The sequence below is a fragment of the Phyllostomus discolor genome, chromosome 15 (assembly GCF_004126475.2).
Source record: "Phyllostomus discolor isolate MPI-MPIP mPhyDis1 chromosome 15, mPhyDis1.pri.v3, whole genome shotgun sequence".
NCBI lineage: Eukaryota > Metazoa > Chordata > Mammalia > Chiroptera > Phyllostomidae > Phyllostomus > Phyllostomus discolor.
This window is the reverse complement of record NC_040917.2, coordinates 3,905,860-3,977,948: the sequence shown is the minus strand read 5'-3', so window position 1 is coordinate 3,977,948 and position 72,089 is coordinate 3,905,860. Positions and strand designations below refer to the sequence as shown.

Sequence of the window (72,089 nt, the reverse complement as noted above, 5' to 3'; positions counted from 1 at the left end):
ATGTTTTCAAAATTCATCCCTTATGTGGTATGTACCACTAATTAATTTCTTTTTATTGCTGAGTGACGTTTCTTGGCACAAATATATCACATTTGGCATCAGTTAATGACATCTGGATTGTTCCCACAATCCAGTGGGGGCTGTTATAAGCGATGCTGCTGTGGACACTCACTGGCCCATCTGTGTGTGGATGTGTGCGTCTGTTTCCCGTGGGCCCATTCTTAGTCACAGAGTGTCTGCGTCGCTTGGGAAGTTTATGTTTCATCATTTAAGAAACCGCAACACTGTTTTCAAAAGTCACGGTATCGCTTTGCACTCCTGCCATCGGTACCTGAGGATTCTAGTTCATCCACATCTTGGCCCACATTCAGTATTGTCCTGATTTAGACTGCAGCCATCCTGATAGGTGTGTAGTGGTATTGTGTTGGGGTAAATTGGCATTTCCCTGTTGACTACTAACGTTGAACAACTTTTTGTTTGCTTATTAACCATTTGTATATGTTCTTTGTGAAATAATTATTAGATCTTTTGCTCATTTTAAATTAGGTCGTTTTCTTACTATTTTGTTGTAAGAATTCTTTACATATTTGGGATACATGTCCCTTATTAATCCATACATGATGTGCAAACTTTTCCCCCACTGTTTGGCTTGTATTTCCACCTTCTTAATGATGTCTCTTGAAGTGTGGCAGCCTTTACTTTTGACGAACTCCAGTCTGTCAGCATTTAATACATCATGCTCAGTGCTTCATCTCTGCCTAACCCGGGGTCATAAACATTTTCTTCATGTCTCAGTCCGGAACCTGTGCAGTTTCACTTTACATTATATCTGTAATCCATTTTGAGGGTTTTTTTTTTTTTTTTTTTTGTATAAGTGAAGTTCAAAGTTAAGTAGTTTTGGGTGTTCGATGATCTCAACACTCTTGGTTGAAAAGACAGCTGTCTTCCGCATTGTGGTATCTTGATGGCTTTGCCACATGCAAACGGCATAGAGGGCGTAGAGGGCGTAGAGGGCGTAGAGGGCGTAGAGGGCGTAGAGGGCGTAGAGGGCGTAGAGGACGTAGAGGACAAAGAGGAGGTAGAGGATGTAGAGGACGTAGAGGACCTAGAAGACGTAGAAGACGCAGAGGACGTAGAGGACGCCGAGGACGCCGAGGACGCCGAGGACGCCGAGGACGCCGAGGATACAGAGGATGAAGTAGTAGAGGACGCGGAGGACGCGGAGGACCCAATTCAGTCATCTGTGCCTGTCTTGCACGCAGGGCGCATTCTCCTGGTTGTACTGTAGCTGTATAGCAGCTTTGAGATTGGGGTAAGTTCTCCAATTTTGTTCTATTTTTCAAAATTGTTTTAGCTCTACCAGGCCCGTTACTTGTTCTTTTACTCCTTTTACTTGTTGTTGACTCATTGTAGGTCACCTTACATATTCTGTTTCTTCTTGAGTTAATTTTGGTCATTTGTTTTTTTCTAATAACTTCTCCATTTCTTTTAAATTGCCCATTTGTTTGCATGAAGTTGTTTCTAATATTTCCGTAAACCTGTTCAAGTTCTGGCAGGTTGGCAGTGCGGCTCTTTTTCACATTGGACTTCGGAGACTTGCATCTTTATTTTTTCTTCATTGATTTGACCGAGGTTCATCAATTTCCTTATATTTTTATGGGTTAACTTGTAGTTTCACTTATTTGTCAGTATTTTATTTCTGGTTTCCATTTCACTGATTTCTGCTCTTTGTTATTTCCTATTAGTGCTTTTCTTTTCTTCATTTCTTAAGGTGCAATCTTACGGTATTGATTTGAGGCCTTCTCTATTTTCTGATGTGGACTTTTAAAATTATAAATTTTCATTTGATCACTGCTTTATCTTCATTTATAATTTTATATTGAGCTCTTATTTTAATTTAGTTTACAATACTTTTTAGTTTCTCTGTGATTTCTTTTCTAACCTCTGGCTATTTAAAAGAATGCTGCTTGTATCTCACACATTTGGTGAGTTTCCCGGTTTCGCACTGTTGTTAAGTTCTAACTTAGACCTGCTGTGTTGGGGAACATACTTTACATAATTTTAATTCTTTGAAATTCATGGAGACATGTCTTAGGGTCTGGCACATAGTTCTAAAGAATGCCCCATATGTATTTAAAAATAATTTCCATTCTGCAGTTGCTGGGTTAAGTGTTCTATATCTCGCCGTTATATTATTTATCATCTAAGTCTTAGCTGTTTTTCTGCTAAGTTGTTCTATTTATTTTTGACCCTGACTTCTCAGGGTTGCCCGCGTCTGTGCATCTGGTCGTCAGCCAATGGTTAGACAGAGGCTGAGCTCGAGTGACTCCAGGCGGTAAGGCTTCTGTCCTCCGCCGGTGGGGGTGAGTGTGCGCCAAGGGGCGCGCCTCCTCTGGCCTGCCGCTGGGCTCTCTCTGGCCTACGCCTGGGCTCTGGCCTGTCTCCCCCGTGGGCCTGCACAGCCCTAGGGAAGCCAGCAACGCGTGCGCAATGTGGTCTCCACCGCACAGGCAGCTCAGGCCCAGAGCAGGGCTGCCCCCAGCTGTGGGCAATGCGTTCATCAACCCCTTTTCTCACCCATTGTGAAGACTGTCGCTGCCACTGACAGTGACCCTGGGCGTGGACCTTGCCCCTGCTCTGAGCTCAGTGAGACGCTGCGGCCCCTGCAGCAGCAGAACCCCGGGCGGACCGCTGGGGGAGATGCCGCAGACCCCTAATGGCCCCACGCGGGACCCAGCAGTCTCTCAGGCATGAGCTCTTTCCGGGTCACTGTGCACATTTTGGTCAATTTCCACAGAGTGAAATGGTGATTTTTGCTAATTTTCCTCAGCGTTATAGTTGTTCTTTGAGACCAGAATTTGCTGACTGCCTTCTTAGCCGGCAGTGAGGAGCGTGTTCTTTAATTTGTAAGATAAAACGTGAACAAGAAAAGGGCAGAATTTTCTCTCCCTGCAACTTCTTAGGGCCGTGGCCAGGAGTGGTGGGCTTATAGCAGGAATGGTACTTACTATAAATTAAGTAGATACAGAGGGGGAAATCAAGATGATAAACAGAATCGCTTAACTCCGTGAAGTGCAAGTGCGCACCGAACGTGGAGAGAGCCTGCGGGCGTCTCATTCATGGATCTCTGAGTCTCGCTGCGTAGACAGCTCGGGGAGGAGGAGGAGGGGCACTCACAAAGGACCGTGTTCCCAAAATGTCACTTGCATGACTAGTTCTCGTCATTTGGGAAAAGAAACACCCTAAAGCCTGACTTTAGAGGCTTTGTATTCCAGGCCCAGAAGCTGTGATCTTGGGCTCACTGTCGTTTTTGGCCTGACTCAGCCTGTAGCTTCCAAAGCTGATATTACCGCAGGATGCGGTAATATCAACAGGGGGATGTCGGGCTGAGCAGAGTCAGCGTTGGCAAAGCATCTTGGGGACCCTGGGGAAATAGGTCTCACGATGTGTGCTTCAGAAGATGTGTTATTTCAACTGACATTTTTAGATGTTCTTCAGCTCACAATAGGGTGTCTTTCCTTTAATATCTGAATTAAATGTCTCAAACCCTTACCACTACTTTTCTAAAAGAAATAAAAACCACTGCTCAGTAGAATTAAAATGTAATGCCATATCTATGGTTATTATGCAAATACACATTTTTATTTATTTATCAGCTATAGGTGTGTTTAGAAAGTGAAACAAAATAGAGGGACCAAAATAAATAGATGGGGTCAGGGCATAAGGCTTTAGGTATGTCTCCCCATAGCCCCCCAGGGATCCTGGCCTGGAGTACCCAAGTTACCTCTGACCTACAATGAACCCAATTCAGGTTTTCTCTCTGAGGTTACTGTTTTCTCAGATGAAAAGTGTCCAGATGACCCTCAGACAGCATGAGTTTGAATTATATGCATCATTTTCAAATAAATATGTAGTTGCCCACCCTAACTAGGGTTTCACATCTGAGGATTCAAACAACCTGGCAGATGGAAACAGTATTTTTGATTCTCAGTTGGGAATTCGCAGATGTGGAGGGCCGTCTTAAATTTTACACAGGTTTTTACTGTGCATGAATGGGTTCCACTAACCTGGCTTTGTTCAAGGGCACACAGTTGCCCTGGCCAGTAGCACAGTTGATTGGAGTGGTGTCTCCATACACCAAGGTTGCGGGCTCCATCCCTGGTCAGGGCACTCACAGGAAGCAGCTAATGAATGCATCAGTAAGTGGGACAGCAAAGTTGACATTTCTCTCTGTGTGTGTCTCAAAGCAATTAAAAAACCAAACAGCTAACAGTGATTACTTACAGGCAGTGTGCTCCAGAAAGTGTGGTTTGGGATACAGGCAAGATGAGGGCGGTCGCTTTTGTAGGAGGGAGGGCAGCACTGGACAGTGGCTGTGGTTCTGATCTTCAGGAGGGTACCATGAGCTACGTGGTGAAACACACCCTTGTAATAAAAACTTCACCTACAAGTGAGCTTGACCGACTCAGGACCCAAACCACCCATGCCAGCCTGTCTACTAGACTCAAAGGTCCTTGAAGACGTGGACTATACATCTTATCTTTGACCTTCAACTTGAATCCAGTAGATTCATTTTAGAAAATGGAAGAATATTTTGGTGTGAACTACTAGATTGAGAATATTAGCAGAGGGCAAAAACCAACAAACACAACACCCGCTAAAGGCCAAGGTGATGGAGAGGGGCCAGGAGAGCCTTTGCCTTCCCAGCCTCTTCCAGGCCAGGAGACACTGATAAAACCTCTCCTGGAACCAGCTTCCCTGAAGTAGCAGTGGTAGGACATTGTCACCTCCCCTCCTTTGCAGTAGGAAGCTTGGATAAAATGTTGGGACAGGGAGAAATTCCCCTCCCCTTTTGTGGTTCTTTTGGCTGGTACAGTCATTGAATCAACATGACACAGATTGACAAGAGAAATTCAAATTTAATTTTGTGCTCACAGGAACACCACATACAGAAGAGAGTCAGAGACCCCAATACAAGAGGGGTTCAGAGACAGAAAGGGGAAGTGAAGTCTATATGACACTGAGCTAGGGATGAGGTCCGGCATCCTTGGGCCTGCAGAAGGTCATCGCAGGGAGAACACATGTTCAGTGATTACAGTTCATGCTTCCAGACAGGTCAAGAAAACTGACCTCTGATAACCTCTTATTAGAGGCAAGGCCTCTAATTCAAATTCCTCTAGACCGCTGGGGACAGGGGAGAGGTTTTCTTTTGAGCCTTCAGGATTTGATTGCTTTTAGCTCACAGTAATTTGCATACCACAGAGGCACACCTTGGGGGGACTCATTCTGAACCCTTACGGTGTCCACTCACAATAATCACCCACAGGGACCTGTGCTACTGGAAATTCAAAATGGGACTCAAATGAGGGATGGCCTCTCCACTCACGCTGTGCCTCAGTGGGGTCCTTCCTTGTCCTTGGGAACAAGGCAGCGGCCCTGTTCACCAGCAGCCACCCTGCTGTACTATTCAGCCTGCAGGTGTCTCAGGGCCAGAGTTACGCTGTTCAGAGGAGCTGAATCCACTCTCCTTTAGTTCTGTGGGTATCACCTGCCGTAGGAAGAGTTTGCTCAGAGCTGGAGAGTCACAGTTAGGAGCAGTGTGTTCCCCCGGGGGTCCCAGGGGGCATCGCCCAGGCATTGCTGGAGCACTTGGAGGAGCTGCATCTGAAAGGAAAATTAAATGGCTTTATTCCTCAGTTCAAGTCCTTTATTCAGGACGAGGATGTTTACATGTCCTTGTCTCTGAATAAATTTTCATTTTCCAAAAAAACATGTGCAGGTGTCTGAATCAGACTGAGGAAGCAGGTGTGGAAAAGCAATTACCTGGCACCCATCTACACTTCAGCTCGTCTGAGAAGGACGCCTGCAAGCTGTTCCGTAGAACGTTCTCTGGCCCGAGATGAAAAGGTTACAGGAGGCCGAAGTCGTGGTTTGATGTTTTGTGCTCTTGTCTCTCTTTTCTCCTGCAATAACAGAACTTTAGTCACTGAAGGGTTTTCCAATGTGAAAACACAACTGCTTTGTAAATGCAAAACATTGGCCATAGCAAGTGAGCACAAAAAAGCTCAGCAGGAGCTGCCACTCACCAGATGGGACAGTACTGGGACTGCCTGGGTCAGGGGCTCCCTGGTAGCTAGCTGGACAGGACCGCACCTGAGGCGGCGGCGGACACGAGAGACAATCAATTAAGGCATGTGTTTAAACCTGCATTGTTAAATAAGGTAGGGGGGAGGAAAGGAAAAGGTCCCCCAAAGTCATATGTGGGCTACATTGCTACATGGTCACACAAAAGCAGAGCCAGACAACCTAGGATGCCGACATTCAGGAAAAGTCACGTGGGGAGCAGAACCCTGTGGGCACAGGACTGGTCTGAGGCTGCGCCCACTCTCACCATGCCCGTGTTTACCACCGTTCGCAGGCTCCATCCACCCTCGTGTTAGTAAGTGTGGATCAAAGGATCCCCGGTCATGGAGCTAGTGGTCTCCTCAGACACTGCTTTAAGAAGATTAGCGGCCTCGTGAGGACTGCAGCCTTGCTCTCTGTGGCCTGTTCCTCTCCATACATGAGCGACTCACTTGGTTGTCATTGAGTTGGAGGCATAGTGTACAGTTAACAGGTTTACTGCAGATGAGCTAAGCTTTCAAATTAGATAATGAGGACTTTTTTAAAAAGGGTATATGAAGCAATTCAAATTCCTTAGTATCCAGCCTCCTTCCCAGTGCCCTAACTCACACTGGGTGGGAGCCAGGGTGCCCCAGCCCTCCAGGCAACCTTCCTCGGCTGGCGGCATGCGGCTCTGCCTCCCGGGCTCCGAACACCCAAGCAGTACTCGCGGTTCCGAAGACCAATAGCTTAAGGGTTAGCATTTGCAATAACTCCCTCAAAAAGCAGCCCCTTTGTCTCATGCCGGCTCGTGCCTCTACTCTGCTTGTGGCACCTTGTCCTTATCGTGACAGAGCCTCCAGCAGCTGTGGGACTCAGTTTCCCCAGCTAAAAGTTCTTTTGAAGAGCAGCATCCACGCCTTGCACATCATCTCATTCTGTGGCCTGGCCCCCAACACGCAGTAGGTCTGCAGTAAATATTTGTGAAGACAGGCTGACTGACTGCTTTTAGCTCCTGACACTCCGTCCTATGTGAGGGAGCAAGTGTCCCTGGCTCTCCTCGGTTGAAAGGCCGCAAACCACCGAGGAGCCTGCTTGGGTCTGGGCTCCCTGGAGAGCACCACCCCCCCCGCCACCGCTCAGGACAGAAAAGGTGGACTCGGGCTTTGGGAAACCACGCTGTCAGGGTTCGGGGTTCGGAGGACTCGGTCACGGGAGGTGCTGCCATTAAATGGGGCGTCGAGATGACTCCCTGTTCCTGTGTGTTCGGTCCCCAGAGGGAGAAGCCCCCGGACCCCAGTGTCAGCCCCCCGAGATGGGAGGTTTGGGTCTGTTAGGAGAGTTTGTGAGGGGCCCGTTCCCTCTGGGCTGGGTGCCAGGGCTACAGGGAGAGATCTGCTTCCAGCCCAGGGCAGGACACCTTTGCAAAGCCTGCATGGGGGTCGGCCTGGCCTTCAGGAGTTTCAGGGCTCAGGGGATGACACCCCCGCCCCACCGCACCCCGTCCTTGGCTGGCTGCCTCTCGGCGCTGCGCTAGTGTTGGCGTGAGCAGAATTATCGCGGGTGGGGAGTCGGAGTGTTGCAAGTCTACGCATGTTTATCTTAGATCGTGCTTTTTAATTTCCGTGTTCGCATAACTTGTTAGATACATAACATTATATAGCTATAGAATATGAGTACTTACATATAAGGAGGGATTTAATTAATTTTTACGTTATAGTTGTGCGATAAAAAACGTGGAGCCTGGTATTCTAAAGGACTTAAAAGTCCTAACAACAATAACAAAACTTTGTAGTATTGCAAACTATCTTTATTATAAAAATATAAAAATTATATATTTTATATTTCTAATATATTAATACTTATGTTAACATTTTTATTATAAAATAGTTTATTTTTCTGTCCCAAGACCCTGACCAGTTTTCACTGTGTGGTAACATTCTGTTAAAATATATGCTGATGTATTTTTATTTTATCCAACAACTTTCTTTTCCTCTTGGAAAAAGACCCTTAAGCATTATCCTGTGATTGGTGACAGTAATAACAACCCCTCATGGAAAGCAGCTTTTTTCGTTAGTCTATAAAAAGTAGACTCTTCCAAACGATCCCATCAGGTCGGAGTACTGGTGTGAGAAGTGGCCTGAGTGCTGGGTGTTCAAGTTCGTCCCAAGCTTCACGTGCCAGTTCAACGACCACGGCCTTGAAGAACTTAAAAGGAGAAACTGCACCGGTTCTAGAAGTGCAGTCGTCCATTTCGGGGTCTGAAGTAATTAAAAGACAAACTGAAATCTTGCAAGTGAAATTACTGTGTCTGTTGGAAGAGCACCGTTCTGAGAAATGAAAGGGAAATAGCAAAGCACACAAGACTGTGTTTACTTGATAAAAAGGCAGCAAAACAGTCATTAGAATATGAAAGATTTAGCCAGTCAGCAGTGTTATTTTTTTACTGCAGAAAATACTGACTTTACCTTTTCTCCTTCACTTCATTTTATTTGGGATGGAAGCGGCCAGGTGAGGGCTGTCAGGGAGACACCACCTCGGAGAGCCATCCTTTGTCCTGGCACCGTGTGCTGGCTTCTGGGAGGAACAAGCCCACACAGACTAGATGCCCACACAGGTCACTGTTTTCTGGGGTGAGGCTTTCGAGGGTCATTTGATTATCGATCTAAACCCGTACTTTCTAACCAGCTGATCAGGAACAAGGGTGACGTTTTGGTCTCCGTTTATGCGTCTCCTGTATCTTTTCTCAGTTGGCTCCATATTCAAGACAGCACACACGTGTGATGAGTTCATGCCCTAAAACTCATGTTCAGCTAAATATTGCTGTAGAAAAAGTACATTGAGTGTGTACATGGGTAATGTGTATTCATGTGATGACATTAAAAAGCTATTATAATTATTATAACTTATTATAATTATCAGTTACTGTTACTAAAGTGTATTTTTCTTGGTCCAATTATGTGCTAAAATTAAAAATAATTTGTCATTAGACAGCATGATGATTCTTGTTTTTTGAAAAGTTTTATGTATGTATTTTTAGAGAGAGGGGAAGGGAAGGAGAAAGACAGGGTGAGAAACATCAGTGTGTGGTTGCTGCTCGCACACCCCTTCCTGGGGACCTGCCTGCAATGCAGGCATGTGCCCTGACTAGGAAACGAACTGGCGACTGACCCTTTGGTTCACAGCCAGATGCTCAATCCACTGAACCAGGGCAGTGTGATGATTCTTAATGAGTAATTTTACAAGTATTTGTGAGGGCTGTTGAACTTGCCATGAGGAAAAGAGCTTTTTTCACTTGCAGATAGATCCCGGGCATTCTATGAGAATCAGGCACATTTCAGGGAATGAGAACTATGGTGAGTCACACATTTCTTCATGTTAATTTTTTAGGCCGGTTGATAGTATAGGGAGGGATTTTCAGAGATATAATGTATCATCAATCATTCACTTATTCATTCACCACACATTCATTAAGCACGTGCTGCGGGGCAGGGCTACTGCTATCGTCAGTGTGAGGAACACAGCCGAGCTGTACGGGCTAAGCCATGGCCTTTACAGAACTTGTGTTCTGGACAACAAACAGACAAACCCATAGAGAAGCTCTGTTATCAGGTTGGCATTAATGATATGAAGGAAGAAATGAACAAAAAGGATGCAAGTGAAAGAGAGGGGTCGGTCCTTGGGGCAGGCAGGCAGGACCCGGTGAGGAACGCATGTTCAAGAAGAGACCAGAGTGACAGATATACCACCTACATATGTGGGGGAAATGCTGCACCCCAGACAGAGGGGATCACCAGTGTAAGGAAAGCAATGCGTGTGAAAACAAGAGCAATATGCAGAGAGGTTTTCTTCTTATAACCCAAATTGCTCCTCCCCTGATGCATCTGATTCTTCAGAAGGAAGGAGAAGGAGGAGAGAGGCCAAACAGTGGCATGAGAAACAGGGGGAGGAAGTGGGCGGGGACAGCTGGGTGCTCGTTCAGAAGGGGCACATCCAATCATCACAGGATAAGATGATTAGCAACAGGTGTGCTCACCTGCAAATACTGCTAAAGAAAGGTCATTGCTGGGCGGTATTCATGCAGCAGAATTGTGATTGAGTGGTTGTATCTAATGGAATAAAAACTGTGACGGATTGAAAAATCAACCCTATGCACACATTCTTTTGACATAGCTGAGCTAGCATTAAATACCATCATTCTCTAGACTGATCTATCTGTCTAATTTCTTCAACTCAGATATAGTCTCTGTGTTAGTGAAGGACTTCATTACTAGTAAATAAATAAAATGGTCCATAAAAGCTCCTCCTTGGTTGACCTTACAATGGTAATACTCACCTGAATGCACAAACCTTCTCTTTACCTGGTGTCCTGGCTTGAGTAGGTGTCCCTCCCCCTAAGTTCATGCTGATGTCCAATGTGTAGTCAGAAGCTGTGAATGGGACCTCATTGAAAATGGGGTCTTTGCAGATATAACCAACTTAAGACAAGGTTCTTCAGAGACTTTGGAGGGAGCAAGACCCTGCCGACACCTTGATTTTGAACATGGAACCTCCAGAATTGGGAGAAATCATTTCCTATTGTTCTGAGTCACCAGATGTGTGTAACATGCTATGGCAGCCACAGGACACCTGGACACACGGGGATGCTCACCTTCCTGGTTATGTGAGGGACCAGACTTCTACGGTTTTCAGAGCAGTAGAATATCATAAAATACACTCCAGACTGAAGTTATTTTAAGTAAAACACAACATTTCTTGAAAGAATGAGAAAAAACTGCAGGGCTTTTTAGGATCATCATAAAGATAATATTTATTTTCTGAATTTATGTTAAATTGCACTGTGAATAAGTTGAAAAGTTAGAATAAAATAACAGTGTTCTTTTACAGAGCAATAAAAAATAGTGATTTGGGAGGCTCATTTGTTTAGCAAAAGCTTACTGAGTGACATACTGCTAAGTGCTGAGATAAACAAATAAATACTTTTGAATTCAGCCTTGGCAGACAAATGTGGATATGCTTTGAAGATTTCCTTGGAAAGAATGTCCAGTCATTTAGACAGGACAAAGGAATCCAGGTGTGTAGATTTCATTACCACTGCCTTTCACCAAATCTGTGGATTCTCCCTGAGAATTAAGGAGTGAAGTGGAAAGCTAACAAGCATGCTCCTTCAAGAACGTCAAGACTAATTTTACCCTAATTGTTGTGACCCACACGTCAAAGGATCTTAAGAGTGGTCAGAAAGTACAATTTAAGGCAAAGCCAGAGGGTAATTGCTGCTGTGGCACGTGTCAGGCCACGCCTGGTGAGGGTATTAACATGCTTCAGTTAAGTCAAAGTTTTGACTAATGTTCAGAGTTTTCCTGTTGGCTTTATAGCCCGAATTACACTGTGGACCATTTGTCACTGTCGGTGCCCACGCGCCTCTGATAATGTCAAGTGCTCTGAATAAAATGCCACTTCCCAGCAGTAACTCCAGTGTCTTCACACGCTCGGCTCCTGGTCCCCCAGTCCCTTCTCCCTGCGTGGTTTTCAGAGACGTCAGCTGCAGGGGCCTGATGATGCGCCAGGTGCAGAGGAGGGTTCGCATTTTACCAGGACTCAGGAGCTTTTCTCTGTTCTGTGGTAACGTGTGGGATGCTAGACAGTGAAGGACAGCTCCCGGCATTCAGTGCTGCTCAATGAGCCATTGACGAATGAATGGACGAGAGGCTGCAGACACTGTGTCAGTGAAGGAGGGGAAATGGTGAAGCATCTAAGATTTTTTAACTTCAACAAAGGCAGCGATTTGGTGACGAGCAGATGCCAGACACCTCTGTGCGAAGCGTGACACAGCACCTGGGCGTGAAACACCGTTCAGCTGCTTGGTCACTGTGTGACCTTGCAAAAGTCATTTAAATTTTCCGTCCCTCAGCAACCTCATCTTTGTCTCAGGGACAGGACAGGCACACTGTGGGCTCCCAGGCTGCTGGAGCCAGGTCCTTCTGGGGTGTTGAGTCAATGCAGCTGCTCTCACAGCCATGCTTTCCCCACACAACGAGCTCCTTGGGGCCACGGGCCCTGTGTTCCCAGTCCTTCATGCTCCAGAGCGACACACAAGGGAGAATTCAATTAATCAAATTAAATGGAGTACTGTATGATTTCGTTTAGATGTAAACGAAACATTTTATTGGATGTGTCACTGATTTCTGGGATGACCAATCAGGGAGGAGAGTAGATGCGTTTGAAATAGGAGATTCTGGTGCTCGGGCGCTCAGGTGCAGCGGTTGAACCTCCTCACCACATCAGGCTGCGAATCTGCACGAAGATGCTTTGTGATCAGCGTGGGGCTGTGCGGGGCAGCTGCTAGGAGCGACTACAGGACAGCTGCAGCGCGGCGCTAACGTGCGGCCCAGGTTTGACAGTTGATGCAGCCTGGTGTGGCCCGTCTATTTTGCTTTAAAAAAAATCTGGGAGAGTGATGAAAAACACACCACAGTTAAGTAGAAGAATGAGAACATAGAAATGTTTGATATCCTTAACTTCTTTATATTAGTGTATGTTGATGAAAAACTCAAATCTTCAAAACTGTGGAAGGAGGGCTGAGAGGGCACCCCTTTTCCTATTCCGAGAATTAGGGCCCACTCGTGAATCAGGGCACTGTGTGGGAGGGGCACTTTCTTCTTCCTGCACATTAGTGGGGTTTACACGGTGGAGGATTTGACCTCCTTGACCTTCAACCTTCACCAGCCTGCAGCTATTATCTTAAGGCTTAAGGAGGTTTGTGCTAGCCTCGTGTGTAAAATCCTCAGTGAAATGCTCTCTCCAGCCACGAACTCCACAGCCAGACGGGTAATGATTAGCCCAATGCATGTGTTTCACAGGCTAATTGTCGTGGCATTTAGTGAAATCTCCCCACGTCCTGGCTTATGCCTCCCAAGCCTAAAAGAACACCCGCAGACGGACAGCAGAGCGGAGGGTCTCCTCACACCTCCGCCTCCACCTTTGTGCCGGCAGCCAGATCAGGCGGCTTTGTTTTGCAGTTCCGCATGTTTGCATGCCCGGAGGAGAGCTGTTTCTATTCACCTCTGGGATCGCTCTGAGTGAGACCGAATGGGTTCTATTCAAGGCCAACACCGTGCAACTCAACTACACTGTCATAATCTTACCGCCATATTTTTTGTTGATAATCATTTCTGGGAACGAAACATTATAATTACCATTTTTTTGTTTCTTAACAGCTGTTTTCCCGCTAATCATCTTAAAAATCATAAGAGAAAACTTGTGTTTTTCTTTAACTCATTTTTGCCTTTAGATTTCTAACTTAATTTTGCTCATCTGCTGTTTTCCAGAACTAATTCTACTTTCATGTAATGCAGTTAAAATTTTTTTGAATAGAAGTTGATCCCTAGTATTTATTTTCCTTCTGTTTTTTCACTTTTTTAAAAAATTTCAGTACTTCAAAATCTTCTGGAAGATATTAAGTAAGCAAATAAGTTCCATGATTTATTTGCTGAGATTTGAAATCTATTAAAGACTTAAGATACCCAAAGTCAAAACTAAATAATTTGCACACAACTGTATATAACGTGAAAATATTAAATTATGAGACGTGTAGATGAAAATCATCATATACTTAACCTGATTCTTTATAAAGGTCATTTATAGGTAATTTTAAACAATGTCTAATGTATCTAATTAGTAGGGTCATGAGATTTTAGAATAGAAATATGGTTTATAAAAATTAGAACTATGCTTTTGTGGAAAATACTGTATTTTTAGGACCATAAAACACACCTAGGTTTTAGAGAAGGAAAACAGGAAAAAAATTTTGAAGCAAAAATTGTGGTAAAATATTTAATAACCTGTGATCCCGCTCCACCACCACCTCCCACAGTGAGCTAGGCAAGCTACAGTCCAACTATAAGACACACCCCCTTTCCTCCCAAATTTGGGGGGGGGTGATTTGCATCTTATAGTCTGAAAATATGGTATTCATAGAAATTTGTAAATAAGGCTCAATTAAGAGTTTCTGCAATAAGTTTGATGCAGCAAACACTTAGTCCAGATGGTGTCCTGCTCACGACGCACCCCAGTGCGGTGAGAGATCTATTTTATGCAGACATCTAGTTTCATACTGAATGACGTTCCCTTCTCCCTCAGTTTCCTTTGAGAAATGCTGCAGATCCATAAGCAGAACCCTTCCTTAGCTCGTCGAACTTTGCACTACATTTACGAACATTCATCCGCATATGTCCTCCTGGCCCAGCAGGGAGAGCGGCCGGAGGCCCAGCAGTCAGGGGCACAGCAGCACCCGGGGCCTGTGGGGAAGGGTCACCAGGTAACAGTCCACAGGGCCGCTGAGTCTGGAACCACGCTGCTGTCTGGACTGCGCCTGGATCGGACATTCCAGATGCACCTTGGACTTGAGATGATCACTTCTAGACATCTGTCACTTTGCCCTTTCCCAGCTGCCACCAGTCACTCGAACTCTCCCTACTTTCTAAGAAGCTTATGTTATCTTACATGTGATAAAAAGTATTTGTGAATTTCATGAAAGAATGCAAAAGCAATAGAAATAATTAGAGAAAAACTAACAAATACCCATTTAAATGACAAACTAAAAATAACAATTAGGGCAAAAGACAATAAGCACAATTTTAAACTTTTATTTTTTTTAAAGGTTTTATTTATTTATTTTTAGAAAGAGGGGAACAGAGGGAGAAAGAGAGAAACAATGTGTGGTTGTCTCTGGCTTGCTCCATACTGGGGACCTGGCCTGCAACCCAGGCATGTGCCCTGACTGGGCATCGAACCAATGACCCTTTGCTTCACAGTTCAGCACTGAATCCACTGAGCTACACCAGCTAGGACACAATCTCAAATTTTTAGACTCAGCTTAAATATTATTATTTTATTTATTTTGTCAGTCCATGTTAAAATCTATGAATGGTATTTAAATACTATAGAGCTATTGTGAAAAATTTATGAAATGTCAAATACATAAGGCAAATCTCTAATTTATAAAGTTGATAAAATGATTTTTTGAAAGACCTATGCAACCAATTCCTTCTACAATTATATTATTTTCCAGGAAATGTTTTCAACCTCTGATATGAGATCCATCTAGTATATTGTCATTTAAATTATTACCTTAATAAAAGTACTCTCCTGCCTGACCCTCTAAAAGCAGATTAAAGTGTTAAAAAGTGCAAGAAGAGCAATACATAAAAGTAAATAAATCCTGAAACATTGTGTTTGTCCCGGAGATTACTTGTCTTATGAAGCACTGTGTGTTCTGTCATAACTGATGTAGACAGGTGAGGTGATGTGTAGCCTGAGCAGATTTTCCTATAAATTCTAATGACAAGAACATAAACATTTTCTTGATAATTTCAAGTAGAAAAAATACCGTTCTGTCAACTGCTGGTGATTCTGCCAGAGAAGAGTGCACCCAAGTCTGGAATCGGGGCTCCCAGGCCTCCTGGAGAGCTCAGCTTGTGGTTTAGCCCTGACAGCAAGCATCTTACCTGTTTGCCTGCACTCGCACCCAGAACTTTTGAAAAAATGTTCAATAAAACTAAGTTAAATATTCAATGTAACTTGGTTCTTTGTAAAATTCTTTGCCATATACTTTTTAAAAAAGATTTTGTTCATCCATTTTTAGAGAGGGAAGGGAGGGAGAAAGAGAGAGAGAGAGAAACATCAATGTGTGGTTGTTGGGGCCATGGCCTGCAATCCAGGCATGTGCCGTGACTGGGAATCAAACCTGTGACACTTTGGTTCGAAGCCCGCACCCAATCCACTGAGCTATGCCAGCCAGGGCAAATTCTTTGCCATATACTTTTTATTTGTATGATGTGAAGGCAAAATAGAAGAAGACAGATTGCGTGTCTTCTGAGGTCTCTCAGAGCAAGTGCACATGGGACGCATCTGACAGACAAGCACGCCGGTGCCCGACACACCTACTGGCTACACCAGGCTCCAAGTTCAAGTTTCTCTGAAATCACATTCAACACAGGGCGTGTGTGCAGCAGGTTGAAAAATGGCACCCCCATGGATTTCCTGTCCCAATGCCTGGAACCTGCAAATGCTACCTTACCTGGGGAAAGGTCTTTCCAGATGTGACTCCACTAGACCTTGAGAGAGGGGTGCTCTTGGATGGGCTGGATTGGCCCTGAATGCATCATGAGTGTGTTCCCAGGAAGGAGGCAGGTAGATTTACCGACAGAAGAAGAAAAGGCCAGGAGAAGACAGGCTGCAATCGAGTGAAGGGACACAGTCAAGAACTGCCACACCCCCAGAGCTGGGACCCTCCAGGGCAAGTGTGGCCTCACCAACTCCTCAGTGTTGGCTCAGTGACAATCGTCACAGACTTCCGGTCTCCAGGATAAGAGAGGTAAAACTTCTGTGGTTCGAAGCCAGCGAGTCTGGGGTGATTTGTTAGCAGCCCCAGGAAACCAAACTGTTTTGGTTCTGGGGAGTGAGATGCTGCTGCATCAAAAACATAAGATGTGCAGTGGGGGCTTCAGGGTGGGTCATGGGCAGATGATAGAAATGATAGAGAAAGAAACAGAAATGATAGAACCGGCTGGAAAATCTAGGTACCCTGAATAAATTATTGGTAGGAATGTGGATTTTACAGATTTTGCCCATGATGTATTGATGTATAAAGTGGAGAACAGAGTCCGGATAGGCTGTTCTGCCTTTCAAAATACATACATCACCATGAGAAGAGTGTCGGTGGAAAGACAAATGTTCTTAGTGCCATTATCCAGGCAGCAGACGGACATGAGGAAAACGTTGTTGCAAACTGAAGGGAAGGAGGCCTCTGTTGCGTTGTGGTGGGAGGTCCTAGCTGAACTGACTCTGCAGTTGCGTGGGAAGCAGAACTTGTAAGTGGAGCTTGGCCGCTTGGCAGACAAGACCTCCAGCAAAGGCATGTAGCTGCATCTGGGTTTCTTCCTGATGCTTATGGTGAAATGTGAGAGGAAAGTGGTAAGTGGAGAAAGGAACTGTAAAGTGAAAAGTAACCATCATCCATTGATACTGGAAATTGTAAACCAACGCAGATTGCAGAAGATGCTAATGTTAGGAGTTGCGCTGTTAGGATCACATGCTCTGGAGGCCGACCTTTTACAGAGGTGGAGACATTAGGCACGCGACTCACAGACACACTGAACCATCTCACCAAAAACAGGGAGAGCAACAAATTTATCCAGGGGGACCCTCTTGTCTTGTGGCTCATACCTGGAGCCTCACCCATGCTGGATTCAATGTATTTCAGGTGACTTTGAGACTCTGGAGCTGAAGACGGGTAGATATGACCTGGTCTGAGTTGATAATGTAATGGGTTGAGACTTCGGAGGATGTCGGGACGGGGAAGGGGGTGAAATGCATTTTGTAGGAGAAGTGGATATAAATCCTCAGAAGCCAGATAGAAACTGTGGTAGACTAGAAAATGGTCCCAAACATCCTGTCCAATCCCTGGAGCCTGTGAATGTTTTTCTTTTTTTTTTATTTGGAAAAAAGTATGTGATTAACATTGTGTAATTCACACAAAGCTTTTGGACAGGGGTTTTCTCCTGGATTATCTGGGTCGTCTAGAGAGGCAGGGATAGGTCAAGGAACCAGAATAGTAATGGAGATGTAATGACCATTGACATGTCTGGAAAGGGAGTTTGGTCATGGATAATGGCTCACGGAGCTGAGTAGAAGCACAGAGTTGGGAAACCTACTACACTTTAGGTGGGATGACATCGCCAAAGAGACCACAAGCATGCCTTACAAATCGTTCTGCCTCTCAAGCCTAAAACAACCCGCAGGCCTCCTTCCTTGCACAAGGTCTCCTGGCAGTTCACAGGAATGCAGATTCCCGGGCCCTCCACTGGGGATCCCACATACAAGCAGAATCAGGTCTGCAGGTGTGTCCATGTAGTGAACTGTGACCTTGCATGGCAAAAGGACTTTGCAGATGTAGCTCTTAGAGATCCTAATGTGGGAAGAAAACCTGGGTTATGCAAGTGAAATCACCAAGGTCCTCCCCAGTCACAGAGGGAGATAGGAGGGTCAACGAGAAACTGAAGATGACACTCTGACAGCTGTGACAACGGAAGAAGGGACACAAACCAAGCATGTGTGCAGCTTTTAGAAGCTGAAAAAGGCAAAGCAATGTTGTGTCACCTACAGCTTCTGGAAGGGATGCAGCCCAGATACCACATGGGCATGCGGGTTCTACTGAAGCTACTGTTGTGTGTCTTTCCCCACAGGACTGCCTCAGGAGGACAGCAGGCTGAAGAGCACAGAGAGGTCGTCAGCAGGCTCAGATGCAGCGTCATCGGGAAGGAAGAGGTAGGAGAAGTGAGACAAGGGCCAGCTGCAAGATCGGGTTGGGGGGCACTGAGGAAATGGTGCCAGGGCCTCTCCAGCTCCCTGGTTTCATGGTCCTGTAAGTGGTGTGCTTCTCGTGAACACATGTGTCCACCTGACCTTCTTGGGGATTCTGTGGATTGGTGGGAAACCTGGAAAACAATAGATAACAAGTTTCAGGGCATTAGATTCAATAGTGACCATTTCAAAATGAAGCTAAGGATTGTTTAAACAGCACATCAAGGGGAAGATACATATTGTCATCCATAAAATAGGTTTCCATACATAAAATAAAGCACTTCTTAACAATTTGAATAAAAACAAAGGTGAGCCCTGGCTGGTGTGGCTCAGTGGATTGAGTGCCAGCCTGTGAACCAAAGGGTTGCTGGTTTGATTCCCAGTCAGGGCACATGCCTGGGTTGTGGACCAGGTACCCAGTAGTGGGTGTGTGAGAGGCAACCACACATTGCTGTTTCTCTCCCTCTCTTTCTCCCCACTTTCCCCTCTAAACATGAATAAATAAAATCTTTAAAAGAAAACAAAACCAAAGGTGACCTCTAAGTAAGACATCCGTTAATCCAGAGCTTTCCTTTTTCTACAGCTATTCTCCTCTTGAATTACCTGTACAATATTTGTTTTTTAAGTATTAAATTTCTTTTTTTCTCTTTTTTAAAAATATTTTTTTTATTTTTCTCTTACAGTTGACATACAGTATTATATTAGTTTCAGGCATATAGCATAGTAATTAGATGTTTATGTAATTTATGAAGTGATCACCATGGTAAGTCTAGTACCCATCTGACATCATACATATTTCTACAATGCTATTGATTATGTTTCCTATGCTATACATTACATCCACATGACTTTTTATAACTGGAAACCTGCACATCTTAATCCCTTCCCCTTTTTTGACCCAGTCCCCCAACCCCCTCCTTTCTAGCACCCATCACAATGTTCCCTGTATTTATGAGTTTGCTTGTTCGTTTCCACATATAACTGAAACACATATGGTATTTGTCTTTCTGGACCTGATTTATCTCACTCAACACAACACCCCTTAGGTCCATTCATTTTGTTGCAAGTGGCAAAATTTCATTATTTTTTATAACTAAGCTGCATCTCATTGCATGTATGTGGCCCAGCTTCTTTGTCCGTCCATCTGTCAGTGGACATTTAGCTTGATTCCTTATCTTGGCTGTTGTAAATGATGCTGCAGTGAACATATGGAGGCAGATGACTTTTCAAAGTAGTGTTTTGGGTTCCTTCGGATAAATACCCAAAACACTAATTTCTTAGTGTTTTGGTGGAACTGCTGGGTCCTTTTATTTTTGTCTCTTGTTATAGCTTTTGTTTTAAAGTCTATTTTGTTTGATATAAGTATTGCTATGTCAGTTTTTTTTTCAATTTGCATGCAATAACCTTTTTCCATCTTTTTACTTTTAGTCTGTGTATGTCTTTCAATCTGAAGTGCATCTCTTCTAGGCAGCGTATGTAAGGGTCTCATTTGTTACCTGTTCAGCAATCCTGTGCCATTTAATTGGAGCATTTAATATATTTACTTTTAAAGTAATTATTGATTGGTATATAATTATTGCCATTCAATTATTCATATATTTTATCTTTTTTTCTTCTTCTTAAAGAAGTCTCTTTAACATTTCTTATAATACTGGTTTAGTGATAATGAATTTCTTGAGCTTTTTCTTGTCTAAGAATCTCTTTATCTGTCCTTTGATTATAAATGATCGAGTAATCTTGGTTGTAGGTGCTGGCTTTTCATCATTTTGAATATTTTGTGCCAGTCCCTCTGGCCTGAAAAGTTTCTGTTGTGAAATCTGCTGACAGTCTTATGGGAGCTTCCTTGTAGGTAACTAACTGCTCTTCTCTTGCTGCTTTTAAGATTCTTTGTTTGTCTTTAATCTTTGGAATTTTAATTATGATGTGTCTTGGTGTGAGCCTCTTTGGGTTTGTATTGTTTGGGAGTCTTTGTGCTTCCTGGGCTTGTACATCTATTTCCTTCATCAGGTTAGGGAAGTTTTCAGTCATTGTTTCTTTTATTTTTATTGCTTACACTATTGTAATTGTCCCACTTTCCCCCCCAACCCCCTCCCCAGCACCCCGTCCCCACAGTCCATCCCTACACCATTGTCCATGTCTATGAATAATGTATATCTGTTCTTTGTCTAGCCTCTTCACTTTCAACTAGTCCCAGCATCTCTTCTGCCCTCTTACAGTTATCAGTCTGTTCCATGTAGCCAGACTTCTGATTTTATTTTGCTTGTTAGCTTATTTTGTTCCTTAGATTCCAGTTATAAATGAGATCATATAGTATTTGTCTTTCACTGACTGGCTTATTTCACTTAGTATAATAGTCTCCAGTTCCACCCATACTGTCTCAAAAGGTAAGAAATCCTTTTTCAATGCTGTATAGCATTGCACTATGTAAACGTACCACATTGTTTTTATCCACTCATCTACTGATGGGCACTTAGGCTATTTCCAAATTTTAGGTATTGTAAATAACACTGCTATGAACATAGGTGTGCATATATTCTTTTGAATTGGTGTTTCTGGATTCTTTGGATATATTCATGGCAGTGGAATCTCTGGGTCTAAAAGCAGTTCCATTTTTAATTTTGTGAGGAAACTCCATACTGTTTTCCACAGTGGCTGCACCAGTCTGCATTCCCAGCAACAGTGCACGAAGGTTCCCTTTTCTCCACATCCTCACCGGCACTTGTTTGTTGATTTGTTAAAGCTAGTCATTTTGGCAGGTGTGAGGTGGTATCTCATTGTGGTTTTAATTTGCATCTCTCTGATGGTTAGTGATGCTGAGCATCTTTTCATATGTCTCAGGGCCCTCTGTGTGTCCTCCTTGGAAAAATGTCTATTCAAGGCCTTTGCTCACTTTTTAATTGGATTGCTTGTCTTTCTGGTGTTGAGTTGTATGAGGAGTTCATATATTTTGGAGATTAAACACTCATTTGATGTATCATTAGTAAATATGCTATCCCATATAATGGGTTCCCTTTTCATTTTGATGGTGGTTTATTAGCTGTGCAAAAACTTTTTAATTTGATGTAGTCCCATTTATTTATTTTTTTCCTCTATTTCCCTTGCCTTAGAAGATATATTAGCAAAAATATTGATACTTGACATTACTAACATTTTATTTCTTATGTTTTCCTCCAAGATATTATGGTATTACAACTTATATTTAAGTCTTTTATCTGTTTTGAGTTTATTCTGATGTATGATGTAAGATAGTGGCCTAGCATGTTTTTGCTTTTCTTTTCTTTTATTTTTTGCATGTACCTTTCTAGTTCTCCCAATACCATTTATTGAAGAGACTGTCTTTACTCCATTGTATGCTCTTGCATCCTTTGTCAAATATTAATTGATCATAAAGACATGGATTTATTTCTGGACTCTCTATTTTGTTCCATTGATCTATATGTCTGTTCTTATGCCATTACCAGGCTAGTTTGATTACAGTGACTTTGTTGTATAGTTTCATATCAGGTATTGTGATCCCCCCAACTTTGTTCTTCTTTCTCAGGAAGTTATATGGAACTTCTTTTTTAAGTTCCATATAAATTTTTGAAATATTTGTTCTAGATCTATGAAATGCGCCCTTGGTATTTTAATAGAAATCGCATTGAATCTACAAATCGCTTTGGGTACTGTGGACACTTTAATGATGTTAATTCTTCCAATCCATGAACATAGTATATGTTTCCACTTACTTGTATCTTCCTCAATCTCTTTTTTCCAAGTTCTATAGCTTTGAAGTGTAGGTCTTTTATCTCTTAAAATGGGTTTTCAAACCCTATAATGTGGTTGTTGGTACAATTGATGTTGTCTCACAAGCTCCTTGATCTGTCCTCATTTTGGATTCTTTTCTTTTCTTTTCTTTTCTTTTTGCTGTTCTTAGTGTTTTCTGCTACCTTGTCTTCCAAATTGCTGATTCAGTCTTCTGCTTCATCTACTCTACTGTGCAATCTCTGTAATGTGTTCTTCATTTTAGTTATTGAACTTTTCACCTTTGACTGGTTCTTTTTTATGTTTTTATCTCCATTTATGTATTTCTCTGTTGGGCTTATCACAGAGTTCATCAACTTTTCTCCTAAGTTAATTGAGCATTGTTATAACCAATGATTTGAACTCTGCAAATGGTAGATTGCTCTATTTTGCTTAGTTCTTTTACTGGAGTTTTGTTCTGGTCTTTTATTTGGGACTTGTTCTATTGTTTCCTTATATCAGCTGCCTTCTTGTGCTTGTTTCTATGGGTTAGGTAATGCTGTTATGTCTCTTGGTCTTGGTAGAGTGACTTTGTATAGTAGGTGTCCTGTGAGGCCCAATGGCACAGTCTCCTGGGTCTCCTGAACCTGCTGCTCCAGGTGCAAGCCCTGTGTGGGTTGTGTGTGCCCTCCTGTTGTAGTTGAGCCTTGTTTGCTGTTGGCACATCAGTGGGAGGGAATGACCCTCAGTTTGATTGGTTGTGAAGACTGGCCACGGGTACAGTGGAGGATCTGTTGTACGGGAGCCGAGCCCATGTAGCAGGTTTTGCTTTAGTGGGGCCCTGGCTCCTACCTAGTCTGCCTTTAGGTGTGTCATTTGTGGAGGTGGTTGGATGGTGCTCTGATGTGTTCTGAAGCTGGCCACCAGTTGTGTTGTTTCTGGGGCCTCTTGGGAGGGGCTCTGGTGCAGGCCAAGATCAGCCACTGCCTGTACCTTGCCTAGGGCCACTTGCTAAGAGCTACAAAGTGATGTACAGATGGCGGCTGCTTGTGCTGGGGTGGTGGTGCCAGGAGAGGTTAGGCTTTGAACTGAGGCTGGTTGCCAGTAGTGCCAGACTTGGGGCCCTTAACAAAAGGTAGGGGGCATGCTAAGGCCAGAGGCTGATTGTTTGGGGTTTGTGAACCTTTGAGAGATTTTAGGAAATTCTGCAACCTGAGCCAAGAAAGGCTGTTTATATGGAACCACTAGAAGTGGCTTGGGTGGGCCAGATTGATGGAGACTCAGATGTGGCACCCACCAGCTGGCTCTGGGGGGAGGGGTGAGTGGCTCAGAAAAGAAACAATGGCCTCTGCCAGCACATCTCTTTGCCTGAAAGTTGCTACTCCAGTCCTTGCCCTGATGCCAGACAATTCAGTTCCTCCTTGTATGTCCCTGGTGCCTTTCAAGCTGCTGCCCCAGTGCTTTAACTGAGAACAAGTGAGTCTGAGAAAGTTTTCATGTGGGACTTTTAAGAAGGACTGTCTTGAACTCTGGAAGTCTCTGTCTCCCTTAGCCATAATTCCTGCTTGTTTTCACAGCCAGAAGTTATGGGGACTTCTCTTTCTGGTTCTGGGACCCTGGGCTGGAGTGCCTGGTGTGGGGCTGGGGCTCCTTTCTACTCAGGGGAGACACCCACAGCTGAGACATCCCTCCTGATTTTTATCTGCCACATGTGGGTGTGGGACCAGCCTGTTCTGCATCTCTGGCCCTACTAACAATCTCAACGTAGTTTCTTTTTTACATCCTAGTTATAGGACTTCTGCTTAGCTAGACTTTAGGTGGTTCTGAATGATGGTTGTTCTGCAGTTAATTGTAGTTTTGATGTGGTTGTGGGAGGAAGCCAGCGTAGCGTTTACCTACTCTTGGTTTTGAATGTAAGCCTATAATAATTGTTAATGACATCACTGGCCCTAGTTGTCCAAGCATGAAGCTTAGAAATAATTTCTTTCTGAATTCTCCTAAACCTTAACTATAAAAAAACACCTATTTTTTTATATTTGTGCAATAACCCCATGCCAAACACATGCACATGTATGTGCATACGCTGACACAAATAGACACATGAATGTTGTGTCTCATTTACGTTTCAGCACTGTCATCATCCAACCCTTCTGTGTGACTCAGACACAAGCCCGATATCTAATGGCTTCTATTCCCCCAGTCTGTGGTTCGTGCCACCATTAGATGACGCTCACAAAACCAGCTGTGTCCACATGGCTCCATGATCAAGGACTTTAGTGACTTCCTTTTGCTTAGTCATTGAAGAGTAAGCCCTATAGTCATATATTTAAGATCCATTGCCATCTGAACCTAATTCCTCTTTTAGCTTCATCTCTTATAATCATTTTTTTTTAAACACAGCTGACATTCTACCAAATATAATGGCTCTCAAGTTCAATCCAAATTTCTTTTCTATCTCTTTGCATTTTCTTCAGTCACTTACTCTAGTTAAATGTCCTAATCTTCTCCATTAACCTTGGAACCATACTGTGGTCTGAGACCTAGTTTAGGTGCCAGGACCTCCATGAGCATTTTCCAAATTCCGTTCATGTGAAAGAACAGCACTCCACTGGCAGCAGTCAATTAGTTCCTAATTGTTTTTGCCTTCATAATAGTTGCTTATCTCCTTTAATGGATTGTAACCTCTTTTTGGACAAGCACCAGTCTTACTCATTTTAAAATCCATCAATTAGCCTAATAGCTTGCACAAAAGCTTCATAAATATTTGTGGAGTAAATTAGTTGTTGGATGAGTGAACGAGGAATGTGTGAGTGAATGTAATGAAGGCTGGAATGTTGTAGCAGCAGCCGGTGTTTCTGAGTCCCAGATACCAGGCAGCATCGTCGTACAGGCAGCCCCTGCTTCTCATGTTCACGTGACACCACGTCACTTTTGAGAGAGGCCTACATTCTACTGGGTCCCTGCATCTACTGCCTCATTAGGCACATGGCTCATTTTTTCACCACATTTTTCTCTTTGTGGAAGAGGTGGCATCTGTAGCAAATAATGATGCATCACTGAAGTAACTGGAGCTGTGACAGTCCAGGGGCCATGCAGTCCTGGTGTGACAGACAGAGGGGAGGCTGCTGCCGGCATGGTGGCTCAGTAGCACCCCATTCTGTAGCCGGGCTTGGTGCCTGTCTGTCTCCTTTGCCCTTTGGCCAACCAGTCACAATGCTGTGGCAGTCAGATCAGTGAGAGAGAGAAAGTGGTCTGTGAGCTAGCTGTCTCGAGGGGAATACCGGTCAGAAGTGGTTAATAAAATGATCCAGCACTGCTACACCTTGGAAGCTGATGAACGTGTAGATGTGTTTTTATGTGCTTTCTGCTGCTGTGCATGAACCTCAGGCTTGCCCCTGGCAGAGCAATGCCCAAGAAGGACTCACTTTTCTGAGGGAGTGTGCTGTCTCCTCTTCCTGAGTGAAAACAGATCACTTTCTGGGGATGGGTCCTGTCTCCTCCTGTTCAACTGAGAACAGGAAACCTAGAACAACAGAAAGGTTATGAGAGAAAGCAAATGCTTGTCATAATTAAATGAAGCAAAGGACATTGAAATAGAAAACAAACGTAATTTACCATCATCACTTTGAATTGGTATGCCACAGAGATGCAAACAATTCTTTAGTCTTTCATCTGCAGAAAGACTGTGTACTGCTCTCTGTTAGCCCTTACCTCCCGGGCCTGGGGAATTTTCTAGCCTGTAAGTCATTCACAGGCTTCCTTCTCTCCAACTAGGGCTGTAATCTATCAGGAAGCATTCACTGACATTTGAAATTAGCCAGGCTCCCAATGTATGTCTCGATTTACTTGTGTTTTAGTCTCTTTTTACACTGAGAAGTAACTTAAACAATTTATGGTACAAAACTCATACATAGATTTAAAGGGTAAGCAATACAGTTTCATAGCTCAGACTCCCCTTTGTGTCAGACTTTTATTTCCTAACACCATAAACACGGGGGTGATCATATAGTAACATCATTTAAGGGCCCAGGTGGTCTGCTGTTGGCACAGCCAGGGGTTAATGACAATCTCACCAAATGTATCTACAAGGAGGGCCAAGATTTTTGCCAGAGTTGATTCTCTTATAAACAGATTTCCTAATAAACTTAGTTTTTCCTGAAGACAGAGAGCCCTGGGATGCTGATCTTATGCTAATTTTGACTTTGATTCCTCCTTGCTATCAATTTAATCATTGGCAGTGACTTGCCCTGAACTTCAGAGTCGAGGTTTCTAGAGATGGATTTACAAGGTCAACAGGGGGAGAGTGTAAAGCTTAGTTTCTAGCTCCTTTAAAATAATGCAAAGTTCGTAATTACTCCCTTATCCTAAGGGTACTGGGCCCCTAGTCTTTATGCTGCAGGGTCTGTTGTATAGTCTATGACTAGAGAAATTGGAATCCTTACTGTTTCTTTGGAAAACTCTCTCACTGAAAGGGAGTGACTACAGAAGCTGTCGGTGGCCACAATAACATTTGTTTGGGTGCCATTTCCTCCCAGTGGACAATGTGAGTTACAATGGGCTTCAAGTGTGAAAGATTTGGGTGTAGCTGTGTGTGTATGTAGTGAAGAATTTAACTATGTCCCAGGGGAGCTTAGGCCTTTGGCCTTGGTCCTGGTAGGTGACCTCTAAATCCTTGTGCCCTTACTCCTGATGAGTGAAGACTGCGATTGAGGGTAGGTACTACCCACATATGTAGTCTAATGATTTGATTTGGGGTAGGAGTGTTGTGTCACACAGAATCAGCTTCACATTTATATAGAGAGGCTGGATATTGGGAGCTGTCCTGCCTGGTTTCAGGAGCTATAACCCTGCTGACAGGTGAAAAGTCTCCATGGCTAGAGGACCCTGGGACCATAAGCCACTAAGGAGACAAAACTTATCCTCCCAGCAGGGATGCAGCATTGACCTCCTTTACTTCATCCTGCTTGGCCCCTGGAGGATGGCTGGATGGTCAATGATGGGTAACATTCCTCAAGGGAGGAACAACCTAAGACAGGCACAGTCATGAAGGGGCTATTGGGGAAGGCTGTAGGGGATTATGGAGGAGGGACAAAAGACCCTCACCCCTCAGCTTCATCACAGCCTGAGTCCTCATTCTATCTGTAAAAAGTCTCTGAATCTCTTGGCTTCCTTGCTTCCCCGACCTGATTCAGGCCTGAAACAATGCTAAGGGGGGTGGGTAGAGCCTTGTGCTGGAACCAGCAGTTCCTGGAGATGGGCCATCAGGCCTAAGAAAGAATACATGACATCCTGTGAAACCTGCTTTGCTAAGAATGTCCTCAATTTAAATGTTAGAGGTCCACACACAAAATAAGTTTGTTTTGCAAGGTTTTACAGCTGATTGGCATCACCCTGTCTACCAGACCCTGAGTCAAAAGGACCCCCGACCTCAGAAATGTTATCCATAAACCATACCTCCTTTCTGTGATATGCATCCCTATGCAAGATAAACTCAATAAAACCCCATTGAAAGAGAGGCTCAAGACCTTTCTCTTCTGAGAGACTGGTCAGTCTTTCCTCCCCAAGCAGATCATGTCTTGGTAGACTTATTCTCAACTGCAGTGGCTGGGAGGGCTCTGTGGGACAGAACTCCCCCGCAGCTGGAGCAACAGGGCAACCTACCACACTTAAGTGATGGAGCCCCAACAATGTCTCTGGACACAAAGGCTTGGGGGAGCACCCCTAGTTGTCATCACATGATGAAACCAGGAAAGTGATGCCCTCCTGTCTCCATAATGAGAGGACAGCTGGAAACTCCACCTTCAGACTTTCCCTGTGTCCCTCTTCCCTGGGCTGACAGTAGACTTCCTGATAGGAAAAACCTACCATCATGAGTATAGCTTTACAGAGCCGTGTGTCATTTACCAAAAGCTATGCCTACAGATCTGTAATTTCACTCTGAAGTAACTGTTGGTTTGGGCTGGGGTAGGTACTGTTGAAGCATTTCTAGTCCTATCTCAGCAAGAGTGTCATACACTCCTAGCTGGCATAGCTCAGTGGATTGAGCGTGGGCTGTGAACCAAAGTGCCACAGATTTGATTCCCAGCCAGGGTACATGCCTGGGTTGCAGGCCATGACCCCTAGCAACCACACATTGATGTTTCTCTCTTTTTCTCTCTCTCCCTTCCTTCTCTAAAAATAAATAAATAAAATCTTTAAAAAAAAAAGATTGGGGAAAAGAAAGGGAGGCCCACAACAATAGCTGTAGGAATTATAGGGTCCAGAAAGGAATTTTCGATTAAAAAAAAAAAGAGTGTTATACACTGCACATAAAAATAATGGCTTACTATTTCTTGAGCTCCACATCTTCCCCAGTCTCATACTTTTATTTCTTTTTGATGCGTAGCAAGGAAGGGAGTTGAAAGGACCTAAGGACAGTCTATCTACCTCTGTGCCAGTCCCCAGGGGAAGGCCTTCCCCAGTCACTAGTGATGTCCTTGGCTGTACAAGAGAGGTGGGTGTTGGTGCACCAGACACCTGCTGAGACTCGGCCCTGAGGCGTACATTTGGAAAAAAATTGGGATGATTGCTCAACAGAACTTCAGTGGCAAAAGCACCCGTGAGTTTTATTGTGTAGGAGAAATTGCAAAGTCAACAGTTTTTCCTTGGTATCATCCAGCATTCTGTCTGTATTCTTCCTGCTGCTTCCTGTTACCCAGTTCAAGGGTCGACATGGGTAGGTGGGACCCTGCATGCCAGACCTGTCGCTGTAGCATCACTTCAAGTCACGCACATGATCACATGCAAAGCATGTTATAGCTTATCCGCTACTTTAAACCTCGTCTTTGTTGGGTAACAGATGCTGTGCCTTTCCCTCCTGGCAGCGTGCACTTGGTGAGGAATAATGCCTTCAGCTGAAGAAGTAAGTGTCGAGCTTCCACATTCTGTAATTTCAGGCTGATGGGAAGAGAATACTTTGGGTGTTTGTTTCGTTTGTCAGATATTCTTGGTTCTTCTCCTTCCAGGCACACAGTAGGTATGTTTTTGTTATACCTATTGGGGTTGGGGGGGCATATCATGGGTTCTGGCAGCTGCTTCACCTGCGTGGGTTTCTGAGGGGCTCTGAGGGGCTCTGAGGGCTTTGCACTGGCAGCACACTGGAGGTGAGGGCCCAGAAATAAAACTTTGTTGTTTTAAGCCACCAAGATCTTTGGTTTGTTTGCTCAGCACAGTCTAGCCTACCCTGACCACCTGTGTGTGAGTACGTGATGTGGCAGAGGGGACGGGTGTGCCTAACCTCTCAGGAGTCAGTTTGCTCACCTACCAAGTTCAACCCACAACAAACACTCAGTAAATGTTAGTCCTTCAAATGGCACAATTTGGTAGTACATCAACTCTTTGTGGATAAGCTATCACAGAGAGTTTATACTGTGCGTCCAATCATGCAGTTAATATAAAGTCATCATTTTTCACTATCAGATAATGGCTAAATAATCTTTTTGGATAGGTTGACTCCAAGTCATCATCTTTGCTGTTGTCACTGAGAAGCAGAATGATTAATTCAGACTCAGAAGCTTTAAACCAGGTGCCCAAAAGCAGCTCCCCCAAAGAATAGCTTTGCGATGCTGGGAAAGTTACTTAAACTCTCTGACAATTAGATTCCTCATTTTAAAAATTTGGCTGACTCACAATTTGGCAGATTAACGATGTATTTTGAGGAATACGATATATGTGTCATAGGTAGCTTAGCTATCAATCTATCTATCTATGCACCTGTGTAACGGGTATTTACCTGTGAGATCTTCTCTTTCTCCTGAAAAGAAGAGCTCCCATATTCCCCTTGTGGAAGCACTGCTCTCCCTGTCCAGCTGATGCTCCCAGCAGACCCACTGATCCCAGATGCCCTTCCCAGCTCCACCTGAGAAGAAGCCGTGTTTGCCTGGAATTTTCATATTAGGGCTGGTGGCAGAAGAGAGTGTCTGCATTTTGGTGACAGAGTTACAAAGGTGGGCCAGTAGCAGCCAGCAGCTGAGACCCCAACGTCACAGGGAAGGTCCACCAGAGAAGGAAGCCTTCCTATCCTGCAAGGCCAAGATGGGGTGGCCTGCTGGTGTGTGTGTTTTGGGCCCCAGCTGCCCCTGGGCTCCTGGTTCTCTGCCCTGACTGCAGGGTGCTTGTGTGAGTCCAAACAGTCCCTGTGGGCCTTAGCTAATTTGCTGTGGTTTTATTTTTGTTTGGCTAGTTGTTTTCATTTTTTGCATGACTATTTTTAACCAAATGAACCCTAATGCTCCTCGGCTCCTAATGCAGAGTGGTTGCTCAATGAATTTTAGTTTCCTCCTCTGTTTTCTTTCTTTGAGCTACTTCATAATTGTACATAAAATAGCATCAAGCTCAAACTGGGCATTATTTTTCTCTTTTGATTGTGTTGGCCTTTGCACTGATGGTTCAGAAACTGGTGTTAAACTTCCGGTGCATGAGCACAGTGAGGGTGGGCTAACACGTGGACAGGGTGCTACGTAGTTCATGGAAGAAGGTCCTTGATGAGGCAGGAAGATTGCTAGTTTTATTAACCTTGACCCTGGAGAGCTGCTGTTTCAAAGCTCAGAAGGAGGACCTGCACCGCAGCCCTCAGGCATGGTGGCCGCGCGCACTTGCGATGCTCTCTGAGGAGAAGCGCTTGGGAGCCCGAGGTGCCAGCTGCCTTTGACACTGCTTTTCCTGGAATGTTTTTCTTCAAAGGATGACTGAGGATAGACTTTAGGTGCTCAGATTTGGCTTGTTACCTCAAGGAGAACAACTGATAAAATTCAAGTTTTTCAGCAAGAACTGGAATTTTGGAAGACTTGCGTCTGCTACTGTGGCTCTGATAGTCTCAGTCCTCAGGACTTTTCTGAGGAGATTCATAGTGACACTAACAAGTGCGCTGTTGGCGTTGCAGGAGCTGGTGAGTCCACCTTGCAGATCTGCATGGGACAGGGACCGCATTTCTAAGGGCCCATGTTGGACGGCGTGGGTAAAAGCTCTGTTCACAGAGCCAGACAGATCATGGGTTTTAATGTGAGTAGGAAACTTGATTGGCATGATTTCATGATTTCTCATTGCACCAAGCCTTTAACAAACTGCCACTTGTCAAATGTTTATGTAGTGTTAAAAAAGAATATCCACAATTATTTGTAAACCTGATTTAAAAGCTTATCCTCTTTCCTGCTACCCACTTCAAGCAAAACAACATAGTGCAGCTGAGCAAATACAGGAGCAAGTACGAGGATCCAGCTGTGCCCCATTTACCCGAAAAATAAAAGGAATTTTAAAAAATAATGTATTTCTTACTATTTTTTGTTTAGAAATATATTTATTTCATAGGATGTATTTCATAGGGTATATTTATGTTAGTATGCTACATATGTTTTTAAGTGAGTTAATACATAAATATTTAATAAATATCTCAGTTTAGATATCAACTATGTTAATACTGATAAATACACCCTATGTAGAGGATATTCCTAATAATATTTAAAAGTGTAAAAGTGTTCTGAGGCCGAAAAATTTGGGAGCCACTGACCTGAAATGTCTCTTTTTTCTCTTTTTATTCATGTGATGCATGTCCAATGCTTAAAAATGCTTTTTTTTTTTTTATAGCTGAATACATTTGTTTCTGCCTGGAATAAACTTTCTTTACTTTTGTAGCTTAATGAATTCATTTCACCTTTAAAGATTTGACAAAAACCTTGTTTTTTTTCCTCCCAGATTCTCTCCTATTTTCTTTCATAATTACTCACAAAAATTTCTGTCACACAACTTCTTGTATGCAATGTGTCTTGCTCAGCTGTTGCCTTGCTGGCCCTGGAGGCCCGGAGGGGCCCACACTCCTCTCAGTCACCCACGCCCGGGCACCTAGAGGAAGGTCTGGGCCACCATAAGGAATCCATACAGACTTTCTTCTTGAAGGACTGAATCTTAGGCTCAAGAAATCCAAGCTCTTTTCTTTCCCTGCCACAGAGGCCTGCTAATGACTGTGATATTGGCAAAGTCATGTCTTCCTACCAGCAAGCTAGATGCAAGGAATGGTGGCTCACGGCCAGGCTTCCAAGAGAAACTAATCCCAGAAGGGGAAATACCGTATGTGGCTCCAAGGAATCTGGACATCTTGAAAGATTTCCAGCATTTCTTCAGTTCCTGTTACAAGTAACATCCGCGTTCTGGTGGCAGCCTTCACCCACAAAATCACTGGCAAACGGGGGTTATCCCGAAAGACCCAGGCCAGTCAGAGAAAAGGAGACTGCCAACTGGCACTATCTGCTGGCAGCAGCGCAGACGCATGGCACAGGGCTTTTCCAGAACTTTTCTAATTGGCCAAAAGTGGGAATGTTCTCAAGATTAATAAGGGTGTCAAATCACGTCCAGCTGGCCTCCCTGGGCTCTCGCCGAGTGCTTAATCACCCAGCATGTGAGCCTCCAAGCGGCGCGGAGCAGCAACCTGGAGACTGCGCTTCCAGGAAGACGGATTCTCCCCTGGGGTGCATGCTTCCTGTTACCTGGGGTTGCTGACCTCCGCATGGGCTGCCAAGAAGAGGGAGGGGCGGCCCTTTGTGGCTGGAGGGCGTGTCCCAAAGAAGCAAACATCACTTCCTGCCACAGGCGGGTCTGACGCCTCCCATGCTGTCCCCATCTGCTTCAGACATTCAGACTGGACAGTTTTCAAATGACAGCAGATGTCCCAGCTAGAAACAAAATTAATCAGCGGAAGAATATGTCATTACCTAGCTAATTTTATAGATCCAGCCGCCAGAGGATGTATTGCTCTTGGTCACGGTCCTGACTCCTAATCTGAAATCAGCTCTGTGGTGAAATGGATGGTGCTGGCTGGGCTCCCGAGGCCTCATTACTTGAGCTGTCCTTACATGTAAGTATCCAGATGAGGCAGTGGCATCAGGGTTTTGTTCTTTAAATAAGTTCAAGAGAAGATTCTTCAGATTCACAAAAGTCCTGTACCATGACACAGGAGTGTGGTGAAGAGTCAAGGTGAAGGACTGCCACTCTCCATGGTTAGCGCCACTCATGCCCGCCAATCAACTGCAGGAACCGCCCACTTTCTATTTATTCGTGTCCACCCACCAGCAGTCAGTTTGTGTTCTGGGTAAAATGAAAGGGACTATCAGTGGCACTGCCAATTTATCTCCCCCCCCCCAGCTTTTTCTTTTGCGTTATGTGGAAAAATTCAGGTCAACTGCCTACTTGAGAGAATGTAGGTCAAGGCCACTGGAGATGGGGCAGGTGCCTCCAGATGCTGTTTCCTACTCCTGGTAGCTGGAGCCCTGTGATCGCTGGGAGAATTGAAAATAGCTATTGTTTTGCCATCCGCTGATGTCTGGGACCCAGTGGGGACCATCCACATACTTTCCATCAGGATAACGGGGCTGGGTGAGACGGGAGTGAGATGAGCCCACGGAAGGAACTCTTCGCATCACTTGGTGGATACACAACGAATGGTTCCCAGTTGCACATTCTATCGAGCACATGTTCCTCCGGGTTTGATAATTCAGTTACGATGTGATAGTAGACCTGAGCTTTACTCCAGGGCACGTGTAAACAAGGACTGTTCAAAGTGGAGAAGGTGTTCCCTCGGATATGCGGGTGAGGGCCTGCCCTCGGGAAGGAGGTGAGGCATGATGAGCAGCGGGTCCAGAATGAGGAGGCTTTGTCCTAAACAGGTACATCATATATAACCACTTATGGGAGGCAGATGCACCCCCCGGGAAGAGAGAAGTTTGCACCCCAACCCCTGGAGTCTGTGAATATGTTTCCCTATGTGGTAAAAGGGACTTAGCAAATATAAGTTATAGAACTTAAGACAGGGAGACTTTCCTGGATCATCCAATGGGCGTAGGTAATCACAGGAGCCACTTTCTCCATCTCTGGGACAGAAGAGAGGTGGTGGGGGGAGGTCAGAGCCATCCACGGTGGGAAAAGGACTCAGCTGCTGTGGCTGTCGTGAAGGCAGAGAAGTCAATATGACAAAGAGTGCAGGTGACCACAAGGAGCTGGGATGCCAAAATCCCAACCTACTCCTTTGTATGGAGGTGGAAATACATTAGAAGACATATATACGTGAACTACCAGGAAGGATGAAAATACTCAGCATCTATAGGGGAGATGAGGCCCAGCCAGGGCCAGGATGTGAGGCTGGAGCCCAGCTACACTGTATCAGCCTTTTGCAGCTGGAGAGGAAATAACGTAGATTTTCAAAGAGCCAATTAGAAAAGACTTTCTAAAAGTCTTTGTATGTTTTGTAATAACTTCCTTTTTCTTCCTTCTTTTCAATTATGTGTTCCTTTGAAAAATACTGTTCGTTTGCTTCACATTTGATAAAGGGAACAAGAAAAGGGAAATTTTACTCTGGCTTGTGTATAAATTTTTCAAGAGACAGCATTGTGCCCCTGTAGGGCTCAGCATGTGAGCATCAGTCCACAAGGCCCACAGCCAGCGGCCGTTTGGGAAAGTAGGCCTGAACCACAAGAGTTTAGCGGCTCCTTCCACATGTGCATGTGCAACACAAGGAAGACACCCAAGGGTGATGAGAAAGTTAGTGTAAGGATTTATCCTCCTCTTTAAATGACTAGAAAACCAAACAAAGCACGTTTTCATGCACTGGACACTAGGACACAGGGCTGTAATCCCCGCAGCAGTGAATTGTGGGAGGTTCATGCCGGAAGTGTCCTAACGCGAAGCCAGGGAAGAGGATGTGACCACAGCCTGGCGGTTTCCTTAATTCAGGAAGCAGTGATCACAGTTAAGGGGATGGAGGTGTTAGTGTTTGTGGGGCACATTGCAGAGGGGAGGAGCTGCAAAGGAGAGTCCAGCCAGCTACAGATCCGTGGCAGAGGAGGAAGCACCAGGACGAACAGCAGGAGGATCTGTGGAGCTCACACTGGGGTGGGGGTAAGTTTTGTTCTTACCAGCCCCAAGGGCAGAGCATAATGCATGGGGCAAGGCAGAGGCTGGAAGGGCAAAGCCGTGGAAAGGCTGGGCCAAAACAGTCCTGGACCTCATGTTGCTAAGTTTCACTGGGAACTTGCAGTTTTTCTCGTAATGAATGCAGTTCTGCTGTTGGTAATCCACATATGTTAAATCCACTTTACACTTTATTCAATGTGCATTTATTGAATAATAATAGCCAAGTCCCGTGTTAAATCCATGATTTCTGCCCAAATAGACTTTTTCTCTAAGAAAGGATAAAATGCAAATCATGTAATCATGCAGACAAAAATAAAATTGCAATGTGACATGTACTATTTTGAGAGTCATGTGGAGGAGCTACTTAAGCTTATATTGAGTGGTTTGAGCTGGTTTGGAGGTTAAAGGCTTTCCAGAGGAAGAGATACTTGAATTGAGAAGGAAAGGGTGAGTAGGTGTTAACTAATTTATGAAAGGTGAGCTGAACCTTGCAAACAGAGGGGTGGCCTAGGCAGCGAACTTGGGGGCAAGCCAAGAAAGCAGAAACAGAGAAAGAAATATGTGTGGTTGAACAAGAGAGAACAGAGTTGCACAGGTTCGGGTAAGGCTGGTGAAGAGGTGGATGTTAGACCAGGTAGATCGCGTAGGGAAAGTTCAGGCATTTTTATTTACATTGCCCTGTGTAAACCCACCGGCTGATTTTAAGAGAGATGTGCCATCATCAGATTTGTGCTTGAAAAAGATGGATGTGGTATACAGTGTGGAGGGAGGCGAGCTGGTTAGAAGAAGCTACTTATTTACTTGGAGCTAGAGAAGACAGAAGCTCAGAGCAGATGGCAAGCAAACGGGGAGAACTGGATGAAGGTTAGAGGCACATTGGAGGTAAAGCAGTAAGGATTGATGGGGTTTTTTAAGTTGACATGAGATTTTGACTAAACACAAGATGCTTTCTCACAGACTCAGTTAACTCAGGAAGAAGTGCGTAGTTAGAGTAAGAGGTGATGATGCACTTGGTTTGGGACGTGTTGAAATTGAGGTGCTTATGTTATGAGTTTGTAGTCATTTTACTGTTCGTATTTTTTATCTTCTTTTTCTTAGATAAGTCCCTTTAACAATCCATATAATCAGGGCTTGCTGCTGATGAGCTCCTTTAACTGGACCTTATCTGAGAAGCACTATATCTGCCCTTCCATTCTAAATGATAACTTTGCTGGATAGAGTCATCTTGGACGTAGGTCCTTGCCTTTCATGGCTTCAAATACTTCTTTCCAGCCCCTTCTTGCCTGTAAGGTCTCTTTTGAGAAATCAGCTGATAGCCTTATGGAAATTCCCTTGTAGGTAACTCTCCCCTTTTCTCTTGCTGCATTTAAGATTCCTTTTCAATCTTTGATCTTGGGTAACTTAATGATGATGTGCCTTGGTGTGTGTTCCTCCTTGTAAGCAAACAACTAGAACAGGAACAGAACCAGAGAAATGGAAATCACAGGGAAGGTTTTCAGTGGGGAAGAGGAGGGAAACAATGGGGTGTGGAAGGCACAGAGAATAAGAAGCATAATTGGTAGGCATAAAATAGACAGAGAGAGATTAAGTGGGTATAGGAAACAGAGAAGCTGAAAAACTTACATGTACAACCCATGGACATGAACTAAGGGGCGGGGTGGCTGGAGGGCTAGGGGGTGCAGGGAGGAGAGGGGATAAAGGGGAGAAAAAAATTGGGAAAACTGTAATAGCATAATCAATAAAATATACTTAAAATAAATAAAATGCGGTTACTGTTCAAAAAAGAAAGAAACCGAGGTGCTTATGTGACTTCAAACAGGGGCTGTCAAATACGTGCCTGATGCTCAACAGAGAGTCTGGGCCGGGAGTGAAAACCCATGGGAGTCGTCTGTGCAGAAGTGACCGCTGCAGCTACGGGTGCAGACCAGGGCGTCTGGGGAAACGGAGATGAAAGGAGACATAGACTCTGCCTTTCACACGGAAAGGCCAGCTTGGGATGTGTGAGCCAATAAGACAGAAGAAATAAACACAAATGTCGGAAGAAAACAAGACGGTCATGTTTCGAGAAGACAAAGAGAGCATTTCAGCATTCAAATAATGATGAACGGAGTTGAATGGTGACAAAAGTTCAAGCCTGATGATAATAGCTAACATTGTTGAGTGCTTCCTGTGTGTCAAGCATTGCTTTAAGGATGTCATTTTCATCGACTCTTGTAATCCTTGCCAGGCCTGCACAGCCAGTAGCCTGAATACAGAGTCTTCATCTCATCATCACACTGAAGTATTGTCTGTTGGCCTGTGTCATTCGCTGGTGACCTTGCTAGGGCCGCTTCAGTGGGGCGATGGATTTTAAGCCAATTTAGGTGGGTTAAGAAGCGAGTAGGAAGTGAGGAAAATAGACAAGTAACACAGATGAGCCTGGTGAGGGCTGTGGGAGGCTGTGGGAGGCGAGTCCCTGTGGGGACAGGAGGCACTCACTGCCTGTCTTTCACCTGCGTTGCTAACCCTGTTTGGCCCGTGGGTCCTGACCAAAGTGCTGAATTCATGTGCCTACTGTCTCCTCCCTATGAAATTTACGCTAAAAAACTAGGAGGGAAAAAAGGGACAAATCAGTGACCTCTAGGGTGTGTGGGGGGTCAGTGGTGAAAGAGTCCCAGGCCTTCAGGAGACAGAAAGCCAGCAGAGGGCACAAGGACTGAAGTTCTGTTGGGGAGGAGCTGAGGAAATGCCCTGGACCAGCGGGCGGTAACAGCGTTATGGCGGCTGCTTTCTGACTTTCTCCCTCCCCAGACCTGAGCACGCCCACTTGGCCTCGCTGTTGGACCTGCTGTCGGACCCAGAGCATGGACATCGTTTGAGAGAGTGTTAGAAACACAGGACCACAGGCCCCACGCAGGCATCCTGAGGTAGAATCTGCTTTTCGCTGTGGTGCCCTCAGGCAGGGGGAATCAGAGCTGGTTCGTGGCCGGCTGCCATTCTCTGCGAGGCTGGGCTCATCGGTACCCCGGCCCATGCCCACCCCTGTTCCCTGCACACCAGGCAAGGTCCCACCTCCCATGCAAATGCCCGAGAGAGCAGCTAGGTTCTGTCCTATTTCATTGTTTAGAATTTACTTATCTCTTTTCCAAGGTTTAAGGTATTTTTTTTAATCACTTTAAATTGCTGGTCCCTTTGCTGCAGAGACTCAGATTATAAAAAAGCAGAGTAAATTATCCCTCGGCCCTAAGTACACTTCTGCTTGATAAAGTGAGCTCATGAAGACTTTGGACGAGCACAGCCATTAACAGGGACGCCTGCAGGATCGCAGATTTGAACGGAGGCAGAAACATTAGAGCAGATGGACCATGCGTTTAAAGTAACAGAAAAGATTTATGTGTCAAACGGTGAAGAACAGACATATTATTTCAAGGACACACAAAACATTAGGTATGGATATTAGATGTAGGCCAAATTGATTAGGTATTAGGACATTAAAAACCCTTAATACATTAAAAATTTGATTTCTTGTAAGATGAGATTTTTGACCAAAAAAGAAATTTAGAATTAAATAATAAAAAAGTTAAAAAATTCCTGAAAGTTTGGAAACAAACAAAAAACTCTTCTGACTAATACACAGGTTTAAGAATAAATTAAATTTAAATAATATGTAGAATTGAATGATTATGAAAGAAGTATATATCAATATTGAAGAGGGTTTTTAAATTATATAGAGATAAGAAGTTGTAGCTTTAAATAATTTATAAAACAAAGAAGACAGCTTCAAAATTAATAAATTGTGTCTATATTTAAGTCTATGCAGGAAACCCCAAGGAATACAAAGATAAGTTACTTAATAAGAATTTGCAATATTGGCTAGAGATACGATTAATGTAGAAATTACAATGCATTTTTATATGTCAGCTGTAGAAAATAGAAAGTGTAATTTAAGGGAGTATACCATTTATGAAACTATCAAATAACATAAAATAATCAGGAACACATTTCACAAAATATGGTTAAGTCCCGTCCTGGAGAAATTACAACCACTTTGCTGAGAGATACTGAAGAAGACTATTGCATGGACAGGTAAACTGTGTTCACGTACAGGAAGACAATATTGTAAGAATACTGCTTCTGTGTAAATTCATCCTTCGAGTCAATGCAATGTGGAACAGGGTTTGTCAGGGAACTTAAGAGGCAAATAAAATGTCCAAGAGTCATGTGTACAGGCGCGCACACGTGTGCACTTGTGTGCAGAACAGCAGTCACGCTGCCTTTTCATGCAGTGTAGGCAACACGGCAGTGCTGTTTCTGCTCACAAAGAGCAACTTACCATGAAAGTGGGTTCCGGACACTGACCGACTGCATGTAAGTGTAGATATTAGGCGTAGGCCAAAGGGGGTGTATCAGAGGAGTGGGGGAGAATGAAAGGATGTTCCAGTAAACGAAGTTGGAAAAATATTTTATATGAAAATATTAGCATTGGATTCCTATCTCACACCACTTAAAACAAACAACTCCATATGGACTTAGGTCTACATCTAAAAATGTAACATTTAAATACTGGAAAACTTATTAATGAAGGTGTTTAGAGCTCAGGATATGGGCCATGTCTTAAATAAGGCATGAAAACACTTTTCTATAAAAGAGAAGATTATTAAACTTAAAATACAAAGATCAATCACTTTTGTTCATCAAAGATTAATTTTGAAATTAGAGAAATTTCACAACTAAGTTACAAATGTAGAAAAATATATAACACATACAACTAGATTAGTATTAAAATATAAACACAAATAACAACAGAAAAATGGGCAAGAAAATAAATAAATGAAGATAAGGTTATTGGTCATTAGGGAAATGCACTTCTAGACCATAATTAAATGTCATTTTATAACTATTCTATGGGAAAAATGAGAAATTCTGTTTCTCTGGGAGGAGGACACAAGGACACACGTGGGGTCTGTGGAACCTGCTGTAACACGCCAGAGGGAAAGGAAGCGGAAGTTGTGAAGCCCTGTGCCGCCCTACGGGACACTGGACTTTGCCTCCTGCAGTCGGGCCGTGGTGTATATGTGATTCACATCTAGGTTCACATCTTAACACCTAACACCTGGGTACACGCTTAGGAGACACTCTTGTATGCGTTAATGGGAGAAATGTATGAGGATAGTTGCAGAAAATTGTTTTTATAATAGCAAAAACAACTCACTTCTTGTAAGTGGGAAAGTAAAAGAATAAACTACTAGAATAAAGTGCTGGATTCCCACAATGGGATATTATACGACATGAATAAGATACAGTGAAACATATGTGATGTATCTTACTGCCATAGTGGTCAGTGGTAAGGGTGGTAAGTGGTAAGGATTGAATAGAGAACATTACTCTTTTTATGAAATTAAAATATGAAAGTGTACTTTTAGCAATGCATATGTATAGACATGATAAAACTATATTTTTAGAGAAACAATGAAATGATAAGCATAAAATTGATAAAGATACTACATCAATTAGGGAAAGCAAATATTTAGATGTAAGTGAAGATTCTGGCATTTTTGCTGGGGTTGGAAGGTTTAGGTATGTTTATTATATTATAAAACAAGTGAAGGTTCTTAGAGCTCACTTAATTAAAATAGGTGCACAAATGGATTGATGATGAGCGTGTTTCATGACATAGGATTACAATCTAATTTGGTCCTAATTCAGGCCCCAAACAACAGCAACCCCCAGTTAAAAGGAGCTCCTAGAATACAACTTGAGTTTGAAAAAGTACAGGAAACTGGAGAGATTAACAGGTTTAAGATGGTGTCTTATTGTAGTTTTTTATTAAAGATTTTATTTATTTATTTCTAGAGAGAAGGGAAGGGAGGGAGAAAGAAGGAGAGAGAAATATCAATGTGTGATTGCTTCTTGCACAGACCTGGCCAGCAACCCAGGCATGTGCCCTGACTGGGATTGAACCTGTGACACTCTGGTTTGCAGGTCAAAATCCTCTTAATCCTTAATTCTCTCAATTGAGGTTTGCAGGCATTCAGTCCTCTGAGCCACCCCAAGCCAGGCCTGTTTTTTTTTTTTTAATGTTTATTGATTTGAGAGAGAGAGACAGAGAGAGAAACAACTATGTGAGAGAGAAACATCAATTGGTTGCCTCCCATATGTGCCCTGACCAGGAATCAAACTTGCAACCCAGATATATGCCCTGACCCGAGACTGAACCACCAAACTTTTGGTGCATCAAAAGATGCTCCAACCAACTGAGCATAACAGCCAGGGCACTTATTGTAGTTTTGATCAATGAGCTACCACCTCATTCCTGTTATCATCAGCAAGACGACAACAAGACAAGTAATAACAAGTGCTGGTGAAGCTGTGGAGGGAAAGGAACCCTCAGTCACTGCTGGTGGGCATGTAAACTGGTACCACCACTATGGAAAACAGTGTGAAGACTCTTCAAAGAATTAAGAATAGTTACCATATGACCTGACCCAGCAACCCCTCTTCTGGGTATCTACCTGAAAATTTTGAAAACATTAACTCACAAAGATACACATATGCACCCCTATGTTTATTGTAGCATTATTCACGGTGGCCATGCCATGGAAACAAGCAAAGTGCCCCTCAACAGAGGATTGAATACAGAAGATGTGGTACATATACACTATGGAATACTGCTCAGCCATAAGAAGAGATAAAAAACTGTGTTTGCTACAACATGGATGGATTCTGGGAATGTCACACTAAATGATATACTGTATTTTGCCATATGTAATGTGCACTTTTTGCCCAAATTTTGTGAGGGAAAAATAGGAATGTGCATTATACATGGCCGTAATGATTATATAACATAGGTATAATAATCCCGTGTATAAGGCACACAAAAACATGGGTGCACATTATACATGGCAAAATACTGGTCAGTCAGACAGAAAAAGTCAAGAACCATATGATTTCACTCATATGTGAGATACAAAATTGAAAGCAACAAATGAACAAACAAGAAAAACAAAAACTCATGGACACAGACAATGGTATGGTAGTTAACAAATGAAAGGGGGCTGGGAAGGTAGTAAAGAATAAAGGGGGGCAAATCTGTGATGATGGAAGGAGATGTGACTTTGGGTGGTGAACACACTATGCCGAAGCTATATTATAGGTTCATACACTTGAAACCTATATAATTTTATTAACCAGTGTCACCCCAATAAATGTAATAAAAATAAACCTGGAGAGATTAGCTGTCCGGTAAGACACTGGGAGAGGCAGAGAGCTTCAGGCTGAATGTAAGTGGGATGGCGAACCTTCGTGGGGAGGCGCCATGTGCTTTATGAAGCAGGAGAGACGGGAGGTAAGATGTCCAGAGAGTGGCGAGTCTGCTTGTTTGCGCAGGCCACCGCCGGAACGGGATGGAAGTTTAGGATGAGCTCTCATCCCTGAGGTTACGGGACAGCTGGCGTGGGATTGGGTGGTCAGCGCTTGCATGGTGTAACCTTTGAAGCAGTGGCATAGCGGTGCATGCACATATGAAAACACCTTGATTGGAAAGAGAGGGTTTAAAATTTTAAAAAATATGCGTGCATACGTTTCATTTTGTTTAAATGTAAACTTTGAGAGGGAATTGTTAAAATTAGCTAACTGCAATGAAGGTCACTTGACCTAAGGTTTTTGAATGTGAACTAGTACATAGACTATTCGCATATAAATTAAAGAGAAGAAGTAAGTTATTGGATGTCTATTTTATATATTGAAAGGTGAATGGCAAAGCCTCGGGCCATATGATTTTTACTTTCAAACGTTCATCAATATTCATGTATTAATTAAATAGGGCTGTCTATAAAATTAAGAATGGTTAAAACGTTAAATTACTCACAATCAATATTGCAGAATCAACCAGGTCTTAAATCAGCCAGGCAGATTGAAAGAAGGAGACTGCAAATTTCTTCAAAATGATTTTAAAGGAGGCGAAATCTCATTTGCATGTAAGATATCTTGGTGTTTATTTCCACAAATTTCATCACAGATGATAACTAATTTCCCACATGTTATTAAAGAGTGTTTTCTCAGGATGTGACAGATTCTCTCACATGTTGGGATCTTTGCTTTTTGTTTAAAATGAAAAAATGTCGCTTTAGACTTCATTTAGGAAAACTTTAACCTAGCCATTTATTTTGAGATTCATTGTAAATGATATCTCATCAAGGTTATTAGTCTCTTGGGGAAGAGCAGAAATCCTGTTGAATTGCATCTGGGCCAGGGGCTGGCAAGCTGTCCCAGTGCGAGGCCCAGCTGTCCTCTCTTTTGCACCATCCACTACTGAACAATGATTTTACACTTGAAATGATTGAAAAAAAATTCAAAGAAGAATGCTATTTTGACACGTGAAAATTATGAAAAATTAAATTTCAGTACTCATAAATGAACGCTCATTGGCATACGCCATCCCCACTCACCTGCCAATTGTTTGTGGCTGCTTTTCTGCTCTGATGGAGACATCGGCCAACAAAGCTCCAAATATTGACTCTGGCTCTTTACAGAAGATGTTTGCAGGCCCCTGACTGGGGGTTCAAATTTTAGATTGTGCATAAGAACATTAAGTTTTTATTGAGCTTTTCCAAGACAAAATACATATCATTTAAAAGAATAGAAATATACACTTGAAACCTACATGATCCTATTAACCAATGTCACTGCAATACATTTAATTAAAAGTAAATAAAACTAAATACAACACAAAGGAATAAAGCTGCACCGCCATCTGTGTGTGCAACGCCCTTGCCCTCTGGTGGCCAAGCCCCCACATCAGGGCTCTCAGCCGTCACTGTGTCCAGCCTTCGTACCCGCTGGCAGCTGGTTTGTAGGATTTCATATCCCTGCTTCCAGAACCAGTTTCTCCATCCCAAATATAATGTGTTTTAACCAGCCTCCCACTGCCCACATCACTATGCAATAAACTTTCTTTTTTTAGCTGAAATCATTGCCATCCAAATTCGAGCCCATTTCACAAGGCAACTGTGTCCTCACCTGGCCTTTTCTGTCTCTTCCATCAAAGTCTTCATTCAACAACTAAATTCATGCCTAAGTGTTTGTCTTTCACATCCTTCTACTAAGAATTTATGATATCTAGAATGTAGAATTATAAACATTTGTAATGACAGGGCCGTAATGTATGTGTGATTGATATCAGTTGCTGATTATTCTCTAAGGATGCTCGATACATTACGGGACTTACCTGTTTTGTCTTATGCGCACTGCTAATTAAGTACCCAATTGTATTTCCTGATTTGCTTTGACTACTCGAAGGTAAACGGATTTATCTCATGTTTGTTCTGTTAGAAAACTTCCACTCCAACATTCTCCTCCTTATCTATATTTTTATAAATTTTATATGTATTTAGAAGCCATCATGTGCTCTTGCTGTAAAAAGTTATATTACAAATGAATACTTTAGAACATAAATGAAATAATACATTTATTGAGTGCCGATAATGTGGTTGGACTTCTGTAGTTTGTATATAATTTCTTTCTCATGTAATAATAATGATATCATTCATATATTCATGGACAAAGCCAAGCGCTGTGGGAAATACAGTTATTTTCGGGAATAGAAAGAGTATGAAAAACAAGTTACTTTTGCAAAACCATGAACATACCAGGCCACGTTAACCCATGGGTGGAGCCCAGACAGGCCCCGGGAGGGGCGAGGGCAGCGACAGGCCCTGACTTCAGCTGTGTGAGCTGCAGGCCCCCTATGTTAACTGTGTGTCTGTATGAGTCACTTTTCATACACTGTTCCACACAACCTTAGAATAAGTTTACGGGGAAATTGGCTGAGACAGTGTGATGTAATTTTAGTTGTCAACTTGACTGGCCAAGGGGTGGCCAGAGAGCTGGCAAAACATCATTCCTGGGTGTCTGGGAGGCTGTCTCCTGGAGAGATTAGCATTCGAACTCACGGACTGAGTGAAGAAGTTGGCTTTCATCCTGTGTGTGGGCACCATCCACTGCCCCGAGGGCTGGACTAGAATAAGAAGAGGGAAACTTGAACTTGCTCTTTGTTCTTTAACTGGAACGTTCATCTTCCCCACCATGGCCAGCTGCATTCCTGGTTCCTGGGCCTTCAGACTTGGACTAGGACTTACACCCTTGACTTCCCTGGTTCTCAGGCCTTTGAACTTGGGCTGGAGCCACACCAGCTTGCCTAGGCCCTGAGCTTGCAGAGGGCAGATGGAGGGACTTCTCAGCCTCCATAATTGCTGCACCAATCCCTTATAATACATCTCTTCCTATGTATCTAAATACATTCTCTTAGCTCTGTTTATCTAGAGAACCCTGGCTAATGTAGAAAGTTGTATTTATTTTCCAAGGTAAAACAGTTGGTGTAGTTGAACACTGATGTGTATGAGTCTCAAATCCACCCATTTAAAGTACATTTATTGAGGATTTGTCATACCAGGCGATTTATGCATCGGCGTCCTGTGACAAATCAGACAGCCGTGGTCTCTATTCTTATAAGGCTTCTTATGTTACTATTTCCACTACAGGAACTGGTCATTCAACTACTTATTTCTTCCTTAACTCTCATCATGTTTAAGATGTATTTTAAAAGTTTCTGTTCAGTTAAAAATTAGTGTGCCTTTTAAGTCTCTTATAGGCCGAGAGCTGGAATAGCTGAGGCTCCCACTTCCTTTTGTTGATTATCAGCACATATTGGTATTGCATGAATCTTCTTCGATCATTAAAAATATATAGATATGGTTCATGAAATGAAAAAAAAAAGGCAGAGGAGAGAAAATTCACTCTCTGTTCTTGAGTTGGGACGCCCATCTTCTCCTGCCATTGGACACCAGTCCTCTTGTGAAAACAACTCCATCAGTTGAAACATAAAATTATTAAATACTTTGATCCTATAAAGCAGTTGTGGGAACTGTCCATTCCTCCCTGCTCTCTGTGGGTTTCTTCTCTCACGCCCACATTCCCGCTCTCTCCTAGATGCTGCTGTGTCTTCTTCCTCTGTGGTCAGCTCCATAGAGTGGGGTTCCCAGGAATCCATCCGGATTCTTATATCTTGTTACAGTTTGGGGTAATCCCGTCACTTCTGTGTCTTACACTACGGCTCAGAGACTACATCCAATTTTTAATCTTATATCCAGATATCTTTTCAGGATTTTGGACCCCAGTTCTAGTTCGTCTTCTCAATTCGAATGACTGCAATGATCTCAAATTCAACATGTCCAAAGTTGAAATTACTGTCGGTCCACCGGCAAAAATCCATCCCTTCTTCTGAATTTCCTATTTCAGGTTCAATTTACATGTTGCATTAATCCATTGGCTATAACTGGATTCTGAAAAGTTGGTTTTTCTCTTCATGTCCTCTCACCCTCTACATCTGGTCAATCAGAACAATCCTTTCCATTCCCGAACAAACCACTCACCTCAAACACTCCTTCTTCAAGGGCTCGCAGTTCTCACTGATGTTCCTGTAATGGCATCTGGGTTGGGCATCTTTTCCTGGTGCTGTTTTCCTCAAAACCAATCTGCATGTTGCTGCCAGGTTGACCTTTCTAAGGTGCCATTCTGATCACTTGCCCCCTTGCTTAAAATGCCTGGACAGCTGTGCACTGTGGCCTCTAGGTACACACAGCCCCAAGATGTGGCGCTCTCTCCCCTCGAGAGCCAGTCTAGCTCCACCTGCCTCCCGCCGTCTTTGACACTTGAGGGACTGAACTGCAAAAAGAACACGTCCAGAATGTCCTCCATTTGAGAAGTCAGCACTCACACCCCATTTCCCATGACTGCTTGTCTCCCCTTCTCTGGCTGTCACCCCAGCTTTTCATGTCCTCCCCCCTCACTGATCTGTTTATGTTCCATCAGGGTGTTTGGGGGTGTGGGGGCTAAGCAAGGAGAGAGGTGGCAGCAGCACTCACACATTTTATTTTGACGTTGTAATGGGTGTGTGCACAGAGAAGCTGTCCAACAGCAGGAGGCCAGAGGTATCAGGAGAGGGGGCCACCGTCCAGGAAGTGGGAGGGGCTCAGGTGGGCTTGGACATCCAGGCTGAGGCTCAGCAGCCTCCAGGGGGGCTCCTGGTCAGACTGCTCCCAGGGCAGCATCGGCTGGGGGTCTCCAAAACCCTGTGGGTTTCTCTGGCCTGTGGCTGCAGGCATTGAGTGCGGTTTTGCAGGACGGAGCAGAGAGGTTCTAAACGGCTAAAAACTGCTCTATTGGGGGATGTTTACCCATTGGATGTGCAATCAGTTGAGTTTCCACTGGTGGACTTTTGAGCTAATAGGTCTCAGACTATTGTAGATGTTACCGAACTGAAGGGGTATGCTGCCTGCCACACCCAGAGTCACAGGTGAGCTCGTGCTCGAAGACCCATCTCCTCGATGGCCTGCACCGGGACAGATTATACATGGAAAACCATTAATCATGGGGATTAAAGGAGCCATGGTCATGGGCTCTGCTGACTTCCGGGGCCAGGCCAGGGCATGGTTGACCATTGTCCCAGGTCCTGACATCAGCCATGTGCTGGTCTGTCTGGTTCTGTGATGATGTGGACTGTAGGGTCCTTTCGCTTTCCTGGTTGTGGGGCTGAGACACTGCTGAGGTCACGATGTTATTATCTCTAGTGTGACTGCAACGCTGTGCCCCAGTCTCAGACCTGAGGCTTTCTCTAAGGACAGTTGGGGGCTGACCAGAGCCTGATGCCCTATGGGCTTCAAAGGCCGAAGGAAAAGGGAGAAGGAGGCTAGTGAGTCCTGGTGCCACCAGAGTGGACAAGGCCAGTCTGGGTCAAGAGGACAGACAGGACAGGGAAAGAAAGGGTCGTGTTAGAGAAACAGAGTTTCTGCACAGTTACATAACACAATGAAGAATGAAGGCCAACAGACAGGGACCGTCTTTGGTCTGTTCATATGACCAGTGTCTCCATGATGGCGACACTTGATTGCACGGTGGTGCTATTATTATTAGATTGTATTTGTTCGTGTCTCTGAGGAAGCGGGCTCCTAGAGACAGAGGTGAGTGTTTGTTATTCCTCACGTGGACTTCATAGAGCCTGGAGCACCGCCCCGGGTGGTCAACGTGGAGTGTTCATTAAGTGGAACGCTAATGAGCGTCCGTTTCCTGAAGAGTTCCGTGGGGAGGAACAAACGTTCCTCTACCCTCAAGGCTCTTCTGGCTGGTCTGATAATCAAACAGATGCAAGACAGATCAGCAAGAGAAAATGACCAAATTTAATGCACACCTGTGTATGGGAACTGCACATGCACGAGGGGTTCAGAGACAGAAAGGGGACATGGGCGTGTGAGACATTCTGAGCCGGGGATGAGGGAAGCTGCCTTGGGGGCTCCCAAGGGTCATGTCAGGATGATGAGAAGAAAAGATGTTTGGTGAATAGAAGTTTGGCCTGCCCTTTAGATAGGTCCAAAGACATTGTCTCGTGTAATCTTTTATGCTGGGCAAGGCCCCGATTCAGGTTCTTCTAGGCAGGAAAGGAAGAGGCAGAAGTTTCTCTTGAGCCAAAACACAAAATTGCCTCTAGCTCAAAATAATGCATGTACCACAGAGGCGCACCTTGGGGTGGCTCGTTCTGAGCCCCCACAGTCCTGTCTAGCAAATGCCACCAGGAAGTCCTGTCTGCAGAAGACACCTGGCTGAACCCGGTTTTAGGTCCGTGTTCATGCAGGACCTCCCCATACAGTCACTTAATTTCAACAACAGAATCTTCAAACTTGAAGTAAAGGGAATTCTTTTCTAAAACACGACTCACTTGTGGAGAATTATATTACATTCAGAATATATACCAATTTATCCAGATTTCAATCCTGCTGTGTTCTAGGGGAGAGTTTTTACTACTCTGTAGCTATGTGCCTCAAAGCTGACACTGTCAGAGAATTGGCAGCCCGAGGCCCCAGCGATCGGGACTGCTGGCCTGGACTGTGGGCTCCCTTCAGGGTGACACTGTGTAGCTGGGGGATGGGAAGAAGGTGAAGGTGAGCTGGCAGAGAAATCCAGGGTCTTCCCAGGATGGCCAGGCTCCACAGGGGACACATAGTTTACATATGTGTGAAAATGCAAACAAGGATCTGGCCATGGATAGACAGAAGAAAGTCTATTGGAAAACCTGACTCTGGGTTATAAAATACACACCAACCACTGGCTGAGCTCAGAGGCCAGCAGCTGGAAAGGCAGAAGTCAGGTGGGTTTCAGGCACAGCATGACTCAGGTTCCAGCTTACCATGTGTCTGGTCCTCTAGGCTCTCCTCTTGCTCACGGACCATCATTTTCCATGTGTAATACAGTAGCTTTAGCAGTTCCCAACATCACTACTGTGCGCTATGCCATTCATGGGAAGACTGTGCTTCTGGGTCCCAAATTCCCAGAAAAAGCCTCAAAATGCACTCCCTGGATCAGTTCAGGTCATCAGGCCAGCCCTAAACATCTTTTCCGTTGTTGTTGAGAGGAGTGGAATGTCCTCTCTGGCCTCATCTGGGTCATGGGTTTCACGTCCTGAAGGTGTGCATTTCCCTTTACCCTGGGGAACTCACCCACAGAGTGTGGGCTGGCCAGGTGGCTCTGGGGGAAGGAATGGTCCCTACAGAAGGCCACCCTTGTCGAGACAGCTTCCCAAAACTTTGCCTAGAATATATTCCAGTTAGCCTGCAATGTGCTTGTTTCTGGTCATATCAGCTTTTTAAATAATGTTGCCCCAAAGTGATGTATACATTTTATCTTTTATCCTGTTCACCGAGTTCATCTTCTAAGCACAGTCTTTTTATGGGTGGAGTTAACCTTCATTATGGCTGCTCACATTCAAAATTTGTGTTATCTCAGCAAACAAGATCTGCCTTCATTTGACTATAAAGATGGAATCACAGGGTATGAAATAGAAACTATTGTCCAAGGAATGGGAATGCCTAGCGCCCTTCCAAATTTCAGTTTGTTCCTTCTTCAGAGTGATATTTCCTAATCACACCACCTAAGAAAATCCCTTTCTATTATTCTTTACTTCAGTTCTTTTTTAAATTTATTTTATTTTTAGAGAGGGAAGGGAGGGAGAAAGAGAGAGAGAGAGAGAAACATCAATGTGCGGTTGCTGGGGGTCATGGCCTGCAACCCAGGCAAGTGCCCTGACTGGGAATCGAACCTGCCACACTTTAGTTCGCAGCCCGCGCTCAATCCACTGAGCTACGCCAGCCAGGGCTTTACTTCAGTTCTTTTTGAAAGTTTACATCTCAGTCCTTTTTCTCAGACTGTATCATGTAGTGCCAGGGGTGTCCAACTTTTTGGCATCTCTGGGCCACACTAGAAGAAGAAGAGTTTTCTTAGGCCATATATTAAATACTTTGAGACATGTAATTACAAAAAGATCTCATCATGTTTTAAGTAAATTACGATTTTGTGCTGGCCTGCATTCACAGCCATCCTGGGCTGCATGCAGCCTGCAGGCCATGGGGTGGACACCCCTGATTGTAATCTATGCTCTCTCCCCCTCCTGGTCTCCTGCCCCAATGCAGGCTCCATCTGTGTGGTCCCTGGTCAGCTTCATAGCCCCCAGCACAGTGCCTGTCCTATAGGGGAGACGCCCACTGAGGTCAGTGAAGTGAGCTCAAATTGTACCTTTTTACACTTTGTGGTTGTACATCCTCCTTGACCATGGCTGTGGAGAGAGTGGTACAGGCTGCAGCTGTGCACTGAGAGGAGCTGTGGGGTATGGCGGGGCGGGGCTGGCATGAGCACAGGCTCTTACCTCCCTGGTGACATGGAGCCAGCCGTCCCAGACCTTGGCGGCAGCAGCCCTGAGCTGCAGGTGATTTCCTCCACATCCCCTGGGCACAGCAAGGCAGAGGACAACGTGATCGAACCTGAAGGGTTAACAACCATGAAAAGAAATCATCTCAGCAACTGGAAGCTTGCATTTGAAATGTTAGAAACCTCTTTGATTACAAGCTAAATGTCAAGAAAAAAGCCACAGTTGTTTTCTCTATTGTGAAGATAGCAAATACAGCCAAGGGTTGACAAGCCCATTCTACCCGAGTTCCCTGTTCTATCTTTATCAATCATGTCAGCTTATTTCACCATTTTACGGGAACAAATACATGTGAAATCACTTTCGGCGCCCTCCTGACCTTGCTCTGCAGATGAGTATGGAGGAAAAACGGGCTCTTACTGTCTCCGCGAAATGAGCTTAGTGTGGCCATTTGTATTGTGCAGTGCTCTCTACTGGAACGTGTCAGTCTTTATGGAGTAAAAGCGGGCCTTATGAATGACGCTCAGAACCAAGATTAATGTCGACGGTGGCAGCTCGATTCTACCTACCTTTTCTCCATTTTTTTTGAGATTTCTTGGGATAGTGGAATATAAAACTTTCACTTTTGAAATAGCTCTTCTTCTATGTGATCATGGCAGAAGGAAACGGAATTCCTGAAATTTACAAATGTAAATTTGATAGAAGTAATATATTTGCGTTGGGAGGTAGCTGAGCTAATGATGAGATATTGAGTTATTGCCTAAAAAAAATAAGGCTGAAATAAGGATTCTCTCTACATAATAGATTAAGAAAGAAGAAAAGGAAGAATTTTCCCTCATAAACCAGTTAGGACTTGACTCTATGACCGTACTTACTGATGAAACAGTGTCACATTATGAATTCCCTTTGTCTTCACTGTCCCGTGTGCTCAGAACCTAGTCCTGGCAGCAGCACCATCCTGCCTCCCTCGTCGCTCAGTGCAGGGACCCCTGCAGGAAGCGTGTTGGGATAGTGGGGTACAGGAATTGCCGTCTGCGTCTTCCGCGGTTCTCCCAGCCATCGGCAGCTCTGACGTTATTGTGCTCTCAGCACAGGGCGAGACCCCGACGGAGGGCCCAAAACGCTGGAGCTGGGACCGGAGCTCTGATCCTGGCGTCTGGGCTTCCCAGCTCCCTGGCCTGCGGCTTCCATTCTGGATGAAGTTGCGTGCATCCCTCAGACACAGCCCAGGGCCGCATTCTGTCTGCTGTGTGCACCTCGACGGCGGCTCTGGTTTTTGTCGCAGCGTGCCCGGGGCCTGGCTCGTTGACCCCGCTGCCCCGCTGTCCGTCCGGAGGGCCTCCTTGGAGCACAGACCCTGGCCAGCAGCGCGCACCTCCACGCCTTCCACCTGCATTCGCCGCTCCAAGCAATCTTCCCATGCTTGTCCTGTTCTACCGGGTATGTGTTTTTGTAGTCCTGAAAGGAGCAAACTGTATTGTAACGCACATAAGAAAGAGGATTTATTTCACTATACGTGGAGTTGTCAGATAAAATATAGCCTACTCAGGTAAACGTGAATCTCAGATACATAAACCTCTTTTAGTATAAATATACCTGTATCTGAAATATTGCCTAGAGCATACTTATCCTAAAAACTTATTGTTATTTGAAATGAAAATTTATCGGCGCATCCTATATTTTATTTGTTAAGTCTAGCAGTGCTAACTGTAAAAGAAGGATGACCTTTTCCACACCACCTCAATCTCATTTGTTGGGTTTAGTGCAAGAGGGATGAAACCTGCAAAATCCACAAATAAATGTTCCCAAATAGCATCTTACATGTCAAAAAATAATATTTGCTTCCAATCTAGAAACTAATTCTCTCAGAATTCATCCAATCCCGCCTTGAGGTAGAATGCCGTATGACAGATGGGACACGGGCTGCTCTCCATTACGGAGCTGGGACGTGAGTGCGCCGCGGCGGTGACAGTCTGCAATAAAGCAGAGGCCGGCTTCCGCACCTCGGGAGATGTCAGAGGAGAAAACTCATGTCTTGCTTCCTGGCAGCTCTCCCGTTAACATATTAATCTAGAAAATTGTTAGGTGTGCTCGCCATCTGCTTCTGACTTTAATAAATAAAACCTAAACAGGACTGGCTGCATTTTAGGCTGTAGAGTACTTGGATTCCGCTGTGCCTCCTGCGCGCAGGCCCTGAGGCCGAGCTGGCGGTGGGGGCGGGGCGCAGGGCTGGGTTTGCATGCAGGGCCTTGTGATTCAGGTGCAGCTCTAACCAAATCGAAGTCTTTGTTAAGTAAGGCCTCAGTAAGACGCCTGTGTAGGTTAGAACGTGTTTGCATAATCTCTCTCGTTTTCCACTCTTTTGCACCTTCAGATGTGTGTCTGCGAGCTCCGCGTTTTTGTTTTCCAAGGCAGTCATTTTCATTCCAGCACTGAGAGAGCTCCTCACTTCTGGATTGTGCTCCTGGCCGCCCATCCCGGACCCGCAGGCCCCTGACCGTGCCTGGAGCAGGACTGTGCTCTGGGCAGCTTCCAGGGTGGCTTTGGTTTCTGTGGTTTTTCTCTGCCATTTATTCAGTCCTGACGGGCCCTCACAAAGGCAAGTCTGGCTTTAAGTAAGATTTACTCGGCATGTCTGCTGTGGTTGTGTTGCGCCCAATAGATATTTTTATTCACTAAAAGTGTACAGTGCTGTAGTTGTGTCTATAATATAAAAGAATCTTATGAATATCACTCAGAAAGATCACTGACCAGTGTTTCCGTGAAGGAATTTGTACGTGTGACTTAGCATGTTCCAAAATGCGGGACTATGATACTTTTACTTATTAATATTTATGTTATTTCCTGAAAGGAATACTTAGCAGACTTCATAAAGAGTCCCTCTTTGCTTGGCAGGTATAGAACTACTTGCCATCAAACTCCAGACTTAGAAGGCATCTAAACAGAAATCTGAGTCCACAGATGACAGAAGCCAGGAAGTCTGCTCATCCTGCCACGAGTTCTCTCAAGAATAACCCTGAGCCCTCGTGTATGAGCCTGGGTTCTCCACGGAAAAAGAGCCAATAGGAGGGGAGGGTGTGTGTGTGTCCACACATATTTAAATATTTATGTACACGTGTCTACATATACCTAAAGATAATAAATACAACTGGGTTTGTCATAAGGAATCGACTCCTGTGATGCTGGAGGCTGTCACGTCCCCTGATCTGCAGGGTGAGTTGGCAACCCAGACCCAGGCACCCAGGGCTCAGTTCAAAGGCCATCATCCCACAGGGTAAGTCCCCTCTTGCTGTGGGGAAGGTCGGCCCCTTTGTTCTCCACGGGTCTTCTGCTGAGTGGAAGAGGCCCACCCTCGTTAGAGACTCGATCTGCTTCACTCAAGCTGCGTAAACTCACCCAAAAACACCTTCCCAAGCGCACCCAGGACAGTGTTTGACCACACGTTTGGGCACCCCAGATCCGGTCAAGTTGACACGTGAAGTTAACCATCATAACCACCAATTCATTCAGAAGTTCGGTGAAAAGTGGTCACTGGAAATCTTTCAACGATTATCTCCCAGAGGATTCCTCTTTGCTATGTGACTGCGGAGCCACAGAGTCTTAGAAACATTCCGCTCAATTCTGTGGAATTGTGGCAGGAAAAGAAAACTCCAAAAGTTTCTTATGCTCTGTAACTGTAACACTTGCAAAATTTCACACAGGACTGTAAAAGCAGACAAGTCGTAACCAAAGCAACGGCCAGTTACTCAAGGTCGTACACAGACTCCCATGATAAGCTCCTGTGCTCTGTAGCTTCTGCAAATTCCTCCTGCGTTTTCCCTTTGTCTCCCATATAAGGTAGCTGGACCTAACTTCCGCATTCAAGCTTCTGTAACCTTGCTTCGCCATGTAAGTAGGGAGCCCGGGACTATTTAAACCCCTGGAGAGTGAGGATCGGTGCTCAGAGGATTTGGATGTTAACCACCCCCCTCTGGGCCCCCGGGTAATAAAGTTTGTGCTTCATTATCTCCCCACGTGTGGGTGGATTTTCCACAACATTTTGGTGCATTGGCCGGGAAATCCTCACGCGAGCAGGTATTTTGCCTCCGGTGAAGGCGACCAAGGGAGTCGGCGGGGGAGCCCTGCTGCAGGGGAGGAGCACGTGCCCTGGTGATTCCAGGCTTCCCGGGGCAGAGACTCCCGCGCCGCGTCCCCGGCCGCTCTAACACCCGGGCAGAGGGGAGAGACGAACCACGAGCTGTCGGAGGCGCCAATCAGGTATCGGAATGTGCCCTAGGGACCTGACCCGAGAATCTGAGAGGGACTGATCACCCCTCGACCGGAAAATTCAGGGGCTGGGTTTAGACCCAGACCGTCGGGCTCCTTCTCGGGGGAGGGACAGCTAACTTCTGTGTGGCTGTCTGTGCGGCTGTGTGTGTGAATGTGTTTGTGACTCCACGAGCCAGCCAGGCTCACGGAGTCTGATTGGGCCCCCCACCTGTGGCGGGTGTGTGAAAGATCCTCTTTTTCCTTTGTTTGTCTGCGTCAGTTGGGAGAATTCATCATGGGTTGGGGGGGTTTCTGCCACAGTACTATATTGCATGTATGTGGGTGCGCCGCCATTTTGGGTAAAATGGAGGACGAGCCACGTGAGTGCCCCCCCCCAGGGTGGAGGTGCATGGTTGTCGTCATCTTGGATAATGGGTCGTGTGAGAGCCCCTCTATCTTGGAACTGGGCAAGGTGCCAGGCTAAGGGCTCTCTCCAGACTGCATCCGTCTGGTTCTCTGTGTAACTGGTTCTGATAAGAATGGCTCTGAAGGACATGTACTGAAGTTTAAAGAAAACATCTGGTCTGTAGGGTGTTTGCAGGGTCTGAGCTTCAGAAAACTGCAGCGTGCAGTGCCAGGGACTTTCGGCTGTCCTTCCCAGAGTGAGAAAGAAACCAGTATTAAAAGAATAATGATTAAATCTGAATAAGTAAAATTATGTATGAAGAATGTAAAGTTTTAAACCTGGAGTAAAGGAAACCTCAACTATTTGTTTTCTGGTTTTGTGGGAAAAGAGCAGTGTTGTTTCTGATCAAAACCCCTCTGTACTTAAAATCTGTTTAACGTTGCCTGTAACCAGTTGGGGAAGATGCCCTTGCCACTCGGGACCCAGGAAGGGTCATTTGGGGCTGATAAGCGCTTCAGCCAAAGGCAAAGCAGCATGTCTCTGCCAAAAGACTGGGCCTGAAGGAGCATGTCTCTGTGTGAGAGAATGCCCCTACCTGTGTACTGTTCTGGAAACTCTGTGTTTTGGGTTTTGCTCTGCATCTGCTCTGAAAAGGAAGTAAAGGATTCCAGGGAAGGTTAAAACTTCACACTCTGTAGAAAAGTAAATAATTTAGATATTTATATATATATATAAATGAAGAAGGTCTGTGGGAAACTGTAAAGATAAATGGAAAAGTAAGAGTTTTGGAATTATGTGATGTTAGTTAATAATAAAAGGTATAAGGCATGGAAATACACTCTTAATGGATATCAGAAAATATATGAAAGATAAAAGGGTTGTAAATGCTAGATAAGTCTGTAGCAGTAAAGGTTTTAAGAAGCCTGGTAAATATCAGAAGGGAAAAGATTTTCCTTCATGCTTTGTATTTTTCTCCCTACCTGATCCCTCCAGAATTTGGCATTCTGAAGGAGTAAGTGAAAACATAAGGTTTCTTTGCATAAGACCAGTAAGACCAGTAGTTAATAGTGGTTTTCTTAACCAAGACTTTGACTGGAACGTCACGTCTGAAGGAGGCATGTATGGGTTCTGGTTGTCACCAGAAAGCCTGAGGAACTGGGATTGACTTGTAAAGCGAGAGTAGGCCCACAAGAAAAGCCTGACACTTTGGTTGGTTGTGCAGTTCATGGCAGTCTTTCCAGGGAAGGAACGAAGGTTGCTTTCATGAAAGATGGCCAAACAGGAACCTATAAGCACAATGAAAAACTCAAGGATCTGAGTGAAACAACTGGTACAGGCGAAGCCAGATGGTGGATGTGTGGCTCTGCTTCTGTGCCCTTAGGGGGCGGACTGAAAAGTCAATCTGAAGGTTTCCTGTGTGAGTTCCAGCAAAGCAGAATCAGAAATCATAAGTAATTCAGGCTGCTCTTGGTGTGTTTATGCAAACGAACAGTCAAAATAAAAAACAGAACTCAAAATAGTCCCTTTAATAACAGTGAGGGTGATCTTAAGGAGAAAAATTATGGTTCAAGGAAAATCACTGTGCTCAGTATTAAACATCAGAATAACACAGCTAACTGTCTTAAAAGTTTGTTTTCATTTGAAGGATAAAACTGGTTTTATAATATCATCAAAATGTACAATTTACAGGTATAAAGGACCTGTCAAATTGCCATTGCTGAATGTCATTGCAAATGGAACTTGCAACTGAATGCCTTCCCAAAGACAGTCTCACAGGCATGGAGACTGGTTTGGGGACTATTGTGTGAATTAACCTGTGTATTCTTCTGTTTTCATAGGACGTATGCCTATGACTTCATTGCCTGATTGATTGGTTGCAATATAGGCCTCACTTAAGGAACCCATTTTCATCGTCGCCCCCTGGAGCTCAATAGTTTGGCTAAACTAAGTGGTTGGGTTAGTAAGCAGTTTGGGCGATCTGTGGACTTCACTTTAAAACTGATTTTCCCTTTTCTGTCTTAGTGGCTTGAACAGGAAAGGTTTAGATATCTGAAGAGGGAAATATCATAATATATTCCCTTCAGCCTGAGTAAAGTATAATGGACCACAAAAGCTTTGGATAGGTGTAGCATGTCTTGTACACCTTCCTCCAGATAAGCCATACCTAAGCCCCTGCCTTTGTCATTTAATGGTTATGATTTAATTGTGCCTTCCAACTCTTTCCAAATCTGTCACCTCCAGAATATAACCAGGATGCCAACGGTCCAGTAATGCCAGCCTTGGGACACCGAGCCTGTGACTTCCTGGTAATAGCCAACCAGCCAGGATTCTGTAAGGTCCTTCCCTTTACAGGCAGGACTCCCTCCGTGCTGCACCCACTTTCAGGGCACCCCAGACCCACGGGTAGGTAAAACAACGTCCATTTCTAGCAGGAAGCAGTTACAAGAAGATGAGACCTTCGTCCATTGTCCTTTAAAAGAATTTAAAGTGGGTATATACCTAAAATGAAAAATTGTTACAAGTTGCAGCCAAGGGGGGAACCCCAAATGGGCATTTGGGACAGAGTCCAGAATTCAAGGTGCCCAGGAAATTTTAGGATGTCTTCACCCCTTCCCCACAGGCATAAGTTGGAGAAGGGACACAAAGAGCAAAATATGCGGGACTGTTTTGTACAGCACCAGTTTTGCAGTTGACCCATGGCATGGTCATTTAACATGCCTATAGCCTTCAGCTGGTCACTTGGATAGGCTGAATGGCTGTGGCCATGCTCTGGGCCAGGGAGATAAAAAGACTCCCCTGCCCAGGATGTGACAGGGAGGCAGGTCCCCCGAGTGGGAGCTTGGAGAAAAATTGGCTCCATAACATGGGGCCACACCTGCCTAGGCCCATGATGACAGCCAGATGGGAGCGGGTACTGGCCTATCTAGGATCTGTGGGCTGTCTACCAAGCAGCCAACAGCCGCCACCCAGTGGTCCCGAATCCGTGCACCCTCCCGAGCCAGCTTCCCCCAACAGCAACGTGGTTTACCTGCCTTAATCTGAAGGATGCCTTCTCCTGCATTCCTGTGGCACCTTCCAGCCAACCCATTTTCTGCACACAACGGTCAAGACTCAGTTAACCTGAACTAGACTGCCCCAGGGGTTTAAGAACTCCCCAGCCCTGTTTGAGAAGCCCTAGCAGAAGATCCCTCACTAAGGGGGGATGGACCTGATGATTCTGCAGTACATGGACAACCTCCTCCTGGCAGCCCATCCCTAGAACGGTGCCAGGAGGGAACGCACACTCTGCTGAAGTGCCCCCTACAGCCGTCTGCGCAGTCCTCTGTCATGGCCCTTCATGGTGCTCTATTGGGTTCGCCTGCCCCAGTGGCCTGCAAGCTCCCTTGGGGCTCCGGCAATGTCACCAGGTGCAGAGCTCAGCAACCAGGCTTGCCGGAAGTACTCACGGTGTGATCAGGGGCGAGGACAGAAAATGGCAGAGTTGCCAATGCCCTGCAGAACCTTGTCTGATTTCTAAGAAAAATGCTTGTTCTCCTGAGGGAAAGCCAGCCTTCACCCTGCAGCTGTGGAACTCGGCCCTACTACCAGGCTTTGAAGGGTCCGGACATTAAGAAAAAGCCTTCCAAAATATTAAGAGGTGCCTCAGTAATGTTCCTGCCCTTGGACTGTCAAAGCCGGGGCGGCCTTTTAATCTGTACACCCACAAGAGAGACAAGGTAGCCCTTGGGTCCTGACCCAGCCTGTCGGACCATGGCAACACCCGGTGGCTCACCTGTCTAAGCATTTGGACATCTGCTAGCGCCACCAGCTGGCCACCTCATCTAAGGGCAGTCACTGCTGCCATACCCCTCTTGCAAGGGGCACAAGTGGCTGTCGAACCCCAGACTGACTCAATACCAGGGCATCCTCCAAGGAAACCCAAGGGTGCATATTAAGACCATGAAACAAGTCAATTCAGCCACCTACTTACCGGCAGAACTTAAAGAGCTGGACCATGACTGTCTTAGAGTAACTAAAGAAGTCCATGCCAGCCGGCCAGACCTCCAGGACCAGCCCCTGGCCCAACCTGATGTTGTTGTCACCCACTACATGGATGGAAGCAGCTATATAGTTAAAGGCAAAAGTCGCCGAGTGTGCAGACCAGAAAACTAGACTGCCCTGGACAAACTTACTGCTGCAGGAGTCACCCCTTGGATCTACTACAGCTGGGCCAAGACAGCAGCAGATCCCAAAGACGCCAAGGAATAGACCGTTGTTCTGCAGGGTACCTGACTTTAATTGGCACCTTTGCAGGAGCATTGACAATTGGACTAGTGACTGTGGCCCCTGAGGAATGGAATCCCTGCAAAGCGGGTCACCCTAGAAATAGTTTGTCTCTGTTTGATCTCTGTATTTGTACTTATTGTATGCTTTGCTTAACAAATGCGGCCCCTGTCTCAGCCCCAACCTGCAAATGTAGTACCCCCAGGCATAGGATTATGCTCAGAGGTAAAGTGGTCTTTTACCATCTCCTAGGGTCAGCTTTCAGCTCCTCCACTGACATGCCATCGGGTTGCATTCAGTCACAGCAATCCCTCTGCACTTGGGGAGGGAAGGTATACTAGACTAGAGTAACATCCAGGACCATGAAGTACCAGACCCAGAGGTGTCAGGCATATAGGACCCTGCATCCTCCGGACCTTAGTCCTACACCTAGGGCTACAGTGACTCATAGGGCAGCCGCCACAGTGCTAGCCCTCCGGTGGTACCAACACCAGTATCAGCAGTTGTAACCCTCCCAAGGATCTCAGCCTCATAGCCAGGTATTAGTGATGCTAAAAGGGATGAAAACACCTTATAGCATCAAAGGGGGGAATGTGGCAGGAAAAGAAAACTCCAAAAGTTTCTTATGCTCTGTAACTGTAACACTTGCAAAATTTCACACAGGACTGTAAAAGCAGACAAGTCGTAACCAAAGCAACGGCCAGTTACTCAAGGTCGTACACAGACTCCCATGATAAGCTCCTGTGCTCTGTAACTTCTGCAAATTCCTCCTGCGTTTTCCCTTTGTCTCCCATATAAGGTAGCTGGACCTAACTTCCGCATTCAGCTTCTGTAACCTTGCTTCGCCACGTAAGTAGGGAGCCCGGGACTATTTAAACCCCTGGAGAGTGAGGATCGGTGCTCAGAGGATTTGGATGTTAACCACCCCCCTCTGGGCCCCCGGGTAATAAAGTTTGTGCTTCATTATCTCCCCACGTGTGGGTGGATTTTCCACAACAGAATCATGCTTTACCCACTAAGAGCTGAAACTAGCGGGACCAGAAATTGCTGAAAAACAAGGGGCCCCAGCTCCAGAGAGACCCAGCCCCCCGCCGCCCCCCCACAGAAGGGTGCTGAGGCGGCAGATTAAAGCAGCCTGTCTTCTGCAAGCGCTGCGTGAAAAGGGGGCTTCCCTGAGGCCACAGGCTAGTCCAAACACAGTGCAGTTAGCGGAGGAGGGGCAGAGAGCCCAGGGGATTGAAACCAGAGCTGGGCTTTAATAGCCCACAGCCTTGGGGCTACTGGAGTGACACAGGCTGCACCATTCTTGGGTTCTTGCATGAGCAGTAGAGGCTGGATACCCCACCCAGGGTGACTGGAGACTTCTGCCCAGGTGGGGGGGGGGGGAGGGGGAGGAGGTGAAAAGACAAACATGGCCATTGGTTGGCAAGCTAGACACTCCCACTGGCTTTCAGAGCACATGGGATTCTGGGAGAGAGAGTTTTTAAAACAGGAGGTGGAGAGAGGCTTTTCTGGGTTTGGGGCTTTTGGCCCTGAGTGGAAGTTCTGTGCTCTGTGGGCTCTTGGTCTGCGTGACGCTTTGGCTTGAAACGTTTGGTTGCAGGTGAGCTTGGGTGCTCTGGGTCTCTGGCCTGGCTCCCTGCCTGGATGAGAGTGCTCATGGGACCAGGCAGACGCCCGGCCCACCAGGGGCTTAGACCCCACATGGATGGAAGCCCACTGCTGGAGGCAGGATCCCACTCTAGGACGCGGGCCTCCCCGAGCTCCAGCCCCTGGGACACTGCAATCCAGCACATGGGTCCCGGGCGGCGCAATGTGGAGACCAAGAGCAGCGGCCCTGGGGCCTGAGGGAGAGAGCTGCCGCCAGAGGATGGCAACTCGGAGACCCACCAGTGCGCTTTCCAGAGAGGATGGAGGCCTGTGTGCCTGAGCAGGTTAAGCTCCAAAAAAGACAGATAAGGAAATGGGAAACTTCTAGGTGTGGTTTTGGCTTGTAATCTTTCGTGGAGCGAGGGAAGCTCTGCGTCTCATGGGAGAGAAGGCTCAGAGCAGGAGTGCTCTCAGCACCCCACAACTTGGAACCCTGTTGGTACAAACCCGTTTCCTTCAACACAGACCGTTGGGTCACGGGCGGTAAGGGTGAAAGGGGGCTGAACCCCCTGCTGCTCGGTCGCAAAATCAAAGCAGACACCTGTTGCTCCTGTGGAATTAATGCACTAAAAGGCCAAGAAAACTGCTTTATTCTTTTTTTTTTCATTTGTGGGTAGAACTGGCTATCGATGAAGCGATATTGGGTTGAAATCACACGTGCAGTCACCTTAGTTGTAGGGCCCAGCCTGTGTGGGGCCAGTGCCGTCCGACTGCGGCCCAGCGTCGGGTCACGAACAGCCCAGGGCGTCTTCACAGCAGTCGTGGGTTTTATGCTCCATGTTTTGTGATTCTCGGCCATCCGAGGCCCTGACTACCTAGAGAGCCTGCCTCTCCCAGGACTAGCTACTTCCTGGAGACAGCGAACTACATCCTGGTCCGCGTACCTTTCGTGTGTTAACTAACCAGTTCAGAGCCCCTGTCCTCAACCACCTCCTCTCCTGGGGTCTGACAGGGCTCTCACGCCCCACACTCTGCCTGGGATCCCAGGGTGGCTTTCAGTCAGCTGAGGGTGCCCCATATGTGCGAGCCGCTGAAATCATTCAAACCAGCTTTGCCTCGCCTGGTCCTCACACTGGAACCTCAGTAAAGGCTCTCACGTATCAAGAGCTTCTTTTGCTCCTTTTGTTCTCTCTGCTCCCGCCAGGGCTGCTGCTTTCCCAGAGTCGCTAGCCAGCTAGCCGGCTGCACCAGGGAGCTGCACCAGGGAACTGTGATAGACTAGCTTTCCAGGGACACTGGTCTCCTAATCTGTGGGCATCATTGTACTGGAACAACAGCAAAAGTGCAGTTCACTTTTTATGTAAATGTCTCCAGTGATTAGAGTCATGTGATATTCTTGCACTGATACAATCTTCTTCCCCAGAGTTCCCTGAAATATTAAAATACAGATCCCAAAGATACCAATTATCCAGAAGATAAATGTTGAAAGTATTTTCAGGACCACTTTTGACTGAACTTCTGAATGATTTAGTGCTCATGATGGTGAATTTTATGTGTCAAACTTGCCTGGGTACCCAGGCGTTTTCAAAACACATGCATATAAAGTCATTACATTACATAAGATAATAAATAAAAATGTATTTAAAAATGGACCTTGAGATTCTAAAACAGCATTTGCCATCACAAAATTTGAAGGTTCTATATTAAAAAAGTGTAAAATACAAATACAAAATTAAGCATAGAAGAAGTGACTATTTATTACAAATTAAAGAAAAGCCATGACAAATAGTATATTTGAGAAACTGCCAATTTCTGCAGTCACCAAAATCTAGAAAATAACAATATTCTCATCAAATGCCCGATTCATCTCTACATACTCTTCTACATTTCTGGAGTGCATGCGTTGTATTAGCCTCTTCGCGTGGCTGTGATTGTGTAATATCATTTTGATGGGGGAATCCAAGAGTTGGAATACTTTAGTTTTAAGTAATAGTTAATAAGCTTCATAGTTAATGTGTGTGAAAAGCTGTTGTTTCAGGAACTGAAGGTACGGCTCACCCTGACTCCAGGAGGCCACAATCAGTGAACCTTTGTGCTCCAGAGGGGACGGCGAGCCATCAAGATGGAACCCTAGCCATTGTGTCCCAGGGAGAGACACCCTGCTGCCCAGGACACAGATGAAAAGCGGATGTGAGGATGCTAGGGAAATGGCCAGACTGCATGCAGCGTTTGTCTGATTAGCCATTTTCCTGAGTCCCAAAACCCTTACCTACACTTTTTCCCTCCTTATAAAATAGGCTGGCTTGAAATGAATGTCAGATGGTCTTTTAGGGTACGTAACTCACTGTCTTCTCAGATCGCCGGCCATCTGAATGAATAGCCCACAGAAATTCAACCCTTGTCTCTGCTTATTGGGCCTGGTGGTGACAGGCAACACAAACACCGACTTTTCCTGCTTCAACTTTGGTAGATCATGAAGTAAATGATCACTCAGCCTTTAAAATGGGTTATCAATGATTTTTTTCATTAGTGAGGATTCAGAAAGTTTTCACAGTTACAACTTGATATTGGTAAGTGTTGTAGTTAATTTGGGAAAATGTACTAATTTGCCTTTGTACATAAATAGTAGGAGGTTTCAGGGCAGAGAATAATCCTAAATATTCTTTGAATTATCTACATCCCATTAACCAGTTTGCCATCAATATCCTCATTGCAGAGATATAGTACTCATTTCATGTTCTTTTTATCACTCAGCATTGAAAATGAACATTTTTCCAGGACCTGGCTGGTGCAGCTCAGTGGATTGAGTACTGGCCTGCAAACCAAAGGGTCACTGGTTCGATTCCTAATCAGGGCATATGCTTGGGTTGCAGGTCAGGTCCCTGGTAGGGGGTGTGCAAGAGGCAACCACACTGATCTTTCTCTCCCTCCATTCCCCTCTGTCTAAAAATAAATAATTAAAATTAAAAAAAATTTAAAGATTAACCTTTTCCATTGTGCTCATATGTGCAACACAGGACCTTCAAACCAGGGGGCTGCTTAAGCATCTGTGATTTTCTGACAGACACCACCTGGTGGACCAGCAGACGTGGACCTGCTGTTCATTACTCACATACAGGAGAAGACAGCTGTGGTGGGGGTTGGTGTGAGAGAGACCGCACCTCCTCCAGTCTGAGGCTCATTATAAAGGGTCCCAGACAAAGGAGGCACATGTCCTATGTGTGACTCTAGACTACATCATCTCAGTGTGTATGTACAGGAGGGTCAAGAAGCAGTCATAGGACAAGACATGCTCCCAAAGGAGATAAGGAGGCAGTTACAACCCTTTCCCAAAATATGGATCCTGGCCAGAGCCCCTGTGGTGTCCAGCTCTCATCATGGTGGTGGTAGAGCCCTGCCAGCATCCACCCCACAGTGCGATTCATTCCTCTCCATCAGTCACACTTATGGGACAAGCAAAGGACTTCATTACTTTTGTTCAGTTTATCTCTCCTCTTGGATGAATTGCTACTTTTGGTGTGACTTAAAACAGAAAAAATTTGTTACAATTTGCTTCTTGATATCAAACTGTTAATTTTAATTTCATCACTCATTTTATCACCTTTATTTCACATTCCATTTTTTACATTGGAATTTTTGTTCTGTAATAAACAACTTTTAAAAAATAATTTATTTATTATTTTTAGGCAGAGGGGGAAAGAGGGAGAAAGAGAAGGAGAGAAACATCAATGTTTGATTGCCTCTCAAGTGTCCCCACTGGGGACCTGGCCTGCAACCCAGCCATGTGCCCTGACTGGGAATTGAACCAGCGACTCTCTGGTTCTCAGGCTGGTGCTCAATCCACTGAGCCACACCAGCCAGGGCTGTAATAAACAACTTTAAGGACAACAAAAGAAAGCACTTGAGGCCAAGACTCTTAAAATTTACGTTTCTTACATTAAAAAAATTGAAATGTCCCAGATTTCTTTCTAAAGTGCAGTTAAAATGGTGTATTTCCAATGTCAATTTAGCTGGGTTTCAAAAATGCTTATGACCCCTTCAAAGCTGCTGATCGGAGGGAAGCGCAGCAGGGAAAGTCCACGTGGAGAGACACAGCAGCATCAGTCACCGGCAGCAGCAACAGCTACGGCTGTAAGTTTTACAAGAAAACAAGCATGGAACACACGGCTAAGTTCGTTTCCATGGTCTTGGAAAAAAGGGGTCACAGATGCTGTTCCCACTTCACGGTCTTAAAGGGTCACGTAGACTGTGTGACACACTTTTAAAGAGAGCTAAAACCTCTACTAAGTGCCATATACAAAAGTTAAGTCACAGCAGATCAACAGCCTCAATATATAAGAGCTGAAATTATAAAAATCTTAGAAGAAAACATAGTTGTAACTCTTAATGACCTTGGATTTGGAAATGAATACTTACATAATCTCAAAATCATGGGAAACAAAAGAAAAAGTAGGTGATTTTGACTTGATCAAACACTTTTGTGCATGAAAGTACATTATAACAAAGTGAAGAAGAAGCAACCTACAGAACGGGAGTAAATATTTGCAAGTCATATCCAGTAAGCATTTAATATCCCAAATATGGAAATACTTCTGAAATGAAACACACACACACACACACACACAGAGAGGATAAAGGACTTAATAGGAATTTCTCCGAAGGAGATATTGCAAATGGCCAATAAGCACGCGGAAAGATGCTCAGCATCAGTCGTCATCAGGGAAACAAGTCAAAAGCTTGAGATGCCATTTCACATCTACCTTCACGGCTATAGTATAAAAAATAAGAAAGTAGCAAAGGTTGGCAAGAACGTGGGGAATTTGGAAGCTTTCTACATGGCTGGCGTGAATGTAAAATGCTGCAGTCCCATGGGAGACAGTTTGATGGTTCCTGACAAAGCTAAACCTAGAATTATTATAAGACCTAGCAATTCCACTTCTGAAAAATCAAAACTGGGAATTCAAACAGATAGTCGTACTCCAATTTTTATTGTGACATTATTCACAATAGCTAAAAGGCGGAAACAACCCAAGTGTCCTCAAGAATTGAATGGATAAAGAAAATGTGAATAGAATGTATCCATCCTTGAATTGAATGGATAAAGAAAATGTGAATGGGTAGGGATTACAGGAACAAATTTGGAGGACACATGGACAAAAACTAGGGGTGGGGGGTAATGGGGGGAAGGGGGGAGGGTTGGGTGGGTGGGCTGGAATGGGAGTAGGGGGGAGAAAACTGTACTTGAACAATGATTAAAATAAAAAAAGAAAAAGAAAAAGAAAATGTGAATAGAATGTATCCATCCAAGAATTGAATGGTTAAAGAAAATGTGAATAGAATGTTGTATTTTATCCACAATAGAGTATTTTTGGCCATAAAAAATAAATGTTTTGATACATAGATGAACTTTGAAAACATTATGCTAAGTCATAAAAACAAAACAGATACTGTAGCATAAATATTGTGACGATTCCATTTATATGAAATCGAAGTTGCCAGATGCTGAGAGGAGGGGATGAGTGGTCGTAGGGAGATGGATACTTGGTTTCTGTCGGGGAGAAGAAAACCTCCCGAGAGAGCAGTGACGCCTGTGTAGCACTGTGGATGCACTTGACATCCCTGAACTGTATACTTGGAAATGAGTAAAATCACTCATTTTGTTATGTATATTTCACCACACTAAAATATATTACTTAAAACATTGCATATTAGCGATGCGTGTGTTAAAATGTAGCGTGTATTTTCACGAACTGCAAAAATCCTGCATTGATATTGTTATTCAGTTACACCTTGTAAGAGACCATGTGACTTCAAAGATTTGCAAAAGTCTTGATTGTGCTGATTGCTACATTTAGGCTGAAACAGAGGGATACTCAGCCACCAAGCTTTGTTCTATAAATCGACAGAGCCCGAGTAACTCCAGGAAAGTGATGTGATGGATTAGACTACCCACTCAGAGAAATGGTAAAAATTCACGTGTTGCACGAATGCTCCAAGGATTGCATGTGCCTTATTAAATTAGAGGACTTGACTGTCTTGGGCCACATTTACTCACTCTCCCCCGACCCACTGCTTTGCAGTGGGGAAATCAGAGGAACACTGGCTGGAGTGAAGCATTTCCTGAAGACGGTGTTGTGAGCACATCTCTTGCTAAGGCAAGTTCTGTGGTCACACAAGAAAATGGGTCTCAACTGAGCTTTTGCTGAGGCACGAAGTTGAGTAGTATGACTTCAGTAGAAATAAGGAGGTAGATGTGGGTTTCAGTAGAAGAGGGTAGGTGGGGCTGTTGTAGGGACCGAAAGCGAGGTGCCCCGGGCTAGCTCTGAGCTGAAAGCTGTCTCCTGTAGGGTGTTCAGGGTCCTAAAGGCCGTGTTAATGGGTGGGTTGGATACACTGCAAGGGCAGCCCCGCAGGGGAACAAGAAAAAACGTGCTGTACTTCACAGAGTTCCTGCAACTGAGCACGGGGTTGACCTAAAACGACTGTGCTCATACCGTTTGCCCTCCAGCTTCTGTGTCCTCAGGGCTCAGCTTTTGGAGATGGCCACCTCCCCTTGGGGGGCAGGGTCCCCCCTGGAGTCCTGCTCTGTCCTGCTTCTCTTCCTAGGAGTGTTCACCCACAGACTACTTCAAACTGAGTCACATCTCAGATATGCCTCCACCTACCACCTACTGGAGAGAAGTTACCTGACCTTGTGTTGGTTCATCTCTTGAGCAATGAAAATAATCTTCTCCTAATTATTATCCTAAGTATCCTAATTATTATCCTAAGTATTCTTATTATTATACCAAGTATCCTAAGCATTATCATAATGCTGTGTTCTTGAGAAGTCTTCAAGTAAGTGGTTTATTAAGCTATGATGACGTGATTTAAGTGTTATTCCTTTCCCCGTTTTCCCGGTTTCTTTCACAGTTAAGAAGGGGACAGAGAATGTGGGCATGACTGTGTGTGAAGACTCTACCTCATGCCAAGTGACTGTACAGCATTAAATGATTGTGAATGATGATTTGAAACCAGGGGTTGGATTCAGATTTTATGTTGCTTAAAGTGCATACAACTTTACTAACAAACAATACAGAATGACAAACACTAAATTAGAAATGAAGATTTCTTTAACAAAGGAACAAAATCACAAATCCTAATTAGCATGACAATAATTTAACCAGCATCAGATCTTTTCTTCTGGTGTTACTCCACTTAATTTCATAATATTTTAAATATCGAGAACATAGTATTATTTTTAAAAGAGAGATTAGTGATTCTTTTATCATGATGGTCTTTTAAAATTATACTTCAGTGATATTTCATTTATATAACTCTTATTGTGTGGACAAAATGGGCCACATACTAAACCCGACGAGCTCAGGGGAGGCCTGCGTAACGACCTTACAAACTCAGAGACCAAAAGTCACATCATAGGATGGTCCAAAATGAAAGTTTCTAACTAAAAGCAGTTCGTGGCAGGCAGTGAGGTCCTAGGGCAGTATTTTTCCTTAACAAAGGTCAATCTTTACTTTAACTGAGGCTCTCTGTGGTCTTTTGCATCTATGATAACATGCCTTTGCAATCACAAGTAATTTCCTTTTTTCTGGACTCCTCTAAGCACAGGCACTGCCCTAGAGTGGAGACCATGAATCCCTTTAGTGTTGCTGCTATTGTGTTACTTGTTGGCTGTTAACTATCCCGTACCCACCTGGCTGGAAGGAGTTTGTGTCTATCATTTTACCTTCTATCCAATCCCAGAGTTTTCCACACCCACTTTGCTTTGTCCCGCCTTCCTAGTCTATCACCAGTGGATTTCACCTAACCCACTTACACCTCCTCTTTTGGTTGCAATGTACAAAATAAGGTGCAAGACCACTACTTTCTGGAGCGTTTTCTCATGTTGCTTCCAGGCTATTGTTGCCAGTTTGGTTCAAACAAACTCATAAAATATCTTACAGGTTTGGATGAATTTTTGTGTTGATAATTCAACCCCTGCAGTCTTTAGGATTATTCTAATATTTGGGACAAAACGGCATTCACACATCTTTCATACAGTGTAATTTTACGTGGTAAGATTTCAGGTTTTCTTCCCTTGTATTCTTCATGACAAAATTAGTGTGCATTTCATTTTGACACTTGCTTTTTGTTGGGAATAAGGAAATTAAGAACTAAATTTAACCTTAGTAAACAAGAACCACATTGTAGCTAAAAAGAAATGATAAAAGAGACAAAGTACAGTTAAGCAAACATCCTGTGTTGAGTAGACGCTGTCTCCTGGGTAGGCTAGATAAGCAATGCTTTGTAGTTTTAATGAGAAAATAAGAACCTAGCTAGCTAGAGCCAGGAGATTACTAGGTTAATGAACAAACATCCTGCCTTCCCTCCTTATGCAAGAATGCTTGGTTTGAAATTCCCGCGAGAGGTCTTTGTAAGCGAATTGCTAACTGCCACATCTGCTTCTGTATAACGCTTGCTTGCCCGCCCCTATGTAAGAACTTAGTTGTAAGCGCTCAGCGCGTCTCTCGTTTGCAGCTCCTTGTGGGCACTGTGTCGCTGGACACTTTGAGAGTTCGCCCCTGCGCAGGTTAAACTTGGCCAATAAAGTAACATCTTTGATACCCTGAAAGTCTCCGATATTTGTTCTCACATTTGCTGGATGCTACACTTTTAACATACAAACTGTTGTTCTTTGTTTTGATCTAAGCAATCATCTTTTGGAGGAGTTGCAATTTCAAATATTATTCCACCTTTATTTCTTTCCTTTTTGCCATTGTCCATTTCTTTGTGTGGATTGAGGTTTCTGATCCAGATCATCCTCCATCTGCTTGAATAACTTCCTTTAGTTTTCCATCAGAGTAGACCTCTGTTCACCTGAAAATGTCTATTTCTTCTTCACTTTTCATGAATATTTTCACTGGGTAAATAATTCTAGGATAACAGATTTTTTCCATCACTTTAAAGTCTCTTGTCTTCTTGCTTGCATGACACCCGATGAAAAGATTTTCTTGTTCCTCTGTAGGTATTGTGTTTCCCTCTTTTCTTGCTGTCGGGATTGTTTTTTCCATTGGATCTGATTTTCAGCAGTTTCAGTATAATGTGCCAATATATGGATTTTAGGGGGTTATTTATTTTCTTTGGTATTCTCTGAACTTCTTAGATCTGTGGTTTGGTGTCTGTCACTGATTTTGGAAAATAGTGTAATATTGTAGTTGATGTTAAGAGATATATATTTGGCCTTCTTTCTGGTTCAGTTCCTGACACAGTGTCTAAAACCCTAGGGATTTCCTAAGGGTTAAGAGCTAGAAAGCTGTGTTTTGTCATGTTAATGACGCAACTTTTGGAAAGCCCCTAAATCTCCAAGGATGGGGGTGGGGGGAGTTCACCAGAGAAACCAGCTTTGTGATTAGGGGGTAAAGTACAGCACAGGGAGTATGATCTGTAACATTGTAATAACTACATAAGGTGTGAAGTTGGTGCTGGAAATATCAGGGTGGACACTTTATAAAGTATGTAATTGTCTAACTGCTATGCTACACACCTGAAAGTAATTCGAAATAACACTGAATGTCAACTGTAATTAAAAAATAAAACATTTAAAAATAAAAAAAAAGGGTTGAAACTTTCAGCACCCTCCAGACCTCCAGGGAAGAGAGAGGGGCTGGAGATTTAGTCACTAATGGCCAATGATTTAATCAGTCGTGCCTATGCAATGAGCCCCAAAAGGGTGGGGCTTGGAGAGCTTCTGGGTTGTGGAACACCTGCGGGTTTGGAGAGAGCACACTCAGCGTGGAAGCTCTGAGCCCTTCTGAATACCTTCTCCTAATCCCCTCTTCCATCTGGCTGTTCCTGGGTTACATCCTGTACAATAACTGGGTAATCTAGTAAGCAGATTGTTTCTCTGTGTTCTGTGAAGGACTCTAAAAATTAATCAAACCCAAGCAGAAGGTCTTTTTAACATCCTAGCTCTGGCCCCTGGGTCAGATGCATGGGTAATAAAACGACAGTCTGGACTAGGGATCGGCCCCTGAAGTGGGGGCCAGGGCCAGCCCGTGGGACTGAGCCCTTCACCTGTGGGATCTGACCCACTCTCCTCCCCACAGACAGTGTCGGAACGGAGTTAATTGCTTGGTGGTGTAGAAAAACCACACATTGTAATTGATGTCAGAATCCAGTTCAGTCATTACTTTCTTAAGAATTTATTTTGCCCTTCTCTCTATTTTTTTCTCAGATTCCAATTACAGAAATGTTAGATCTTATGGTGTTGTTTCATAGCTTTTGGATACTCTGGGGTTTTTTTTTTTCTATTGTTTTTCCCTTTTGCATTCCAGTGTGGGTAATTTATATTAATTTATCTTCAAGCTTAGTGATTTACTAGTTTGCATTAAATCATCTGATGACTTCTCAACTGCATTCCTCACCTTTATTGCTGTGCTTTTGATTTCTACCATTTTTATTTTATTTCTTATAGCTTTCATCTCTGCAAAAATTATCAAGCCAATCCTATATTTTCCATTAGAACATTTAATATAATACACCAGTCATAGTTATTTTATTTTCCTGTCTGATAATTCCAACATCTGTGTCCTATCTGATCATTGCTTTGTCTCTCTTCATAGTGTGTTTCTTTTGTCTTACTCTTTTGTGTGCCTCATCATTTTTTGTTGAAAGACAGACTTGCTATTATGGATGAACAAGTGGGGCCACATACTAAACCCACAAGCTCAGGATACAGAGAGGTCTGATCAG

General features: G+C 44.4%; 2 long non-coding RNA genes across 2 annotated transcripts; one reads left to right on the top strand and one right to left on the bottom strand.

The window, feature by feature from the left end:
- Window positions 1-27,537: 27,537 nt before the first annotated feature.
- Window positions 27,538-31,901, bottom strand: LOC118498305. The gene is made up of 3 exons (XR_004900824.1): window positions 31,892-31,901; window positions 31,382-31,384; window positions 27,538-27,705 (listed from the first exon to the last, which is right to left on the bottom strand). It is a non-coding gene; the product is annotated as an uncharacterized LOC118498305 (long non-coding RNA).
- An 8,197-nt stretch (window positions 31,902-40,098) lies between these two features.
- LOC118498299 lies at window positions 40,099-57,871 on the top strand. Its single transcript, XR_004900818.1, has 3 exons — window positions 40,099-40,109; window positions 53,887-53,891; window positions 57,747-57,871. It is a non-coding gene; the product is annotated as an uncharacterized LOC118498299 (long non-coding RNA).
- Window positions 57,872-72,089: the final 14,218 nt, after the last annotated feature.